The following is a 60,948-nucleotide window of genomic DNA, read 5'->3' on the forward strand; positions in this document are numbered from 1 at the left end:
GATAATCAGAATCTAAATGCAGCGGAATAAAACAGAGAGAGAGAAGAAGAACGACACAAAGCAATTATACTGGTTCCTTCCACAATCCGGAAGTAGTCCAGTCCCCCTTGCACTTCCAAGGAGATTTCACTATGAGTAATATCTGATTACAAATGCTCAAGCACACAAGCAAGAGACTTCCAATGCTCAAGCACACAAGCAAGAGACTTCCTTTGCTCAAGAACACAATCAAGAGACTTCCTGCTCAAGCACAACTGCAAGAGACTTCCTAACTAAACAAAATTACACAGAAAATTGTTTAAGGTTGAACACTTGATATACAATCAGAGGTGCTCACAATACAAATCAGATACAGACTCAATGGACTTAAGAATTTCTAAGATATGACTTTGAGACACAGAAATTCTAAGTGAATGCAGAACAATTTCAGCAGAGGTTTGGTACTTGTGAAAATCTTTGTGAGTCTTTCGTTCAGCGTTCTTGCATTGCCAAATCTCTAGGTCTTCACTCCTTTATATAGAGGTGTGAAAGAGACGTTGTGAAATTGCCAGCACACCAAAGAGTCGTTGTTGAAGCTTGATCTTTCACCAATGATCTTTTGCCTGATTTGGTTGTTGTCCTATGAAGAACAAATTTGAAATCCATTCCTTATCCAAAGGAACATCTATGCAGGCGAGACCGTATTCTGGAGCTGTTTTCTTGTCTTGAAGTGCAGACACAAAACAGAGTAGTGGAGAACGTGGTTGTACAATTCGTACAAAGTACAATGTCAACGCTTTTGTCCAAATTGCAAACACATGCCTTCAAACACCTTTGAAATGACCGTTGCAAACTCCACTAATCCTTTGTTTGTGTTTTCGAATCCAATAGACAGCTTTTGCATTGATAATTCTTCAATTCTTGATTCTTTGCAAATCCAGTTGATATTCAGCTTCTGGTGAAATGGCTTCTGATGAGGCAGCTTCTGATGATGCAGCTTCTGATGAGATGACTTCTGCAGCTTCTGATGATGCAGCTTCTGATGATGTGACTTCTGGACCTCTTGTCTTCAGGAGCACTATTCTTCAAGAGCAGCTTACTTCAGGAGCGCTATTTCTTCAGGAGCAGCTTGACTTCAGGAGCGCTTTTTCTTCAGGAGCAAGTTGCCTTCAGGAGCGTCCAAGCTTCAAATTTTTGTTGTTTCCATAGCTCTTTATTTGCTCATTCAGAACCAATGATGATGTAACTTTATAATTATGGTCCTGTACACTTGAACAAATATTAGCTAATCCAATTTACAATTTTTAATACCTTGTTATCATCAAAACTCTTTAAGGTTTATTGTTAAACACATTTTGTTCCAACAATCTCCCCCTTTTTGATGATGACAAACAAAAGTATTTAAAATTGATCAATTGTTGTTAATCTAATTAACAAGTTGACTTTGGGGTTCTGAGGTTTGTAAGCTCAGAATCTGAGGTTTGTAAGCTCAAACTCCCCCTGAGTCTGATAGTCTTTAAGGTGAGGTTTGTAAGCTCCCCCTAAGTTCTATCCAGGTTAATTAAATTCATTTTGCGCAATAATTATTATCAGAGCTTAAAAGCAAAATTGAATCATTGAAAGAATTAACTTATAGATAAGAAGAATGGTTCAATTAACTTTACTTGAATTTTGATACTCCTTCGTTCATTCATAGCTTATACCAATAAGGTAAAAAGATAGAAGTTTTTCAAAAATTTCAAATGCCATTAATGGGGCTCAGAGCCTTTAAATACTTGTCACATATACTCCCCCTTTTGTCATTATCAAAAAAAATTAAAATAAATCTAAGCACAAAAGACAAAAAGATATGAGAAAAACTCAGACAGGAGAGAGTATAAAAGAAAATGAACTAAATAAGTCAGAGCAAAAATCATGTATATTCAATTGTCAGAAGCAGCTAAACAGTCAGAATCAGTAAGCATTCAGAAGCAAAAGAAATAAGACAAGATGATTTCAGAAGCAAGGACTAAGAAAATAAAACAAACAACAAACAAAGAAAAACACAAGGGTGTGCAACTAAGGGTTGGTTTGTTGTTGTTTCTTCATCTCTTCCATTTCTTCAATCTTCTTCTTCAACAATTCTTCAAGTTGTTGTTGCCTCTGAAGAAGAGCTTGTTCCCTTTCTTTAGCTTCTTGCTGCTGCTGTGCCATCTGTTTCTTCAGAAGCTTACACAGCCTTGCTTCTCTGGTCAAGTAATCCGTTTCAAAGAAGAAAGGCTGGTTTGCCAGGAGCAGTGTAGAACTTCTTACTCTAAGGCTCTGATTCAGATTTTCCATTAGCCTTCTGACTGAAGCTTGCTTGACTCTGATGCATTTAGCCTTGATCTCTTCAATAAGCTCAGCTGCCCTGTTCTGAAGTGATGTCCAGGAGTCTTCATATGCACCTGTGAGATCAATCGTCCTTCTTTGATCCACCAGATTGTGCATCTGACTCAAGATTGTCAGAAACTCAGAATCGATATATCCAGATTCCAGGATGTTTGTGGGTGGATGTTCAAGGATTTCAAGATCAGAATCACTGATTTCTAAATCTTGAATAGGTTTAGGAACTGGAATGGTAAGGTGTGTTTGTGTGTTAGAAGATGAGGGCTGGTCAGAATCAATGTGTGTGGTGGAGGTTGAGGCTTGAACATTGACTAGAGAGATGTCAACATCCATGGGAGTTGGTTCAGGAGAGTGTTCAGGTAAAGGTTGAAATTCAGTTTCAGATGGTGGTTGTTGTGGTGAAGTTGTTGTTTGAGTGTTGAGTTGGGGGTCAGTGATGGCTATTGGTGATTGTGGGGGTGTTGTGGGTTTTTGTGGTTCAGGTGTTTGTTGATGAGGGTTTTCTGAAACAACATTTTCAGAAGCAGCTGCTTCTGGAGTTGTTTCAGAGGCTTTTTCTGAGGTGGACTCAACGTTTTCAGGAGGAATCATGTTGAGAGGTTGAATGTTAAGAGGTTGAGGGTGAAGGCGAAAAATAGTGTCAATGACTCTTTCTCTCTGCTCAGCCAGTTCAGCCAACTTCTCAATAATTATGTGACCAACTGGTTCATAAGTAGTTGACTGAGAGGGCTTATCGTTGGTTTTGGATGATGTTGATTGGCTTTTTACTGGTTTTCGAAACAGTTGAGCTAAGGGTATATCATCATCAGAATCATCAGAATCTGATAATGACGCGGATGCGGAATCTGAAGATATATTAATTACCTTTTCTGGTTCAGGATCAGAATCCTCTTTAGCAGATTCACTGGACACCTGCAACAGTTGCTTGACTTCTGAAACTACAGACTCTCGTAGCTCAGCAGCAATTTCCAGAACCTTTTCAGCGGCTGCTTTCTTCTCTTGTAACTCTTTTAACTTCAAATCAGAAGCAGCTTGAGCTCTTAAGGTGATATGAGGAAAATCCTTGGTTCTCCTCAAGGCTGGCTTTCTCTTCCTCTTTGGTATAGCAGGTTGATCAAGAGAAATGTCAACACCCATGATCATCCTGGAGTCCATGTCTTCAATGGCTTCTTCAATAGAAGGTACTGATGAACTTCCAATTTTGAGCTTGTCAGCAGCAACTTTTGCCTTTTTAGTAGGTTGTTCAACCTCTAGATATTGCTCTGCAGTCATCTTCCTTTTTGACTTTCTGCCTCTGGCTCGTGGCAGAGCACCACCATACATTTCCTCTGGAATATCTTCCAATCTGATTCTCTCATTGGTTGCCTCAAAATGTTCCTTGATATAGTACATCTACACTTCAATGGGATCCTTCTTGCAGATGGGTGGAAAGTCCTTCATAAGATCAGACTTAACAAGTGATTCACTTAAATCAGTTTGAAGTTTGGTGACTTCACTGACTAGCTTCATATTCAAGAGAGTATGAGCATTAATGAATTTTCCAGTTTTTGTGTCAAGTAGCTGATCTGTGAAGCCTTGAGATTGACTGAGACTGTCCAAGATACCTCCTTGATAGAATATCTCTGAGAGGAGTCTTCCATAAGGAACCAAGGGTTTATCCAGTAGCTGACTCTGTTTCAAACACTCTACCAAGTACTTGAACATGTATTTGGGCACATTCACCTTTTCCTTCTTGATGAAGTGCTGGAGAAGGACCTTCTGAGCTAGATTTGGCTTCACACAGTCACCACTTGGAAACAGGGTCTCATTCTGAATCTTCAGAAGCATCTTGGTTTCCATGCTCAATTCAGCATATTTCTTCTCCTTCTCAGAATTGTAAATCACCAAGTTGGCTTGCTTTTTCCAAATGCGTTTTTCAGCAGCATCTGAAAGATCAATTCCAGAGTAGTATCCAGAGGCTGCAGCCTTGAGAACATACTCTATGTGCCATTGTGCAATTCTTATTGGAATACCACAGATGCTGGACCTGATTTCATCTTCAACAAATGGCGCAAGACCCATTTCTTCTCTTGTTTTCCCTTCTAATTCAGGATACATTAGCACCATTTGACTTTCCTCAGATAAGGATGCCGCTTTGTTGTAAAATTTTGCTCTTACCCAGAAGTGTCTAACCAGAGCTTCATATGTTGGTCCATTCAACATTCTGAAATAATCCATGAGTCCTTGCTCTTCATAGTAGCTTCTGATAGAACACCTATGAAAATTCAGAGAATCAAAGTCCACTGGATTCTCTATCTGAACTTGCAAATCCCATTCTTCCAATTTCATGCTTCTCCCTCTGTAGTCATATTCAGGGACCATTCTTGAAGTAGATACTGAATCTTTTCGTTGCGAGCTTGATGATGCCATTTGATGATTGACGAAGATTTGAAGAAGATGAAGATTTTTAGGGTTCTAAGGTTGAGAGAATGCGCTTACTTCGCAAGAGGTTTGAGAGCAAATGTGTTTGTTGTGAGTGAGTAGTGTGTGAATTGACAAAGTGTTAAAAGAAAAACGATTGCAATTCAAAAGAGACAAACAAACATAACATTAATGACAAAATTGGGGGCGCGTGAAAAGTACTTTCAAAGCTTTTTAAATCATCATTGCTCTTTTTAGTTATACGCCAACACATACAGGCCACGTAAGAAGTTCACAGAGTAACTACCAAGTTAGTGGGCCAGAAGTTACTTTAAAAAGTAACTCCCAACGTTTCCACTAATCCAACTATTCAGAAGCAACAAATCCAGCTTCTGGACTTCAGATGCTGATGTCATCATCAGAAGCGAGTTTTCCTCAGAACCTCAATAAAGAGCTTCTGATGGACTACTGCTTCTGAACTAACTTCAGAACCTAAAATCCTATTCAGGAGCAAGCAAACATTTAATCAGACACGAAGTGCATGTTCAAATTTTTCTTTATAAAATCAAATCTTTCAACAGTTAAAGGCTTAGTAAATATATCAGCCCATTGATTTTCAGTATCAATGAATTGTATATCTAAAATTCCTTTTTGAACATAATCTCTGATAAAATGGTGTTTGATTTCAATGTGCTTAGCTCTTGAATGCAAAATTGGATTTTTAGACAAACAAATAGCAGCAGTATTATCACAATATATGGGAATACTGTTAGCAGTTATCTGATAATCTTCCAACTGATGTTTCATCCAAAGTAGTTGTGTACAACAACTTGCAGCTGAAATGTATTCTGCTTCTGCTGTAGACATAGCAATAGTTGTTTGTCTTTTGCTAGCCCAGGATATAAGATTATCACCCAGAAATTGACAATTGCCACTGGTTGATTTTCTTTCAATCCTATCACCAGCATAATCAGCATCACAGAATCCAATTAGCTTATAATCTAAGGATTTCCTATAAAGGAGTCCAAGATTAGTTGTTCCCTTCAAATACCTGAAGATTCTCTTGACAGCAGTCATATGAGATTCTCTAGGATCTGATTGGAATCTTGCACACAAGCATACACTGAATAAAATATCTGGCCTAGATGCAGTGAGGTATAACAAAGAACCAATCATACCTCTATACAGCTTCTGATCTACTTTAGCTCCTTCATCTTCTTTGCTCAGGTTGCACGTAGGATGCATTGGAGTGTTCATCACTTTACAATCTTCAAGTTTGAACTTCTTCAGAAGCTCCTTTGTGTACTTTGATTGATGAACATAGACTCCATCTTTGCATTGATTGATTTGAATGCCAAGGAAGAACTTCAGCTCTCCCATCATGCTCATTTCAAATTCATCCTGCATTAACTCAGAAAATTCCTTGCAAAGAGATGCACTAGTAGAACCAAATATTATATCATCAACATATATTTGCACAACAAGAATATCTTTCCCAAGGGTCCTTCTGAAGAGTGTAGTGTCAACCTGTCCTCTCTTAAAATCATTTTTGATTAAGAAATTACTTAGTCTATCATACCAAGCTCTGGGAGCTTGTTTCAAGCCATATAGTGATTTCTTCAGTTTAAAAACATGGTCAGGATATTTAATATCCTCAAATCCAGGAGGTTGCTTAACATACACTTCTTCTTCTATGACACCATTGAGAAATGCACTCTTGACATCCATCTGATATAATATTATGCCATGATTAACTGCATAGGAAAGAAGTAACCTGATTGCTTCCAATCTTGCAACTGGAGCAAACGTTTCAGTGTAATCAATGCCTTCTTGTTGACTATACCCTTGTGCAACAAGCCTTGCTTTGTTTCTTGTTACTTCACCTTGCTCATTCAGCTTGTTTCTGAATACCCATTTTGTTCCAATAATGTTCTTGTGCTGAGGTTTGGGTACCAGATCCCACACATCATTTCTTTGAAATTGATTCAACTCTTCTTGCATAGCTAGGATCCATCCATCATCTGAAAGTGCTTCATCAACTGTTGTAGGTTCAATCATTGAGATTAGTCCAATCATTGACTCTTCTTGTCTGAAATGTGATCTTGTTCTTCTTGGACTATCTTTGTTTCCAATGATTAGCTCCTCAGGATGTGAAGACTTGTGTTTGAATGTGTTTCTGGGAGGATCTTCTTGATGTGAGCCATCTTGTGCTTCATCAGAAGCAGTTTCATCTTGCGCTTCTGATGTGGGTTCAGCTTCTGGACTATCTTCAGACTCAGCTATCTGATCAGGTTCTGGAGTAGCTTCAGGAACCTGTATCTCTGCAAAACTTTCACCCTGCTTTGAAGTTTTATCTTCAAGCTCCTTGTCATCAAATTTAACGTGCATAGATTCTTCAACACAGAGTGTTTCTGAATTATACACTCTGTATGCCTTTGACCTTTCAGAGTAACCTAAAAAGATTCCTCTTTGGGCCTTGGCATCAAATTTCTTTAGGTAGAGCTTGTTGTTCAGAATGTAACAAGTACATCCAAATTGATGAAAGTAAGAGATATTGGGTTTTCTTCCTTTAAAGAGTTCATATGTTGTTTTCTCCAAAATAGGTCTAATAAAGATCCTGTTTTGAACATAGCATGCTGTATTCACTGCTTCTGCCCAAAAATGTTTTGGTAAATTGTTTTCATGAATCATGGTTCTGGCCATTTCTTGTAAAGTTCTATTCTTTCTCTCTACAACTCCATTTTGTTGTGGTGTTCTAGGAGAAGAGAATTCATGGAAAATTCCATGTTTTTCACAAAAAGCTTCAAATGGCTCATTTTCAAATTCTCCACCATGATCACTTCTGACTTTCAAAATTTTTGATTCTTTTTCAGATTGAATTTGAGTGCAGAAGCTACTGAATACATCACACGCAACATCTTTACTCTTTATGAATTTCACCCAAGTCCATCTGCTGTAATCATCAACAATGACTAATCCATATCTACTTCCATATAAGGATGCAGTACTCACTGGTCCAAATAAATCAATATGGAGTAATTCTAAAGGTCTTGAGGTTGAGACAATGTCTTTGGTTTTAAAAGATGACTTCACAATTTTCCCTCTCTGACATGCACCACAAAGTGCATCTGAATGATAGTCAATGTCTGGTAGCCCTTTCACAAGTTGTAACTTACTAAGCTTAGAGATTAACCTCCAGTTAGCATGTCCCAACCTTCTGTGCCACATCCATTTCTTATCATTCACTGATAGTAGGCAAATCACCTTCTGATCAGCCAGTTCAGAAAAATTGATTTTATAGACATTGTCAACTCTCTTTCCCTTGAACACAATGGATTTGTCTTCCTTGTTGATTACTGTACAGTTGGGTTTTTCAAAAAGCACATCATAACCATTATCACAAAATTGACTAATGCTCAAAAGGTTATGTTCAAGACCATCTACCAACCATACATTATTAATTGAGGTAGAGGAATTACCAATAGTTCCTGTACCTATGATCCTGCCTGACTGGTTCCCTCCAAATTTCACATTTCCTCCCTCTTTCATTGTTAGGCTGAGGAACATGGACTTGTCTCCTGTCATGTGTCTTGAGCAACCGCTGTCTAGGTACCATGATCTTTGCTTTGGCACTGCTCTTAGACATACCTGCATCATTGACATTTTTAGATTTAGGTACCCATTGTTCTATGGGTCCTGGAAGGTTAGTACTTAAGGCTTTACTCTTCACTTCTTGTACCTTGTGCTGTGAGTTGGGTTGCTTCTGATTAGCCATCACCTTAGGTTTTGGTACTTCAGAAGCAGTAATTGTCTTCTTCTGAAACTTAGACTTCAGAACCCCAGATTTTGGTTTCACCAGACTCTGAGGAATAGGTTCTGATCTTTTCAGGATCCTAACCTTTGAAGTTTTGGAATCAGATTTGATCATAGCCTTTGACTTAGAGTTCTTTGGCTTTGAAGTAATCTTAGCCTTAGAACTAGAAGCTTCAGGTTCTGATTGAACAACAGTTTCCAACTCAGCCCCTTCTGGTACAAAGAATGTTTTCAGACCTTCCTTGATGCATTCACAACAAGACTTTAGATTGGTTTTCTCCAGTTTCACTTCTGGAAAACCAATTCCTCTGCCATTGTTCTTGTAAATGCTATAAATCATAGAAGCCACTCTGCTTCTGTCAATGCCAGATATAATGAAGTCTTCAAGAGCAATTTCATGATTACTTAAAGGTTTTTCATTACACTTTTCTTGTAGCTTCTGACATAAGAACCTGAGCTGGTCTTCATATGTTTTACACATGAAGTCAAAGCCCCTAAGTCCCTGTTCAGAAGCTTTCAGATCCAATAGAGTTGATTTTTGCTGTTGTACCAAATCAGCATATTTTTCTTTTAAATCCTTCAACTCATTGGTTCTTACTTCAAAATGTGTAAGAAGTTCTTTAAGTGACTCAACAAGTTCATCTCTGGGAATTTTGGAATATACCTCATTTTCATCTTCTGAGTCTGAATCTGATCCAGCTTCTGAAGTTGCTGTTGCTACCAACCCAACAGCTACCTTTGCATCTTCATCAGCTTCCTCTTTATCAGATCCAGATTCACTACCCAAATCATCCCAGGTTGCCATTAAACTCTGCTTAATCTGCTTCTTGAATTTGCTTGGTTTGAATGTAGACCTCTTTGACTTGTCCTTTGACTTTTCTCTTTGAAGATCAGGGCATTCAGCAATGAAGTGACCTGGCTTCTTACAGTTGAAGCATCCCTTCTGATCTTCTTTCCTTGAGCTTCTGGAGTTACCCCTTCTGGAGAGAAACTTTCTGTTCTTCTTGGCCAGATATTGAAGTCTGTTTGAGAGCATGGCCATTTCAGCAGCATCTGGTTCAGAGTCTGAACTTGACTGTTCTTCCTCTTCAGATTCAACCACTTTGAGAGCTTTTGATGACTTGCCTTTGGATGGAAGAGCTATTGATTTACTCTTCTTAGTAGACTCATGTTCATTAAGACTTAACTCATGAACTTTGAGAGAACTAACAAGATCTTCGACACTTAAAGTGTTTAAATCTTTAGCTTCCTCAATGGCAGTCACTTTTGGTCTCCATCTGGCAGGTAAGCTTCTGAGTATCTTGCTTACATGATCAGAAGCAACATAGCTCTTCTTTAGAATCTGTAGACCAGAAACTAAGGTTTGAAACCTTGAGTACATCTCCTCAATAGTTTCATCATCCTTCATTTTGAATAACTCATACTGATGTACAAGCAGGAGAGCCTTTGCTTCTTTGACCTTCTTGCTCCCTTCATAATTTGAACAGAGAGAAGCAAACATAGCTTTAGCAGTGGATTTGTCACTCATCTTCATGTATTCTGCTTTGGGTATGGCAGTGACAAGAGCTCCTCTGATAATATGATGCTTCTTGTAAAGTTTCCTCAGTTCTGGAGTATGTTTCTTTCTATCCACAGCAGCTCCTTCTTCATCAAGGACTAAACCACCAACGCCGTCTTCCAGAATATCCCACAATTCTTCATCTAGGCTCATGATGTAACTGTAAAAATTGGTCTTCCACCAAGAGAACTCTTCAGCATCTCCATTGAACTTTGGAACTTTTCCAACACTGGTTTTCTTACTATCACTATAATCATGTGAGACATTTTTATAGCTAGTATCACCATCAGGAGGAGGAGTAGTCATGTTTTTCTCAGATCTTTGACTGTTGCACGGTTAAGTGATACACAACAGACCAAGGCTCTAGATACCAATTGAAGGTGAGAAAAACACAAGAAGGGGGGTTGAATTGTGTTTTAGAAAAATTCTTCGTTTCTCCTAAAAACTGAACACACTGATCAGAAGCTAAGTGAGACAGCTTCTGAAGTGATAATCAGAATCTAAATGCAGCGGAATAAAACAGAGAGAGAGAGAAGAAGAACGACACAAAGCAATTATACTGGTTCCTTCCACAATCCGGAAGTAGTCCAGTCCCCCTTGCACTTCCAAGGAGATTTCACTATGAGTAATATCTGATTACAAATGCTCAAGCACACAAGCAAGAGACTTCCAATGCTCAAGCACACAAGCAAGAGACTTCCTTTGCTCAAGAACACAATCAAGAGACTTCCTGCTCAAGCACAACTGCAAGAGACTTCCTAACTAAACAAAATTACACAGAAAATTGTTTAAGGTTGAACACTTGATATACAATCAGAGGTGCTCACAATACAAATCAGATACAGACTCAATGGACTTAAGAATTTCTAAGATATGACTTTGAGACACAGAAATTCTAAGTGAATGCAGAACAATTTCAGCAGAGGTTTGGTACTTGTGAAAATCTTTGTGAGTCTTTCGTTCAGCGTTCTTGCATTGCCAAATCTCTAGGTCTTCACTCCTTTATATAGAGGTGTGAAAGAGACGTTGTGAAATTGCCAGCACACCAAAGAGTCGTTGTTGAAGCTTGATCTTTCACCAATGATCTTTTGCCTGATTTGGTTGTTGTCCTATGAAGAACAAATTTGAAATCCATTCCTTATCCAAAGGAACATCTATGCAGGCGAGACCGTATTCTGGAGCTGTTTTCTTGTCTTGAAGTGCAGACACAAAACAGAGTAGTGGAGAACGTGGTTGTACAATTCGTACAAAGTACAATGTCAACGCTTTTGTCCAAATTGCAAACACATGCCTTCAAACACCTTTGAAATGACCGTTGCAAACTCCACTAATCCTTTGTTTGTGTTTTCGAATCCAATAGACAGCTTTTGCATTGATAATTCTTCAATTCTTGATTCTTTGCAAATCCAGTTGATATTCAGCTTCTGGTGAAATGGCTTCTGATGAGGCAGCTTCTGATGATGCAGCTTCTGATGAGATGACTTCTGCAGCTTCTGATGATGCAGCTTCTGATGATGTGACTTCTGGACCTCTTGTCTTCAGGAGCACTATTCTTCAAGAGCAGCTTACTTCAGGAGCGCTATTTCTTCAGGAGCAGCTTGACTTCAGGAGCGCTTTTTCTTCAGGAGCAAGTTGCCTTCAGGAGCGTCCAAGCTTCAAATTTTTGTTGTTTCCATAGCTCTTTATTTGCTCATTCAGAACCAATGATGATGTAACTTTATAATTATGGTCCTGTACACTTGAACAAATATTAGCTAATCCAATTTACAATTTTTAATACCTTGTTATCATCAAAACTCTTTAAGGTTTATTGTTAAACACATTTTGTTCCAACAAAATAGTGCATTGTGATTGGCTACTCTTTATTCTTGAATATTTACTCTTTTTTACTACTGCAATAACACCACAAAAACAAAAACAATATAAATGTAGTATCTAGTAATGTTTATCTTAAAGGAAAAGTATATAATATTCTTTTTTTGTAGGAATAGTATGTATTATTGTTTTTTTACAAGGAATAATATATAGTATAATTGATCAACCAAAATATGTAACTATAATAATGTATTTTTTTTTAAACTCGATATCCGACCAAATGACGACTGATTCAAAGGATCAATCTCGCTGCTCACTTGCGCGCATCAATTAAAGTCAAACCAAAGTTATCTATGACTAACCTAACACAACAATTGTTGGCACATGAGAGATTAAAATTTGTGACCTAATTTATAATAATAATAATAATAATAATAATAATAATAATAATAATAATAATAATAATAATAATAATAATAATAATAATAATTAATAATAATAATAATAATAATATTCCTAATATTTGTTTTTGTAGATAGATGAAACGAAAATAGTCATTGAAAATTCATACACACAAGTAAAGTTGTTAGGGTTCACATTTCGATCACGGCATCCGGCCTAACATTTTTGAAATTTTTATCCTTAAGACTCAAGAGACCTAAATATTATTAAATAGATCTAAAAACAATTAAAAGATGGTATCTAGAAGTCGAGACAGTTTTTTTTTTTTTAATTAGAGGAAGTCGAGACATATATATTTGGGGTACTACCGTACTAGTACTTTATATTTATGGGCAAAAACATTAAAAGCAAAGTCTTAATAGATTGAAACATGAAATTGCATAATATGCATACACAACATTCTCAACAGAATTCAAAAGATGGTTCGACAAAACCATAGTTGTTTACAAACTCATCAACTAGATATATGAATGAAATAATAATGCTGCTGCCATAGTTGCTTCGTCAAAATCACTAGACAAAAACTTCAACCAAATCTGAGTATAAACTTGATTCTTCTTGCCTTTACGTATCTCACGGAGAGCAACTGGTCCAGGACGATAACGATGAGGCTTCTTCACTTCGCCAGTTGTTGGAGCAAATTTTCTTGCAGCCTTTGTGTCGAGTTGTTTCGTTGGTGCCTTGGGGCCGGTGGAGCTTTGAGCGGTTTGATTTGTACGTGCCATTTAATCGAAATTTGGGAGTGGAATAACGATGATTAGGTTTTCAAAGTGTTTTGAAAGACAGAAGAAATTCCAATGATGGTTGTGAATGAAAGGGAGCGTTTTATATAGGACTGGAATAATGATGATTGGTTCGGTTTAATTGGGATTAGATTGCATGCTTCACCAGTTATGATGATTTTTTAATTAGAAATATTAACAGTGATCCTTGTGATTTTTCACTATTGGCTGTTTTATTGAGTTGGGGATTGCCAACGTGGCTGATTAGTGTATTTTTGTGAGTTACTTTCGTCTTTAACAACCTATTTTTATCTTTTTTCTTAATAAAATAGTTAATATTATTGGGCATATTTTACTAAATATGAAACCACCATAGCTAAAACTTTTTTTTCCTTCATGTTTTTTTCTTCATTATATATATGGGACTGCTAATTTACACCCACCTAAAAATATTAAAGAGTAAATTAGCAATTTACACATACCTAAAATTATTAAGAAATTAGTTAGCAACCTACACACACTTAATTATTTACACCAATTTTTATAAGTTTTATCAAATTATTTACGCACCTATACGCACGGTCATGCCACCTATACGCATGGTCATGCCACCTATACGCACGGTCATGCCACCCATGGTAGAGGGTTCTAGCACAGTCGTGCCACATATAAGCATGGTCGTGCCACCCTAACAGGTGGAAACTTCTGATTTTTCTTCCGAGCTTCAAGCGTAAAATTTCGATTTTCAAACCGTTTTCGATCCCATTTTTGCCAAACTCGTCCCAATCACTTAAACTACTCATGCCCTACTTTAAAACATCATTTCCATCTTAAAACAACTTATGTTCAATCACCAAAACATCACTTATTTCACTTAAGCACTTAAAACGACTTTTGGCTTAAAACCTGTTTTCTTCAATTCAATCCCACCCAAAACCATTTTATAACCATCAACTTAATCTTATTCACAACAACAACTCTATCAATGAAAACACATATTCTAAATGATTAATTCATTAGTATCATGATCAAACCCATTTCTCACATAAACCTCAAAACTTCATAATTTCAACCAAACATCACAACCAACATCAACACATCATAATTCATCAACATTTAAACATACCCAATGATTCAACAAGTGATTAAAACATTTTTTGAACAATAAGCATCAACAACTTCATAGTTTTCACATAATTAAGCTAAATTCTCAAAACAACTTATTCCAAAACATCAAACATAAGTTTAAACATATAAACAACTTAATTTCACAACTTTCAACGTACCCATAATTATCATTTAATTATAAGCACGAAAATTAACTCACATAATCATCAATTCCATAAGTTAAGTGAAACAAACATGACCTAAACACTAGAAAAGTGATTATAGCTTATTATGAGAATCAAACCTCTCCTTAAAGCTTAAGCTAGAGCTTCAATCGCCTCTTTTATCTTGCTTCCTAGCTTGCTCTCTCTCTTTCTTCACTTGGTTCTTCTATCTTCATCTTCTTTCTATCTTTCTCTCTAATCTCACTTCTCTCTCTCTCTCTCTAGCTACTTTCTAGTAAAATTTAGGAAATGAATGTACAACTCTAATTCACAACTAGAGTTATCCTTATATAGTCTCAGTAAATGGGTTAGGTCTCCCTCTTCTTAATAGGCCTAGTAACTTTGTCATCTCATTAAAATGTAACTACAAAGTTATTTCATTAAAACCCTCAATATTACTCATACACCACCTTCCAAGTTACTATCAATTCTCATAAAATAACTCTCCATACCAAAAGTTACCAAAATACCAGTAATGCCTCTAAAATCCAAATAATCAACAATTATAACACACCAAACAATTAAATAATAAATAAAACAATTAAATAAATAAAATCCTAAAATCGGGTCGTTACAATTTTCACATCCATTTCGTTTTTTTTTTTTTTGATTTCGTCGTCTTAGTGCAACGTTGGTTTGTTAGCCGTTATTTGTCTTTCTTGTTTTATTCAGGTATTTGTTCGGTTAAGATTGTCAACCAGCTTTGATCCAACGTAGATCCAACCAATCAATTACTTTAGTGTCATCCATGTTGCAGATTCGAAGACATTGGTATTTCGGAAACTTGAATATAGTCATATGTGTAGGCTTTTGTACTCTGCCGTTTTTTGCTATTAACATGGATGTTGTGAGTTTGTTTGCATATTCATCTTTTTTGTTTTTAACGAATTTGCATTGTATCAATGTACTCTATCAATTTGAATGAATGAATATCATTTATTTTTGTTAAAAAAATCAATATATAAATATAAGAATTAATTACATGTTTAAGTAAAAGAGAGATCAATAAACTTATCTCTTTTGAGTGTGGTTGAATTAGATCACCGACCACAACTCTATCAGCATCTTTGACAACCAAATCAATATTATTGTCACATTCAAGTGATATAAAGGAAATGCAGTTAATAAAATTTGGAGTTAAAAACATGTCGACAAACCAAGTCAAACATTATTATAATATTGATAATAATTTTCAATTAAAATATTTTTTTTATATTTCTCAATTAAAAATATAAGACAAAAAATATTTGAAACTTTTGAAATATACTCAAAATTTACAACATCTTTTGCTAATCATTTGTATCGAAATGCAATGTTGTCAAATAGCAGCGATGCTACAAGGCTATAATACTCCCTACGTTTTAAAATGAGTATCGTTTAAGGTTGTTACACACATGTTAAGTGCAATAATGTTGCCGAGACACAAAATATTTGAAACTTTTGAAATATACTCAAAATTTACAACATGTTTTGCTCATCATGTATCGAAATGCAATATTGTCAAATAGCGGCGAAACTACAAGGCTATAATACACATTGCATTACAAAATAAGTGTCGTTTAAGGTTGTTGCACACATATTAAGTGCAATAATGTTGCCTATAGACATGACACATTTACCAAAATAGCCTTGTTAACTATTGGTGCATTTCCTATCATTATAAATTAAAGTAAAATGTGGTACTTTGGAAGTAGCGTGCAAGTAATAATTACGGGTGCTATTGAAAAAAAGTAATTAATGGTATATTGAAAAGTGAGAATGACAATCATTTTAAAACAACTTTATTTTATTTTTTTGGTACAACAATTTTATTTTTCTAAAATGACATTCATTGTGAAACGGAGGGAGTATAACGTAGCAGATTTTACTGAATTGTCACAAAGCCAACATTCAGACTGACTTATTTATTGAACGAGTGGAACTATACATAGCTCAAGCCCAACTCATTTATTTAACGAGTTTAATTTTTGACTCATTTGGTTCATAAACCAAGTACAAATTAATTACCAAATCGAGTTAGGTTTATTCTCATATATTAATTTTGCAAAGGCATTGTCTGATATTCGTTTTTCATTGATGTCCTCTTTTGTTTTCATTTATGTTAGCTACTTTTTTAAATAAAGGACAAGCTAACATGAAAATATTTAATACAAAGAAAACGAGGAGTTTTATTCTCTCATGAAAAAGGTATGTTTCTATGGGTGAAGCTTCTCCGTCTATAGTGATTGAATTGCAAATCGGATTTAATTCTATTGTCTCTTCTTGATTGTAGTTTTCTCAAACTTTATAATTATTAACTATGTAAAGATTTTTCCTTTTTTAATTTCCTAATGACTTCTTTACTTTGATGCATTGCAGGTTTTCAATGTTAAGAAGGTTTTGTATAAAGGAAGATGATGGATGATGGCTTTGAGGAGAAAGCACAAGAGCCTAAAAACAGAAACTGGAAATGCAAGAAGAGAATAAGAGAAAAATAAGTAAATAATTTGCAGAGAAAGGAAAAACAAAATAAGAAATAGAAGTGGAAAAATTAGCAGATGTAAGAATTCATAACCCTAAACATGTTCACCACGGTTACAGCTGCATAAAAGAAAGATAACTGATAAAAAACCCTAAATCAAAATCCCTAAAACGCATAAGAGAAAGACGGACTGATAAAACAAAACCTAACTCAAAACCATATGAAATCATTTCAATTCTAGAATACTAACTAGTCTGTAACCCTAAGAACGTTCACCACGGATACGGCGAGCAAGTTGAATATCCTTAACCATAACGGTGATCCTCTTAGCATGAATTGCACACAAATTGGTATCCTCAAACAAACCAACCAAATAAGCTTCCACTGCTTCCTGAAGTGCGAGAACCGCATGGCTCTGGAATCGCAAATCCGTCTTGAAATCCTGAGCAATTTCACGAACAAGACGCTGGAATGGAAGTTTACGGATCAAAAGTTCGGTAGTCTTCTGATACTTACGTATCTCACGAAGAGCAACTGTTCCTGGACGATAACGGTGAGGCTTCTTGATTCCGCCAGTTGTTGGCACAGATTTTCGAGCAGCCTTTGTGGCGAGTTGCTTCCTTGGTGCCTTACCAAGGGTGGATCTGCGAGCAGTTTGCTTTGTACGCGCCATTGAATCTAAAAAAGAAGAAGACTATTTTGAAAGAAGAAAGTTGATGAAGATTGTGTATGAAAGGAAGTGTTTATATAGGAGTGGAAAAAAAGGATTAGGTCGGTTTAATTGGTATTAGAGAGATCTTGGACGTTGCTTGCTTCAACGGTTATGATTATTTTTTAATTAGAAATATTAATTGTAATCCATGTGCTTGTTTCTTATTGGTTGTTTTGTGGTATTGAGGATTGCCAACGTGACTGATTTGTGTTTTTTTAGAGGTGATTTGTGTTTCTTTTTGTGAGGAGACTTATCTTTTTATTTTGAGTAAATTACAATTCTCTCCTTTAAAAGGTATCTTAAATTACACTTCTATCTTCTATTATGTTAAAATATACACCCCCTTCTTTGAAAAGTAAAATTTATATTTCCCTCCCCTATGAGATGCTTGAATTAAAACCTCATCCTTTAATAATTAAATATACACTACACTGATCACAGGTCATCGTACGTTATTCTTATCATATTCTTCAGTCAATTTCAGTAGGCTTAACCAGCATAGCAGAGAAGTATTAGAACAATTGTCTATGATTTCGGGACATTTGTAATGTTTTCTATATTTGAATCGGTAATTCTATTCTTCCCGAAACATAGCAATTCTAGGGTGTTTTTTTATGTAATTCACGAAGAAATCATGCAAATCGGCAAAGCAAGAACATCTGAAGATTAGTGAAGACCTTGGGAAGATCAAGAATGAAGGTTCAAGAGGCCTCAGAAGACTTTACACAGGGACAAATCTTTTCCCAAGTCCGAAGACACCTTATATGGAAAGAAACACCCAAAATGAAGGAAAAACAGAGATTTAGGGCTCGGAACACACTCACATGTGCCTAGGGCATGAACCATGCGCCTAAGGCTTCAACGGCCGGTGGTGATATTTTTTTTAATTAGAAATATTAATTGTGATCTGCGTGCTTGTTTCTTATTGGTTGTTTTGTGGTGTTGAGGATTGCCAAAGTGGCTGATTTGTTTTTTTAGAAGTGACTTGTGTTTTTTTTAAGTGTGATTTGTGTTTCTTTTGTGAGCCGTCTTATCTTTTTATTTTTTAAAAATACTTCCCTCTTCTTTTTCCTTTTATTTTTGCATAAATGCTTTCCTCTTCGTTTAAGCAAAAAAAAAATTGTGAAAAATGGATGGATTAGATGAATTTGAACGATATGGATAGATCAAAGCAATTTAGTAATCCATTAATAATCCACTAAAAATTATTTTAAAAAACCCATTATAATCCATCAATTAAATATAAAATTCATTTAATTCATTCATTATTATATTTTCAGTCGATGAATATTTATCCGACCATCTATTTAAATGTAATATTGTTTTTAAACAAGTTTTTTTACAAAGTTAAAATAAAGTGTTTTTTACCAACAATATCTCATTGTTTCATTCATCAAAATAGAAGTGATACAAGATGGAATCAAGTTAAAGACATTGCAACAGGCATAAAATTTTGACACCCTCGCTAAACTACGGGAGACACAATTAGCTTGTCTCATGACAAACTCTTCCAAACTCTATCTCTTAAGTATCCAAAAATTGCCTTCTTGTTGCGTCCTATCATGGATGGCATGCCCAAATATTTTCCATTTCCCATAATCACTGAAACTTGAAAGACATTCTTAACCACCTCTTTGTCCGCCTCTGATGTATTTTTGCTAAATAAAATTTTTGACATTGCTTGGTCGGACACAACTTCATATAATTGAAATATCTCCTTAACCTTTGTAAATTACTAAATTTTTGCCTTAACAAAATAAAAAAAACAATCACTAGCAAATAATATGTTTGTGAGAACTAGTGATGCTCAACTACACACCCCAACTCCATCAATTGGAGACAATGGATCACCCTCACTAAAACCTCTATTTGACATGATTGGTCCCACTTTCTCCCCATTTACAAACACTTATAATTAACACTCTCCATACATGTACTTGTTCAGTTCATGCATCTATCACAAAAACTCATTCTTCTCATAATGTTCTTCACATACACCCACTCAACTCTATCGCAAGCCTTATTAATATCAATGTTCAATGCTACCTCACCCACCTTTCCTTTCCTCTTGCATTTTGATGACACCTCTTCATTTGATGTTTTTGGCTATATTTTGGAGTCTGTTTCTATCTATTTGAAGACAATTTAGAGAATTTTAGAGTGAGATGATCATGGATTTTGGGAACGTTTTGTAATGTTTTGATTTAGGTCATTGTAATTTTATTTTTTCCCTTGACAAACTACTCCATATGTGTTTTGAATGTTTTATAGTTACGTAACTAGGTAAAGCAAAACACCTCATGAAAGTTATGGATGCAAAATAATGAAAACCAACGAAGGTTTTGAAGAACAGACAAGTTGGGGGAAATTATGTCCTAAGTCCCAAGATCATATCGAGGAAGAAAAGCACTTGAAGAATGAAGAAAATTGGAAAAATCCTTTAGGGGCACACACCCCATGTATTGCTACACCATAAAGCCCAATTGGGAACTTCCTTACGCCTTTTGTGTGTGTTGAGCGAGAAAAGGTGTCTTTTTGTGGTTTTTTCTATTGTGGGCATGAGGGAAAATCTGTGTATCCCAATTTTCCCTGTTTTCCTTTCTATTGTGTCCTTCCCCTAAGAAAAGTAATTATGGATTTCTAGTATGATGGTTAGGGTTCTAAGACACCTATGCGAGTGTAAGTCCTGACCCCGGGAGAATTACGACATTATGATGCCTCTTATGTTTGTGCGAGTATAAGTCCCTTAAATAGTTGAGGATCAACTTAAAAATCTTGAGTCATTTACTTGTGGTTTGCACTGTATCGCATATGTCAGCTCTCAGGTGGGAGGAAGGGGAGCGGGGTGAAGGTGGAGGAGACGGTTGTGGGTGTGGGAGAAGGATATGTTAAGGGAGTGTATCACTTTACTTCGCAGTGTTTCTTTTCAGTTTAATGTTAGAGATTCATGGAGGTGGCAGCTGGAGCCTTCTACAAGTTACACGGTTAGTAGCACTTATCAGCTACTAACCGCTCAGGACACCCCTCATGTAGCACATGTGGCGGCACTCATTTGGCATAAACAAGTTCCCCTGAAAATTTCTATTTTTGCTTGGAGGCTGTTGCAGAACCGGTTGCCTACAAGGTCGAACTTGGTGGATCGCGGTATTATTACAGATGCTGATGTGGGTTGCTTGACAAGTTGTGGTGGCATGGAGACCTCTCAGCATTTATTCATTACTTGCGACTTTTATGGCTCTTTATGGCATAAGGTGCAGTCTTGGCTTGGTGTCTCAGGACCAGACCCTCTTGATGTCTCAGATCACTTTTATCAGTTTACTCATTCAACAGGTGGATTGCGTGCAAGGCGCTCCTTTTTGCAGCTAGTTTGGTTACTTTGCGCTTGGATCATATGGAATGACTGTAATCATATATTGTTTAATAATTGGTTACTTTGCGCTTGGATCATATGGAATGACTGTAATCATATATTGTTTAATAATATAGAAAATTTCATAGATCAATTGTTAGATAAAGTTAAGAACTACTCTCTTTGGTGGCTAAAAGCTAGTAATGCCAACTTTGTTTATGGTTTTAGCTCGTGGTGGTCAAGTTCCTTGGTTTGTTTTGGCATTGGCTAACACCTATTTATAACTTTGTCACATTGTAATTATTCGGGTTCTTCTTGGTACACCTTGTACTTTGGAGATCCCCCATCTTTGTTAAAATATACCATTTTTTATTGTTCAAAAAAGAAAAAAAAAATCCTAATTTAAATTGATTACAATCGTAAAAATCAATATGGTGATTTTTTTATGAATTTTTTTTTGTGGTGGCCGGGGTTTGAATTCCGGACCTTGCATATATTATGCATTGTCCATACCAACTGAGCTAAGCTCACGAGGACATTTTTTATGAATTAAATATTGGTCTAAAATATTCTAAAAATATTATATTTATCAATATTGTTTGTATCTAGAAAAGCAATTTTTTATTTTTGATTGAGAATATATATTTTTTAGTTTAAAAATCATAAATTTAATTTAAACGAGATTATATGTTAGCATATTCTATTTCATTGTAAAAAGAAATACTTTAATTTATAACTTGTTATTTTATTTTTCAATTAGGATCATTTTCACACTGTTTTTCCTAAATTAGTTTCTATTCAAAATATTACTGTAGATAAGTAAAACTATTGATACGGGATTTCATTTTAACAATTTTCCTACTTTAAATTGATTACAGTCATAAAAATGAATATGGGGATTTGACTAGTCATAAAAATCAATATGGGGATTTGACTAGAAAACTCAATAAATAGCTTCTTGTAGGTATTGTTTTTTCATATCTTTCAAGAGAACATTTTAACTTCTTCAAAACAAAAAACAAAAAAATGGCAACCGGTATTAACCGCGTGCATTTTCTCATTGCAATTTTATGCATTGCTTTTGTTTTTATTCAAGGTAACAACTTTGCTTATTCTATTCCTAACTTTTTGTATTTTTGTAGAATGATCATTAGTGTCAATTGTATTAATAATGACTTCATCTCCCCCAATTTTATTTCTTAAATTAATCATCTGAATTTAAAATTGATGTTGCTCACGATTTCTAACAATATTATATTTATTGTAGGAGGATCAATTGATGCACCACCAACTACGAAATATTGCATTACAGAAGTGAAATGTCCAAATAACGATCAAGCTTGTAATGCTTATTGTTTAAAGACTAGGTTTCCTGGTGGTGGTAAATGTGAATCATCAAATAATATGTGTTGTTGTGAAGCATAATTGTAGCTTCTCGAAGTGTTGGTACAAGTATTTCTACACATAAAAGTCTTTATGACAAAAGGAGAATAAATACATTTTTTTACTTTCGTATGATCAAGTGTTTTAATAAATTTTGGTATCTGCACTCAACGGTTTGTTCGAAGGAATTGACTCATAATTTACATGTTCTTGGTTTTTAAAATGGATTGATAATAATACCTGCAACGGTGCAACCAATGAAAACAACAAACACATTGAAATGAAAAAATCAATTACCAACTAAACACAGAAAAATTAAACCACTAAAAACAACATCTCCATTTCAAAATGAGTGTCGCTTTAGTCAAAAAAATTTGTTTCAAAATGAGTGTCGCTTTCAGTTTCCAATGCAATAATAACTTTTTCTTTTCAATTGTACCCTCCAATTAATACTCTGTACATTACTTCCAAAGTATTACTTTTAAAACTAACCAATAGTTAATAAGGATAATTTGGTAAAATAATCATTCTCTTTCTCTTAATCATTGCATTTCTTAATATGTATGTAAACACCTAAAACGACACTCATTTTGAAACGGAGAGAGTATTAAAGAAGAAAGCAGGAAAAAATAACACCACAAATCATATGTCTTGATTCTTAAAGACCTACTCCACTGTAGAGAGAGCGTAGAATAAATTTCACTATATTGATGAACAATTACAAGATATAGTCTACGTCATAAAGTTTCACTTCACCCTTCATGGTTCATGCTTCAACGCCGATTCTTCTTTTTTCCACCACGGCGACCCCAACCTTTCACTACCAAGGGGGCCGTCGTTTCCCTCTTTCTCCGCCAATTTCGCCATCGTTTCGTCCCTTCCTTATCAATTTTAATTTTTTTTCTTTATTTCCTTCTACTTCTTCTCTCATCTCCTTGGTGGAAATTGGTGGGGAAAGGGGGCAACAAACCCGTTGGTGGTGAAAGGTTGGGGTCGCCGTGGTGAAAAAGAAGAATCCGTGTTGATGCATGAACCATGAAGGGAGAATGAACGAAACAAGGGAGAAAAAGACAGAGTTAACGTGTTGAAAGATTGAGAATAGACAAATGACTCGTTTATACCATCTTTTAATCTCAACCCTTCATTTTAATTTGATGGCTGATAAGTGCTAGGAAGTGATATTTTCATGTTATATTTTAAGCACTTTTGTTACTTGTTTTGCAAGAAATTTAAGGAAAAGCCGAGATAAAAGTGATAATTGCCTTATTACGCTTTAATTGCCTTACTTTACCCAATTGTGCAGGATTTGACCTCAAGACACTAAGCAAGCATGAAAAAGCCAAGAAAAGTGCAAAAGGCCGCAAGTATTACACTGCTCGCGAGGCGAGCACAGCAGCTCGCAGTGGCGAGCTTCAATTCAAGCCACAAAGCCGTGAGCACCCCCTTGCTCGCGAGGCGAGCAGAGCTACTCGTCGTTGCGAGTAAGGGCGGTTTGACCCTCCCAGGGTGACGTGGCAGAAGCTTAATGGGGAAGGAAACAGTACTCGCCATGGCGAGTAAGGCTGCTCGCGAGGCGAGCTCAAGCATAGTGGGAATTCTATAAATAGCCCACTTGCTATTCTTTGTAAATATCCTAGGAAATATCTAGGGTTTCTATTTTCTTCTTAGTTTTTCACCTTTAGATATTTTTAGAGAGAAAATAGGGTAGTTCTTCATAGAGTGATTTTGGTTTTGGAAGTTGGATCTTTATTTCTTTGTTGAGACATCACAAGTGTAATGAATCCTTCCTTTTCAATCCATCCTTGCAAGGCTTCCATGATGATGTGTAGCTAAACACTCTTTGTTAGGATGAGAGGTACTTGATCTTGCTAAACATGTAATCCTTTTGATCTTGCAATATATGATTCTAGCAATTTATATTCAATATTTTTGTTATTCTTGTGTTAATGCTTTCAATAAGATTCAAGATGATTTGGACACAAACTCTTGAATCTAGAGCTAGAGTAGCAATATATCTTAGGTTAACTTCTTTGACAACTTGGTTAATCTTGTGATAATCACCATAATCAAGAGTTTAATGCTTTCGGATGCTTAATCAGGCTGGACACGGTCGATTAAGTTATCCGATCGACTTTGTTATCGTTTAAGGGATTTGGACACGAATGTTTAAACGATAACTTAGAAATAATTATATCACTTTGGACACGAAGGGTAGTTTGGAATTGATTGTGATAATGTTGTTTACAAAGCTAGAATTCGTATGGATCATTAGGTTACGTGTGACGCTTGGTTAAGGGACGCTACTCCTAACAAGTTTCAATCCTTATTTATCTCAACTTTTACTTATTGCAATTAGTTTAGCTAGATACATTTCAATTCAAACAAACAAGTACTCTTAATACTTGGAATGATAGTCGATGTTAAACTGTCATTGATAACGCACTATTCCATGTGGAGACGATACAAAAATACTTATCTTGTTTGATGCTAAGAACCACTTTCATCAAAATGGCGCCGTTGCCGGGGAATGGTGTTTAGTTATCATAGATAGAACGATTGATTTATCGTTTTAAGTATTTGTATATAATTCGTAAATAGTTTTCTTTATTTGATAGTTGTTTGTACTAACCCCTTGTTGATAAACAAAGAAAAGTTCTTGTTAGTTGTTCCGTTTTAGGATCACCACCTAGCCAAAATCATGGCTGATCATGGTTACTTCAACTTCTATACTCCACCCGAGTATGAATCCTATCCTCAGTATCAGCAACATTCTTATGAAGATGAGAGATACAAGGTGATAGAAAATACTTTGAATATCTTCATGCAACAATCCATGATAAACATGCAAGATACCAACCAAAGATTGAAGACTTTATCACTTCAAATTGGGTTGATTCAAGCACAAATCATGGATAACCAAGCCAACAATCAATCCACTCTTGGAGAACAAGAAAATATTCCAAACATGTTTGAGAGAGTCGGAGAGATTGTTGAAGAAGTTGTTGTTCAAAATGAGGTAGTTACAATTGTTGATATTGAAGAAGCAACGGTGGTTGAGAAAAAGGAACGGTTACTAATCAAGGAAGATTTAATGGTAACAAGAGGGAAGAAGATGAACAAGGTAGAAATCGATCGAGTCATTGATGAAATTAACGCCTTGTTCAAACCAAAGCTAGGGAGGTCATGGACTCCAAATCTTTTGTTTCTAAAGTTCATGGAATTCCTCCCAAAGCGTAGGGTTTCAAAGCATGATGTGCTATCCGTTTCATTTTGGCCACCCTAACGGAAAAGGCGTCGAGCTAACGACGTTAAACAAGCGCTAGTTGGGAGGCAACCCAACTTTGTAAGTCTGTTATTGTTTTTGAGGCATATTAGGTATTAGAGTCATGTGCATGCATCAAAACATCCAAAGCAGGAACCAAAAATTCAAAATTTTCCTTACTCGCGAGGCGAGTCCATCTGCTCGCCACTGCGAGCAAGCTGGTAGTCAACATGGTCAAAGACCAAATCACTCGCCACTGCGAGTAGAGTTGCTCGCGAGGCGAGTAAACTCAGTTGGGCAGTTACGCATTCCTAGGCCACTAACTCACATTAACTCCCCTTTATTTTCTTTAATCACCCATTACCACCTTTTCCTTAATCATTTTCGTTTTTACTTCTCTCTCTAAAAGAAAAAAATCACTAAACCTTCTTCTCTCAAAAACAACAACACAACTCTAACCCTAAAACAAACCCTCAACACAAATCAATTGGCATTCTAGTCAAGCCATAATTCAGAACATCATCTCTGCATTTTGCATCTTATTCTAGCAAACAGGTTTGTACTTTACTTCTTTTAAATCAAAGATGATTGTATGAAACCCTAGGATAGTGGATTTGGTAATTTCTGATTATTTTTCTAAACTAATGCCCAAATGATTGAGATGAGACCAAATCATGTAGAGATTCATTTCTTTTCCATTTGCATCCACAATTTTGGGATTACCCTTTTGTTTAAAAAAATTTCAAAAAAATTAGGGTTTGTGGATCAAATTCGAATTTCAAGCTTAGCACATGATTTAACTCATCTCTTTGTCACTAAAAGGGGCACAATTGCTTTATTTAGGGTTAGGATACCTTTTAAACTGAACCACTGTTGTAAAAATTCAATTTTGGCCAAAATTCTGTGTCACTCGCCGTGGCGAGCTTCATCACTCGCGAGGCGAGTGTTCTTCTTAAACCCAGATTTTTTCTGCTTACTCGCCACTGCGAGTAGAGCTGCTCGCGAGGCGAGTAGCTTCAGAACTTGAAAATTTTTGTTCTGGTTTCCATTTTTAGTGATGCCAGTTATGCTGATTTGTTTCCATACTAATATTTAACTGTTATATTGTATTGTGTATGGATTTCCTGGCTGTTTTGCAGGTATGGCTCCTAAGAATTCTCAAAAGAGAAAGAAGGGTGAAACCTCTGCACCCCAATCCTCTAGAAACCAAAGTTTTGATTCAAACAGATTTAAAACCCGTTACCATCAGGATAGGTACGTCGAGTTACTCGACCAAAACATGTGGGCTGAGAGAGTGTTTAACATAAGCCCTAACGGACCTTATGGGGAAATTGCGAAACTTTTGAAAGATCAAGGGTGGGACAGGCTTTGTAACCCCATCACCAACCTAAATGCTGAGCTTGTGCGTGAGTTTTACGCCAATGCTCTTCCTGAAAACCCCCTCACTGATATCTTTCCATATGAGACTATTGTCCGGGGTCACACCATTAAATTTGATAGGGCAGCCATCAACAAATACCTTGGCAATCCCTTTGAACTACCCCATGACCATGAGTATGATGAATACCACACTAAGAGGAACTTGGGGCATTTTAAGGTTGATGAAACTCATGAAGAAATCAAACGATTTCTTTTGCTTGAGGGTTTCAACTATGACAAGAGTGAGGCCGGGAGAGAGCATCGCTGCCAATACAAATTCATGACTAACCCAGCCAAAATCATCCAGAAATTTATCCTCTATAATGTCATGCCTAGTAGCCACATGTCTGATTATGTTGTGGAAGTCTGCCCCCTCATTTACTATATCCTTAATGGCAAACTAGTGGACATAGCTCGAACCATTGCGTGGGAGTTGAGGAAAGTCGCTTTACAAGGGAAGGGTGAGCCAGCAGCCCGCCTATTCTTCCCCGGTCTCATCATGGGACTCATTAAGGATACCGGTATGAAGCTTCCTTCTGCCGTTCATGAGAAAATTCGCAACCCCATCAATGATATTTTCATCACTCGTTTCATCATGGGTGAATCTAAGAAAGATAAAGGTAAGGGTAAGCAAGCTTCATCTTCTCAGGCACCTCCTCCACAGGAAGAACCCATGCCATTCCAACCCACTGCTGCCTTTGATTTTGCTAGCTACGTTCAGTGGCAACATCAAAGCAATATGCACACTTGGAATATGCTTACAGCTCAAAACCGTGCAAACACCTACTTCCAACAATCTCAGTATGTCATGCAGCAGCAAGTAGGCTACCCACAGGAGGTGATGGATCAGTTCATGACACCGCAGGCTTTTCAGAACTATGTTAATTGGCCTGAGGGCATGCCAGGTCCATATGGAGGGGTTGGAGACTTTGCAGGGCATGAGAATGCAACCATGGGAGAAGATGTAGGTGGTGATGAGGATGATGATAGAGATGATCCAGCAAATGTACCGAGTGCTACATTTTCTCACGATGGCTCGGATGATGATATGCAATCTTAAGGAGGAGGAAAAGTCTTGAAAGCCAGTTCTTCATAGAGTGATTCTATCAAGCTTTCATTAATTTCTTGCTGTCTTCCTTATATTTCATTTGCTTTCTCTTTTGATACTTTTTGAACAATGTTACTTCTTTTGTGTTTTGATTTGGCACTAATGACTCAGTTTATTTTTGTATTAGTACAATCGTATTGTGTTATGTTGTATTGTGTTTCGTTGGCACAATTAATTTAATTAGTATTGTGATGTTCTTATTTATCTTAGTATTGTTTATTTTTGTATTATGATTAGTTAAATTCATGTTTAGCATATATTTTTTGTATGATCAAGTACCCTTTTGGTTTTAATAGCCAAAGCTTAAATTTCAATTCTCAGATGATTGATATTGATTCATAGTTGTGATTAAAGCGCAAAGCCAAGGTACAAGTTTCCAGTTTTTCTAGGTTTTTACTTGAATATGGAATGAGTACTTTGCGCAAATTTCATTTCATTTAGTTCTTTACAATAATTTATTTGTTTGTGAACCACGTAGTACTAGCCTGAAAGTGAGGAAACCTCAAAAGTTTGTATATATGCAAGGAGACCGGCTTTCATTGTTTAATTCGGTTGTTTTATGTTAAATCCAATAATTGTTTTAAATTGTGTGAAGGCATGGAAGTGATCAAGGCACATTTTTGTAATTGAGTGAAATTTACTTGACCACAAATAACCTACCTTGTGAGTAGAGCGAGTATTTGCTAACCCACTTGAGCCAAATGAATCAGAGTCATCAATTATGAACTGTCAATTCATAAGCACAATGCTTGATGAAGTTGCCTTTAAATTTTTCAAAATTCAGTTCATCTTTGACGCACTTTAGGACTCTGATATGTTTTTAATTGTTGAACCCTAAAAATTTCTATGTTATTTGTCCCTTTTGCCTTAGAGTAGAGGAACATTCAATTAGGGTATTTGTTGATTCAAGTTGGGGAGAGAAGGTAGATGTAAATCTTATGTCAAGTACTATGGTGTAATTTTATCTTTGATCAAGACAACAGGTTGTTGTAAATACAAAAAGAAAAGAAAAACAATGTGTACATGAAAAGAAAAAGAAAAAGAGAAAAATAAAGAAAAATCCAAAAAGAAAATAAGTTGTCAAGATCAAAGTGCTTCATGTTTAAGCACCAAGGGTTTGTAATGATTGGTAGGAAAGGTTGTGAAATTTAATGGTTGATACAAGGAATGTTCCTAATTGTTAGGCTTTTTGATTTCAATTGCCCCACATATGACATTTCTTTTGTAGCCAAGCCAAGTTATAACCCTCAAAGACCTTTTGATCCATGTTCTTTATACCTTTTGAAATGATATTTGGATGGACACATAACTTGATTGGAATGTTAACTTGATTTCCGGATGTGTGTTCATAACCCTCATTTGTTTGTTTTCAATTGTTTATCTACTTTCAAAGAAGTATGTTAGGTGTGGTTCGTGAATATATGTATTATTGTTTTGAACTATTTGGCATGAGCTTTGTACATAGGACTCATCTCATATTAGTCGTAGAATTCTAAATTAGTTGGAAACTTAGCCTTGCACGCACATTCATTTTGAATCATTATCTGAGAAAGTTTTCAAAACCTTTTGTACTTGTGTCTTGTTCTATTAACTTGTTTGATTTTCAATCTTTTGTTTGAGGACAAACAAAGAGTTAAGTTGGGGAGAGTTTGATAAGTGCTAGGAAGTGATATTTTCATGTTATATTTTAAGCACTTTTGTTACTTGTTTTGCAAGAAATTTAAGGAAAAGCCGAGATAAAAGTGATAATTGCCTTATTACGCTTTAATTGCCTTACTTTACCCAATTGTGCAGGATTTGACCTCAAGACACTAAGCAAGCATGAAAAAGCCAAGAAAAGTGCAAAAGGCCGCAAGTATTACACTGCTCGCGAGGCGAGCACAGCAGCTCGCAGTGGCGAGCTTCAATTCAAGCCACAAAGCCGTGAGCACCCCCTTGCTCGCGAGGCGAGCAGAGCTACTCGCCGTTGCGAGTAAGGGCGGTTTGACCCTCCCAGGGTGACGTGGCAGAAGCTTAATGGGGAAGGAAACAGTACTCGCCATGGCGAGTAAGGCTGCTCGCGAGGCGAGCTCAAGCATAGTGGGAATTCTATAAATAGCCCACTTGCTATTCTTTGTAAATATCCTAGGAAATATCTAGGGTTTCTATTTTCTTCTTAGTTTTTCACCTTTAGATATTTTTAGAGAGAAAATGGGGTAGTTCTTCATAGAGCGATTTTGGTTTTGGAAGTTGGATCTTTATTTCTTTGTTGAGACATCACAAGTGTAATGAATCCTTCCTTTTCAATCCATCCTTGCAAGGCTTCCATGATGATGTGTAGCTAAACACTCTTTGTTAGGATGAGAGGTACTTGATCTTGCTAAACATGTAATCCTTTTGATCTTGCAATATATGATTCTAGCAATTTATATTCAATATTGTTGTTATTCTTGTGTTAATGCTTTCAATAAGATTCAAGATGATTTGGACACAAACTCTTGAATCTAGAGCTAGAGTAGCAATATATCTTAGGTTAACTTCTTTGACAACTTGGTTAATCTTGTGATAATCACCATAATCAAGAGTTTAATGCTTTCGGATGCTTAATCAGGCTGGACACGGTCGATTAAGTTATCCGATCGACTTTGTTATCGTTTAAGGGATTTGGACACGAATGTTTAAACGATAACTTAGAAATAATTATATCACTTTGGACACGAAGGGTAGTTTAGAATTGATTGTGATAATGTTGTTTACAAAGCTAGAATTCGTATGGATCATTAGGTTACGTGTGACGCTTGGTTAAGGGACGCTACTCCTAACAAGTTTCAATCCTTATTTATCTCAACTTTTACTTATTGCAATTAGTTTAGCTAGATACATTTCAATTCAAACAAACAAGTACTCTTAATACTTGGAATGATAGTCGATGTTAAACTGTCATTGATAACGCACTATTCCCTGTGGAGACGATACAAAAATACTTATCTTGTTTGATGCTAAGAACCACTTTCATCAATGGCTACTATTTATTCCTTACCATTCTTATATAAATGTTATTCTCACTTGACATGCCCCCTTTATATTGGTTAAGACAACACTTACACATTTTTTATGAAATAAATATTCATGTAAAATATTCTAAAAATATTATATTTATCAATATTGTTTGTAACAGAAAAGCATTTTTTTTAATTTTGATTGAAAATGTATTTTTTTATTAGTTTAAAAATCATAAATTTAATTTAAACGAGATTATATCTTAGCATATTCTATTTCATTGTAAAAAGAAATACTTTAATTTATAACTTTTTATTTTTCTTGTAAAAAAAAACATTTTATTTTCTTTTTCAATTATGATATTCATTTTCACACACGTTTTTTCCTAAATTAGTTTCTATGTGTGTTTGTTTCAAGTGTACCAAATTTATTTTTAGGAATAACATTCCTTGGAATAGAAAGATAGGAATTTTATTCTAAGGTATTTAGAAAAAAGATGTTTGGTTAACATTATAATATTCCAAGGAACCTTAAAGATAGGGAATATAATAGGTAATTACACATAATTTTATTCTCATCTCCATGAGAACTTTATTCTCACCATTTTCTTTGGGAAAAATTTTCTATTCCCAGGAACATTTTATACCCGGGAATAAAATTTAGTAAATTTGTAACAAACATAGGCACATGCATTTTTATGATTTTATTCCTAGGAATCTACAAATATAACTTGAAACAAACACACATAAATAAAACTATTAATATGAGATTTCACTTCAACAACTTTCATACTTTAAATTTATTAGAATCATAAAATTCAATATGGTAATTTTTCTAGAAAACTCAATAAATAAACTTCTTGTAGGTATTGTTTTTCATATCTTTAAAGACAACATTTTAGATTCTTCAAAAAAAAAAACATGGCAACTGGCATTAACCGCGTGAATTTTTTTATTGCAATTCTATTGATTGATCAAAGGGCCTCATGTGATATCATGTTCAATAATCATGTGATATCAAAGGTCGCTTCCTTGTATGAAAGTGCGTTTTTTGATTTATCGGTCTTGGTCTGTCACGGGGGAAAAACATAGTGTTCTGGTGACGTGGGAAGAGCGGTAGGAATTTGTCGTTCTTCCATCTGGAAACTTTTAGGAACTCTAAATAAATTTTCTTCATCTTTGATTGTCTTCAAAAACCTTTTAAGAACCATTGGTCTTCAAACTTCATATCCTTGATACTTTACGTGATGTCTTGATTTGTCGATTAACATGATTCCTCACTACAAAACACCTCGAAAAGATTATTGAACATGATATCACATGAGGCCCTTTGATCAATCAATATCCGGCGTACCTCGAAATTCGCCATGACAACTCGGACCATGAGGGGCATGAGAAGATTTGGGCGTCCCGCGAGCAAATCTTTGTCATAGAATGAAATTGGTGGCCTTTCCTTTATTAGGATGTCACATGCCGCATTGCATTTGGTCGGTGCCATCATGTCCTTTAGTTTCCTTTTGACATAGTTTGTTGTTTCACCTCCATTTCTTGGAAAACCTCTGATGTTTTGTAAGATGATTTATAATTTGAGTTAAAAAAAAAAACAGTCAAAGTTATTTATAATTTAGGATAGAAGAAGAATTATCTAACGACTAGTTATTATCTCCTCCTGCTCAAATTATAAGTCAATTTACAAAAAAGAAAAGTTCAAAAGTAACTTTACAATGCCAATGAAACATTAATTTTTCTTTTTTCACGTATCATTTACTAATATTTATCATTTCCAATCTTTCTAATTCTTTTAATTTATTTTTCCGTTTCAATAATGAAGAATAACTTTTTTTGACAAACTTATAATTTTGTAAAGTAATAACTTCTAATTTCTCTTTCACATACACAACTAATAATTATAATTATATTTCTTAATTTTGATGAAATGACCAAAACAAACTTATAATTTGTAAATTGTTGTGAGCCGTCGGCCGAAACTCTAATTTCTTCTCCTTCATCCACCAAAAGGTGTGGTTTAGGGTTAATTTTTGACCCCAAATCACCTCTCTAAATCATTTTTCTCCTTCCATTTTATTTAAATAAGTGATTTTTCACATCGAATTAGGTTTTCCTTTTGTGATTTCGTCATCTTAGTGCGACGCTGTTTTGTTTTGTCGTCTTTGTGCGACGTTGTTTGTCTTTTCTCTCTTGTTCAGGTGTTTGTTCGATTCAGATTGTCAGATCAGCTTCGATCCAGTGCAGATCCAACCAATGACTTTGGCGTCATCAACGTTGCAGATCCGGAGGCATGGCTATTCCGGAGATTTTAATATAGTCATATTTGTATGCTTATGTACTTTGCCGTTTTATGCTATTAACATGGATGTTGTGAGTTTGTTCACAGATTCATCCTTTTTGTTTTTAGCGAATTTGTATTGCATCGATGTATTCTATCAATTTGAATGAATGAATGTCGTTTGTTTTGTGTCAAAAAAAAATTGTAAATTGTTTTGCGGGTCTCTCAATTTACTCAAAAGCCCTTCAAATTTATCAAATTGTGATCCTCAATCACACAAAATCTATCGAATGATAAGACCTGAATGACACTTTTCGTATCAGAGCATAATTTCCAACCGACTTATATAAGAGCTTGAGCAATCCACGGAGAAATTCTTAGGTGAACTCTCACCCAATATGTCATCCTTACACCCTGTTTTATCTTGGTTTTCGGGTGTCAAACATTGATTGAGTTTGAACCTTTTTAACCTTTGATATCTCATTTTTTCTTGGGAAGGGAAAAATAAGAAAAACCCTTGAGAATCGAGGTCCGGGAGTTGTTTTCGCTACGGGAAGGTGTTAGGCACCCATAACGACTATAGTAACCTATAGGAACCGTCTTTACTTTCTACGTGCGCGCTTTATTTTTAAATGCTATTTGAAAAATGTTATTTACACCTAAGAATTTACTAAGTCAAGAATTGGAGGGAGGAGAAAGTGTTTGAATTTTTATTTTATTTGAATTGAAGGAATTTTGATTCCTTGCCTACGTACCCTTTTAAGGGATCAAATCCACCGTAGTTCTCTTCCAAAAAATGTTTTTGTTTTTGTTGGTTATTTTAAGTTTGAAAATTGGAGTTTGAAGAATGAGAGAGAGAGGCCTCAAGGGCATAAGATTGTGAAATTGTGAAGTTGAATTAGTTATTTTGCAAAAGAAAGTCAAAGTATGATTAAAATTCATTGAAATTTGATTAAGAAAATAAAGAGAAAATACAATGGGATTTTGATCCCAAGGTTTATTTAGAAAATGATTTGAGTGATTTTGTTCATATTTATTTGGAAAATGATTTTTTCTAAGTGTAAATCCTAGGCATTCATCTAAACATTCAATCCTAAACATACATCTAAACATGCATAACCTAAGCATATACCTAAAGATATCTATGTGATGTGTGTGCATGTGTCGGTGCTTGTGTCGGTGTACGTCATTAGAGTCCATTGTCCTTTACATCATTGGCCTAGATACATTCTATGGTCTTGCAAGAATTTAAAAGCATAAGAAAAATATTACAAAATCCCTAAGTTTTACATTCTAAGTATTTTTACATTCTAAGTATTAGTATGAGAATTAAAGTGCAAGAAATGGAACTAAAATGGAAGAATGAAGTATGCTTATGGAGTGTATGAGACATGAAACACAAGAAAATGGTTAGTGGCACATGGTAATATCAAGAGAAAATAAGCAAGAACAATGTTATAACAAAAGCATAGAAGACAACCCAAAATAAAGCCTAAATGAATGCAAAACATGACTAAAATTACTCATAAAATACAAGCACCATATGACCTATAATTCTTACATTCCAACACATTTTCCAAAGGTTTAGAATCAAGTTTTAGAATGTGAATTAAAGCAATATGATGAACTTGACATTTTTCAAAGTAAGCTTAGGCATATTTGCATTATTTTTTCACAAACATAACTTGCAAACCAAGCAATTAAGCAAAATTCACACACATGTAGCAAAAGCACATACAAACAGTAGCTAAAATTTCACAAAATCATATGGTATAGGTCACAAACATTTTTCAAGGAATTGGAATTAGAATCAAGCAATTTTCACAAGTTTTTAATCCAAAAACATCACAAAATAGCAAGAAAGTCAACACATTATTTTTTATCAATTTTTAATATGCAAAAATCATCACAAAAACACTACAAAATTATCAAGAAATATATATGAAAATTTTTAGAGTTTTTAAAGGATTTTTGGACTTAAAAACGTACAAAACTTTCACAAATTTAACACAAACACATCACATAAGCAAGAAAATATTACACACATTTTTATCAATTTTTATCATGCAAAACCATCACAAAAACATCACAAATACATCAAGAAATATCTAGGAATTTTTATGGAATTTTTGTAAGAGATTTTAGATTCATCAGAGGTGCAATTATCAAAAGTAATTCACAAAATAGCAAGAAACAAGTAAAAACGAAAAAACTGCAAAGAAAGAATGTCCAGGCCCAAAAAGAGATGGATCATGGATCATCCAAACGCATCAGGAGCGTTGGATTGATCCAGGAAGCCAAAACCCTAGATCTAATGGTTAATAACGTAGGACACATGATAAACTCAAACAGACACACAAGAAGATTGGATCAGGACCACACACATAATCCAGCAGCAAGATCAACGGTTGTAAAGGCGAGGGAATAGGGAAGCATAGCACACGCGCGCGCGTAGGATTCATGGGAGTATATAAAGAAGAAGCATGAAGAAAACCTCATAAACACAAGCCAATCCTCTCTCTAAAACATCCTAGAGAGAGAGAGTCTGCAAATGACTCTCTTCTCCGACCTACAATCCGATCATCTTCTTTCCTTCTCCGACGTGGTGGCCGGTGGTGGCGCCGCCGCGTCGAAGCTTCAAACTATTCTGATTCGAAACCTAATTGCATGCTCTTAAAGCTCTTCCTCTCCTCTTTTCGATTCCAAAGCTAGTTTTCTAAAAGGATTCTCGAATCAACGTAGATCGGGGTAATTCTTTTACGGCTTTGATGTTTCTTTTCTTGTTAATTCTTTTTTAAAATGATTCTTTGAAGAAAAAGCTCTAAAACGCTCCGATCTACGTTGATTTGCAACAACAAGCGCACATACGAAGCAAGCAACTTAGATTTATGAAAAAAAAAGGCGAAAGGAAAGGAAAGAAGGATCTGGTACCTGTATCTGGATCGGTGATGAGTTCCTGATGAGAACCAAGCACTTTCTCTTCGTCTTTTGGTTCTCTGAAAGCTATCCAAACCCTAACCGTTCCAGTTTTTGCAGATTCACGATTCCTTCACTGTTAATCTTCGATTCGATGCTGGATTTGAAACCCTAGGGTTTTGGATTGGCTCTGATCGGACCTTGACTTGATTTCTTTGAATGTTTCGATTCGGCTTTGATGAAATTGGTTCAATCTTTGATGAACCTGTTTCTGTTTTGAGTTCGATTTGATGTTGATGCTGGTTTTCTTAATCCCTTTCTTCTCTTCCTCAATCCTTCTCTTGTGATCGCATTCGTGCTTGAATTGCAAGAGAGAGGTTTGGTGATGATGATTCTCGCAGAGAATCACTGAGAACCTTCGTAGTTTCGATCAAATTTGGTAAGAATTTGTTGAATTGGAACCTGGTTCGATGGAATGGTTGCTGAAACGAGTTTGTTTGTGACTGAATTGATGAGAATTTGTATGAATTTGAGAGGATTTGGATGAATTGTGATTCTGGAAAAACGGTTAGGGTTTGAAGATGATGAAGTTCTTCATTGTGTTCTTGAGTTCTCTGGGTTTTGATCTGTTCTTGGTGGAGAGAGAAAGAATGAAAGTGTTTGTGAGTTGGCCAATTCTGATTGTTGAGCTGTGATGACTTGGCCTTTTATAGGCTGACACATGTGATAGTTGGACCAATACCTTGCTGCCACGTGGATTGGACCGTAACTAACTCCCTTTGGACTTGACTTTGGACCAAACTGCAAATTGCAAAAACTAAAAGGACTAAAATGCAAAAAATGACAAAAGGACTAAAATGTAATTAAAATAAAATTGGTAAAAAAAAAGTAATTTGAAAATAACGTAAAGTGAAACGATTAAAAATAATAAAACGGACTAAAATGAACCAATTACTTAAATGAGGTACTTTAAAGTAACCTCTCTCTGTCGAAATTTCGTGTGAAAAGACCAAAATGCCCATAGGGACTAAAACGACTTAAAATGACTCAGATGCAATTTTAAAATGATTTTTAACAAGGAATTTAAGCAAAAATTTATACAAGCACATTGAAAAGACCCAGAGACAATTTTTTAGAAATTAAACAGAGTTTTAACACATGAAAAGACTAAAATGCCCCTAGGGGCTAAACTGACTCAAAATGACTTCAAATGCAATTTTTGAAATGGATTTTGACATGAGATTAGACAAAAGACTTATTCAAACCAATTGAAAAGACTCAAACAATTTTTAAAGGACTAAAATGAGCTTGGATACAGGAAATGACTAAAATACCCTTTTTCATGAATTTTGCAAGTAACATTGAAATAAGATGCAGAGGAAGGTGCAATTGATCAGAGACATATCAAATGACTTAAAACACAATAAAAGAAGAATAGAGCTAGTATTTTTAGGTCCAAAATTAGGGTATAACACACGCATTCAATTAAAACACAACACCTCATCAAAATAATAATAAAATAAAAAAAATAGAAATTTCCTTGCTTTCACCATTGTTGGAGAGAGAAATTAAACCGAAAGGAAATCATGGGAAGAGTGGGAGAAGATAGAAGGAAATATTTGCTTTTTTTATTTTATTATTATTTTGATGAGGTGTTGTGTTTTAATTGGATGGGTGTAAGAATGACATGTTGGATGAGAGTTCACCTAAGATCCACGTGATGCATAGAACAATCATCTAAATATTTAAGAATTTTGCTCTCCACCCTGCACATTTTGCTCCCGCCCTGCAGCCTTTCCAAATTTACCCCTGCACAAGTTAACTAACGCAAGTGTAATACTATGTGTTAGTTAAGTAACGCTGCGTGAATTAAGTTGCGCAAGTGTAAAACTATGCATTAGTTAACTAACGCATAGTCACGTATAGTATAAAGCACTACGTGAGTTAACTCACGCAATGTATTATGTAACGCCTCAGATTTTGGTCCAAGACATTACGCCTAAATCATTTTCTTTTTCTGAAGAACACCACTATTTATTTATTTCATCAATAATATATATTCTAGCAAAACCTATACGAAATTCTTAACATAATTTAATTAAAATTCTTACACTAATATCCTTCAAGATTACTTCTAAAATTACAATTCAATAAAAACCCAATTTCGTCCCCGTACGCGCTTCAAGCAAAAACACCAAAGCATACACCATGCCTTCTTTGTTACCTAAAATGTTAGTGTAAGGGTCAATTTCCTTATCCAAATTGGTTCATACTCAAAGCACCAGAAACAATGTCATGAAACAGATGATATCAAAACTTATCAATCAAAAAGAAATAAGAAAAATACATTTAAGTCTTTAAGGTAAAGTTCATACACATTTCTTTAATAAATATAACAGTTTAATCACTTATCAACACACATATGTATAATAGACCCAATGCAATACAATGATGTGCAAAATGCATGCTCTTATATACTACATGATCCGGATATAATTCCCGCCACTAAGGCATCCACACAGAATATAATTGCAATTCCCGCCACACAGGCATCCACACAGAATATAATTGCAATTCCCGCCACACAGGCACCACACAGATGCATATGACATGCATGATAATGATAATGAAAACTCAATCCCGCCACTTAGGCACCACTAAGAAATGCAAACTAAATCCCGCCACATAGGCACCACTAAGAAATATGATATTAACCCGCCACTAAGGCAATTACAAGTATTAGTGCATCATCAAGTACACAAACCAAAAGTCAATCATTTCACAAACTCACATTTTCATCTTTTTCTTCTTTAATTCATAAAAAAAATGTATCACTTCTTTCCCAACACCACAAAACATATGCAGCATAATAATATTAAACATATCCATTCACACCACATTATCATACACAACTTTCATATAAAACACAATTAATAATAAGCACTCATAATTAAAAATAATCACATTTAGTAAAGATTAATTTTACCACGAAAATACGTTTTAATTATTTTTCTTTTTTAAAAGACAAGGATTGCTACCACTATCTAATAACACAGCCCTAGCACTTAGTAAGAACGTATGGGGAAAAAGCACTTACCTTATACGCTTTACTTCCTTAGCACTACTTTAAGCCTCAGATTTGGGGTTGTCCTGTAACCATAATTTCTCTCATCCTAGACATCATTTTGACGATCAGACCATTGAAAATGAAGAACTACATGTTGCGAACATGCTGCCCAAAAATTAGCCCGATAAAACGGTGAACCAGGAAGCACTCGCAATTCCAATAGAAAGTGATTGATGGACTTTGAATATTTTTATGCAATTGTGTGAACCCATGAAAAATACGACAATATGAGAGGGAGAGGGTTGTCGAGAACACTTGGTATGCGAATAACAGGAATCAATTGGAGTAGTAACAAACACAAGGTAGTCATGCTAATAAGTTGGAATTCAATATATTTTGATTTGGCTATCCACTTTCATGTGTGCTAGAATAGTTATGAGATCCTTCCTCTCGATAAAAACAATTGGCATTTTATGAATAAGGGACACACACTTAAGAAATTAGAAAGAAAGAATTAGTTTGTTCGGCTTAAAACAAATGAGAAACCACGAGGATTAATAAAATTGAGAGAATGAAACCAAAATGAGTAATTGCAAATAGGTTATAGCTAAAATGTGGAGAGGAGTTATACATGGTTTAGTGGGATTAAATGACATTATATGTAACTGACTAATGTGAATGTATCGTGAGAGAAATTCATGGAGTTATGATAACAGCACAATTGAACTTAATGGCCTAAAAACAGCATGGTTACTCCAAAGTAGTAGCATCACGTGTTGCACTAAAGGATTGGTTTGGTCAAACATGACTTGGTCACTCTCCCTTTCTAGAAGACAATTAATTTCTAAAATTTCTTTTAATTAAATACATAAAATGACAATAGCTCATCTTATAAAATTATCAAATCATTAATATAAAATAAATCTTTATATAACATATATACAAATATGGGATGTTACATTATTACCCCCTTAAAATAGTTTCGTCCCCGAAACAAGGTAGTATAAAAGATTAAGGTAGTGTTCCTTCACTTAAATAAGATCATAGGATACTAGAATCATTTTATCAAAAATAATGGAGATAAAATATTCTTAAACATAAATAGAATAAAATAATTACGAATACATAAAATAAATTTGTGGGGTCTTACATTCTACCCACCTAAAATAGTTTCGCCCTCGAAACTAGATAATAGGAAAAATTATAATAGAATTAACAAAACATATTTTGCAAAACCATTCAACAATTTTTATTTTTATTTTTACAAAAAAAAAAAAATAACTCCATCCAAAATATTTTGAACAAATTTTCAAAAGATGAAAAGCTAATGTAAGGTAGTCGTTGAGATAGAAAAACAACAAGTAAAAAAAAAATTAAGAATAAAATAAAGCATCCAATGTTAGTTAAAATAAAATCTCATGTTTCCGCCGCGCACTCTGATATCAACTAGTTAGTCATCAATCGTAATGGTAGTACATACTATCCTACACCAACAATCATACTATTCTTTACAACTTGCACCCGGTGTTCTCCGAGGACATATAACTCTTGGTTTACTCTCCACCAAAATAACACGACTTATCACCACTATGGAAGATTTGTACTGTATGACTGATACCTAAAACAGACACCTTTCGACAAGGGATGGCATTAAGACAAGTTTCGAGTGGTGGTGGAACAAGCACACACCATCTCTTAAAAATCGGAGATGAGTCGTCTAAGTCCTACAATTTATTTGATTCAGAAACGATATTTGTGGTATAGTCTTAGCTCTAGGAGCTTCCAAAAGTAACATATAATTTGCATCCAACAATCTCTTACAAAAATTTAAACCACCAAGCCACTAACAATAAAAAAAATAAAACAACTTAGCAACAAGTTGTATGCATGCAACACACAAGATACACAATTTTCTTTTAACAAACAAGATACACAATCACCCCATTAAAAAAAAATAATCATCTGCTTCCTTTAAACTGTACTCTAAATATTATCAATCTGAGACACTTACATAAAATCATAGATTATTTATTTTATCGGAACCAGACCATTGCAATTTAATCTAACAAAGAAATGAATTATTTTAACCCTCTTTAACTTGGTAAAATTATCTCAATAACTTCCAAAAATTCATTTTGGAAAAACATCATTAAAAAAACAAAAAGTTTTCGGTATATAATTAACAAACATAAAATACAACATGTATAAGGAAATTTGTACAAAGAAAACACAATAAAAGAAAACAATTTTTTTTTTAAATCTACATAAACATTTTTTTTACAGCCTATAGCAACAGCAGCAGAAAAACAAAAATACACACTCGAATGGTTTTAGTGGCAGACAAAAAAAAAAAAAAAAAACATAAAAACTAGTTTTTTTTTTTTTAGTGACAGTTAGTAAAACTACACATAGAATAATTTTTAGTCACATACAGCATATTATGCAGAATTTAACTTGAAGTGACAGCAATTAGCAAAAACAAACTCTTGGTTGGCTATAAACAAATATACCTGCCGGCAACGTTTAACCATAAGTTTCCCTATTACTAGAGATAACAGAGGCTGTAGGTAATATTTTTATTCATACTCCATATACAAAAACAGCAGAAAAATCCATTTCATTTTTAATAATAATGAGCATATATCAAATTGGTTGAAAACAAGAAATTTAATTGAAGAAGCTATTCACTTTCATTAGCTCAGTATTTTCAAGGAAGTTTCTAGTGTCAAGGCGCCGTGTAGTTCAAAGAGAACACATAGTATAACTAATAAGTGGTGAACCGAGAAGCTAGGTTCCTTCATTTAGTTCATGTGGTTCATCAAAGAATCAATATCTAAAATTCAAACATATAGGTCCTTGCATGGCCAGGATCGAATATAAAAATATATAAAGGAAAGAACATCAACATAAACAATGAGATCAATATACTAATTATACAAAAATCTTTTATGAGGACATATCTCATCTCATCCTCTAAATCATCTCTAATTTATAAATTATAAATATCATTTTTTTTTAAAGCCAAGAAAATATCAAATCAAAAGCGAAAAGCAAACAAAAGAATGGGGACTAAGGTGAAACCCATTGTACAAGCAGAAACTAAAATATTTTTGCTAACGGTTCTAGAAAAAAAACGCCAAACAAAGATGTTGTAATGCTAATATGGAAATAAACAGACCTATACCTCGACTACACCAAAACAGAACCATCAAAATAAGAAATAATCTAACACGCATAAAACCACCTCAAAAACATAATCTCAAGAGTAATCAAGGTTCACAAAAACGCAGAACCAATGCAACAGTTAAACATATAAATACAAGTAACATTATATCACCAATTTAATAAGATTAGAAAAAAGATATCGAGACCAAACACACATGGATCAAAACATCCACACACATCAAACAAAACATGCGGCATACAAGAACGTCCCACCCAAAAATATTTGTCCGAGGATTATTGCTCTGATACCATAATGTAACGCCCCAGATTTTGGTCCAAGACATTACGCCTAAATCATTTTCTTTTTCTGAAGAACACCACTATTTATTTATTTCATCAATAATATATATTCTAGCAAAACCTATACGAAATTCTTAACATAATTTAATTAAAATTCTTACACTAATATCCTTCAAGATTACTTCTAAAATTACAATTCAATAAAAACCCAATTTCGTCCCCGTACGCGCTTCAAGCAAAAACACCAAAGCATACACCATGCCTTCTTTGTTACCTAAAATGTTAGTGTAAGGGTCAATTTCCTTATCCAAATTGGTTCATACTCAAAGCACCAGAAACAATGTCATGAAATAGATGATATCAAAACTTATCAATCAAAAAGAAATAAGAAAAATACATTTAAGTCTTTAAGGTAAAGTTCATACACATTTCTTTAATAAATATAACAGTTTAATCACTTATCAACACACATATGTATAATAGACCCAATGCAATGCAATGATGTGCAAAATGCATGCTCTTATATACTACATGATCCGGATATAATTCCCGCCACTAAGGCATCCACACAGAATATAATTGCAATTCCCGCCACACAGGCATCCACACAGAATATAATTGCAATTCCCGCCACACAGGCACCACACAGATGCATATGACATGCATGATAATGATAATGAAAACTCAATCCCGCCACTTAGGCACCACTAAGAAATGCAAACTAAATCCCGCCACATAGGCACCACTAAGAAATATGATATTAACCCGCCACTAAGGCAATTACAAGTATTAGTGCATCATCAAGTACACAAACCAAAAGTCAATCATTTCACAAACTCACATTTTCATCTTTTTCTTCTTTAATTCATAAAAAAAATGTATCACTTCTTTCCCAACACCACAAAACATATGCAGCATAATAATATTAAACATATCCATTCACACCACATTATCATACACAACTTTCATATAAAACACAATTAATAATAAGCACTCATAATTAAAAATAATCACATTTAGTAAAGATTAATTTTACCACGAAAATACGTTTTAATTATTTTTCTTTTTTAAAAGACAAGGATTGCTACCACTATCTAATAACACAGCCCTAGCACTTAGTAAGAACGTATGGGGAAAAAGCACTTACCTTATACGCTTTACTTCCTTAGCACTACTTTAAGCCTCAGATTTGGGGTTGTCCTGTAACCATAATTTCTCTCATCCTAGACATCATTTTGACGATCAGACCATTGAAAATGAAGAACTACATGTTGCGAACATGCTGCCCAAAAATTAGCCCGATAAAACGGTGAACCAGGAAGCACTCGCAATTCCAATAGAAAGTGATTGATGGACTTTGAATATTTTTATGCAATTGTGTGAACCCATGAAAAATACGACAATATGAGAGGGAGAGGGTTGTCGAGAACACTTGGTATGCGAATAACAGGAATCAATTGGAGTAGTAACAAACACAAGGTAGTCATGCTAATAAGTTGGAATTCAATATATTTTGATTTGGCTATCCACTTTCATGTGTGCTAGAATAGTTATGAGATCCTTCCTCTCGATAAAAACAATTGGCATTTTATGAATAAGGGACACACACTTAAGAAATTAGAAAGAAAGAATTAGTTTGTTCGGCTTAAAACAAATGAGAAACCACGAGGATTAATAAAATTGAGAGAATGAAACCAAAATGAGTAATTGCAAATAGGTTATAGCTAAAATGTGGAGAGGAGTTATACATGGTTTAGTGGGATTAAATGACATTATATGTAACTGACTAATGTGAATGTATCGTGAGAGAAATTCATGGAGTTATGATAAGTTATCATTGATAACAGCACAATTGAACTTAATGGCCTAAAAACAGCATGGTTACTCCAAAGTAGTAGCATCACGTGTTGCACTAAAGGATTGGTTTGGTCAAACATGACTTGGTCACTCTCCCTTTCTAGAAGACAATTAATTTCTAAAATTTCTTTTAATTAAATACATAAAATGACAATAGCTCATCTTATAAAATTATCAAATCATTAATATAAAATAAATCTTTATATAACATATATACAAATATGGGATGTTACATATTACACTTGCGCGAGTTAACTCACGCACTACTGATATATCAGTACAGCATTAAATGTTGTACTGATGTGCATTGAATGCAGTTGGGTCCAAACCTTAATATGCTCATAATTGAACCTACTTACGCCAGTTTAACAATATTATGGGATAATACGACACAATCGATCAAAATTACACTAAAACATCGTTTTTTTTTCACAATCACGTAATCACACATAACGATCCAAACGGTCCTAATTACACAAATTCGCCGGTAATGACCCGTAATCATTTAAACACACTTAATGACACGTAAACGATCCAAATTACACAAATTTGTCCATAAATTTATAAAATTACATAATCTCACATAAACGGTCAAACATTACACTATTAAACTTAAATAATGATTACACTTCAACGGATCGGACAAAAACATACAAAGTATTATTCTCAACCATTACCCTAAACATGAAATCAACGTCGCTATAATCTTTGAGAAGTTGTGGATAATACACGGTCTTCCAGAAGTCCTCTTCCTTATCCTCCCCCAAGTCCAGGCCTGGCACATTTACTATCACATCACGTGTTCTATGATTTGAACCAATATGGATAAAGAAGTCGTCAAGCTTTGCCTTCAACTCGTTCAACTTGTCGATGGGGTTTACAGTGAACCAAGCCCTCTTTTTCACATCTACATAACGGACTTTAAGTTTAACCGGATCTTGTGCATCTTCAGACATGTTTCACCTCACAAACTTCACAAAAATATAATGAAAAACAAATATGAAATAAATGAGATAAAATAAATAGTTGAATAATTAGAGACAAAGTAAGTAATGCAAGCAATAATTGGTGTGACATAACCGGCCACCAAAAAAATAATTCATTTCATTTAATATATATAATATTAGTTACATATTGGCCACAAATATCCAAATTACATAACCGGCCACCAAAACATACGTCGGGGTGTAATACCACCAAAAAATAGGACGAACACCGACCGACCTATAACTGTCCTAACCTATAATAACCTATCTAAGAGGTCTAGTGACATTCCTAAATTGTCGTCCTCTTCCATGTCTTCCGTCCATTCAAATTCCTGTTCTTTTTTTGCGGGGTGGGAGTATCATCACAAACAATTGGATTGTGCTCATTTGTTGGTTTCTTTGGCGGCTTCGGCTCCTTAGAAATGAGTTCATTGAAAGCGTTTTGTCTATCCAAAAATGCAAAATGCCAATTCTCCGCCTCACCAATCTTGTTGTTCATCCACTCCTTACAACTCGGTGGTAACGGACAACCTTCCCTCAAAATCACATGAAGATAGTGGTCGGGAATTAAGCAAAGACACATGATGTTGGAATGTGGATTAAGTGGAGGAGCACTTCGGATTGGGAACTATGTCTCACATACACCACCCGTTTCGGGCAAAGTCAATAGAACAACGGGTATTTTGTAGCAAGAAGCAATAATGTGACCATATCCGGAGTGGTTATCCACTTATCTACCGGTGCAACACCAATTGTACGTTTTGGAGGGTATAAACCATTCAAGATTTTGTTATAACGCTCCTCTGTGTCATATATCGGCATGTAGTCACTCTTGTTCTTCTTCAACTCATTAATAAGTGCATACCGAACCAAAACATGATCTTCCTCATCCTTCCCCAAATGCCTAGCTATCACCCGGAATCCACAATGACCATCCCCTTTAACATTCACAATTTGTTCAACAAAAGGCCTCATGATATTTGGAATTTGTGAAATGTATGGGATATTCCAAAACGGTTTTGAAGTAGAGGATGAAGCTTGTGAGCGGGAGTAAGTGCCAAGGCGTGCATCTTTCCTCTTTGGAAGTGACCTCTTTGGTTGTGAAGGTTGACTATCTGGATTTTGAGAATCAATGGTCTCCCACCTAAAGGGGATTCGACCCGTTGATGACACTTTGAGTGTAGTCCTCTTCCTTTTAGGTGCTCCCTTGATTACCACCTTTTTCAAAGGCGGAGACAAAATTGTGGTTTCCGGAAATGCAATTTGACGCATCATCTCTTTGATGTGGAACTTCATATTGTAAGGGCTTTTATTGAGAAGTTCTTGAATGTCATTCCACTCCTCCATCACGGAAAAATCATCATCAATCTTCTCTCCTTGTACATACAACCTTTTCCAATGAGGGTATATATCATCCAAGACAAGAGTCAATTTTTGCTTGCTCTTCATGGCAATAATACACGCACAAAGTAACCTGTAGGATGTCTTTTGCACACAACCACAATCTTCCTCACCAAATCCAAATGTCTTGGAGCGTTTCAATTCATCATAGATAAATCTCAATGCTTTTCTAGAAACATAACCCTCCAACTCTTTCATCATCTTGATTTTTTTGTATTTGTGCTCAAAGACCGTTTTGTTCCTCCCAAAACTTCCTTGTATCTCACCAAATTGCACGGCCAACATCTTGTGAATTTCATCCCAACATGATGCCAAATCACCCACGCTACTCCTCAAATATTTTTTCAAAACTCCATGAGCGGATTCAACAATGTTGGTGGTTCTACACCCTAGATGCAAGACTTTATCCGTCCATGCCCTCACAATTTTCTCCTTAAGGTTCAAAACCGTTTCTTCGACATATTTATTGAATTCCGGAAATGGCATGCATACCTCTTTGAATTTCAATAAATTACTTGCATATGATTCCTCCGTAGGAGATTCAACTAACTCTCTCTAAGCATTCACCACTTTCTCAACAACATCGTTATTCTTCATCTTGTTCTTCTTCGATTCTTTCATGTCAACTTTTGCACCCTTAGGAGGCTTTGGCACCACTTTACAATCTGTGATGCACTTAGACCTTACATTCTTCTCAATATGAAAATAACAAAGCATGGTGTATGTTTCAGGGAAAAGTGTGCCAACGGCCTTCATCAAAGCACCATCCCTATCGGTGACAATCACCTTAGGCATGTTGTCTTTTGAGTACAAGAGACCTTTCAACATCGTAAGTGCCCAAGCAAAGTTATCCTCTAGTTCAAAGTGAAGAAAGGTGAAACCAACGGAATACGTCATTTTTGTAGAGGTGCAACCAACTATCTCAAACAACGGCATTCGGTAGTTGTTGGTTTTGTATGTAGAGTCCATGACCAAAACGGTCGAAAAGGTGTTGAGCAATTTAATTGACTCCGGATGAGCAAGAAAAATGTCTTCAAGAGTGGTTTCCTCACTATTGCATCTTGTGAAATAGACGTATTTATGCTCCACCAACTTCAAAATCAAGAATTGCAACTTCGTCATGTCACCTCTTTCCCCCTTGCGCCATCTTGTTCGCACATTGTACACTTGCTTGATTGTTGTCACACTTTCGTTGTTATTTTCCTTCAAATTGGTGAGAATATTCTAAGGCACCGTCAAGCTCTTTGTCATTTCGATAACTTTTTTCTTCTCCTCCGCACGAAGTCTACCCGTAATTAGGTGTCCTTGTAACTTTCCCTCCTCCAAGTCATGGTTGTGCATTTCACAAAGCATTGCACGCCACCAATCATTTGTATCTTTATCAAAGAAACCTTTCAACCTAAACGGACAATTACATTTCCTTGAGCCAATGCCTTCAAGGTTCGGTTTATTCCTTGTCTTAGGCGGCTTGTATACCCCACTCCTTTCACATTGCATTGTCAAGTACGGCCTTTTTATAACGGATTTATCTATACAAACACCAAATCCGGCCTTTACCCCTTGTCCGCGAACCCAAGTAAGTAACTCTTCTTGCTCTCTCCATCTTGCATTTGTTGTAAAAAATGAGGCGGTGTCACGAGCTTCACAAATAACACCGGTAGGTACCGGTTTAGGTTCTTCAATTTTACCAATTCGAGCTTGAATTGGAATTTGGACTTCTTTTTTTGCCGGTTTCGGTTCAACGTCATCATCCGCGACTTTGTCAACCATCTCCCTATATATCTATTGAATAAAAAAAATTACAAAGGAAGAATAAATAAATAAATTACTTGCGGAATGGCGCAAAAAATTCAAAAAACATGACTGCACAGTGGCGTGACTTAAGTCACGCAACACTTTAACACTTGCGACAGTTAAGTCGCACAGCCAAGTTAACTTGCGCACCTAGCCCTACTGCCTACGAAAACCAGACAAACCAAGCACAAAAATCAGCAAAATGAGATGAGTTTTAATGGTAGAATACCTGATATTTGGTGCTTGATGAGCGTAGAAACTTGCTTCCTGACGATTTGCAATGATTTGGGATGATGATTTTGACCCAAAAAATCGCACTTTTTGGGTTTTTGAAGGTGGAGGGAAAGAAAATGGAGGTTGGAGTTTGGCGTTAGTACGAAAATCGCACTTTTTGGGTTTTTGGGTTTGTACGAAAACAGGAACACTGCGTGAGTTAACTTGTGCGGCGTTACTTAACATGCGCAAGGGCAATTTTGGCATGGCTGCAGGTGCGAGTAAAATGTGCTAGGTGGAGAGCAAAACTCAATATTTAATGGTCAATTTCGTCCCCTTGGGCCCATGTGTGCCTTTATTGGAATTGGACCCACACGATTCACCTTAGAATTCACCCCGTAAAACCCTAAATTATGCTTCTTTCTTTGTTAGGGCAAATAGAAAACAAACAACATGGTTCTGGTTCAGCATAGCATTGAAGAAACACCACCAAACGATTTCGCCATGGATACTGAATCAACACAAGAACAACAAGAGTCTTCAACTGAGACAAAGAAAAACTCGTTAACCCAACAACTGCCATCAAGGCAAGGTAGAAAAAGAGAGCGATCACCAGAAACAACAAGTCTTGATGTTGATCATGGTGACAAACCTAGCAAGAAGAAGAAGCAGAGGTTGAGTAGATCATTGTCACGTTTTTCCAGATCGGTTCAGCAACCACTTCACGTTGTTGTGCCTGGAGAAGGTTTTAGGGATTCTGCCCAAAAGATGAAGGCAATAAAACTTGCAAAGAAAGCTTCTAAGAAGAGAAACAAAGCTGCTTGTCGCGGAGAAGCTGATAGGGTTATAGTTAATCTCAAACCGAAGCACACTCTTGCTGGAAAGCGCTCCAAGGGAAAAGCTCACCACCGCTGATGAAATAATTGGTAATATATTGTTCTTTGGTATGACGGTGTGTTTGTTAGGATCACGGTGAGCCGGAGTGGTTTTGCAGAAACTATGCGTTATAGGCCGCGAATTGCTTGTGGCAAAAGAATGTTAATTAGTACTGATTTTAAATTAATGTTTGAATTTATAGTTTATTGCTTCTAGTTTCGTTATGCTGAAAATGTTGAGGTTGTTATATACAATCAAGTTGTTTTTTGTTTCATTTATTGGGGTGATCGACAAATCTTGTTGCTACAAATTCAATGTCTGCATATTGATATCATGGTCATGAGATTTATATTGAACTGCAAATTTTTTCTGGCCTATGTAACTGAGGTTTCACTATTCTTATATTGTCTTAAAACATGGTTGTTTATATCCAAATACTTGTTCTGTTGTGGAACATTGTATTCACAACAATATGCATGGTAATTTGGTTATCAATATAGAAAGCATAAGTGTGAGTTCGAGGAATATTGTGAAGGAGAAACAACTCTTTAGTAGTCAAAGTACCTATGTTTTGCATCTGTTGAACAAAAGGACACACTCGAGTTTTAGGTAAGAACATAGGGGGCTTCTAGGCTGTGGCTCCAACTAAATCCCTTACTCTTGGACCAGCCAAATTAACCCATGTTTGAAGGTAATTTTGGTCGATAAATGTAATACGTAAGTCATTTAGGGGGGTTTTGTAAACTGAGCTAAATTGCGAAATTGCACATCTGAGTAACCTCCGCTGCGGTGATTTTTGAGATAAAGTGTACATCAACCGCGAACGATACCGGTGTCTCTACCAGAAGCAGGGGACTCATTGTTCTGCTTGTGGAGATGTGGCATAATAAGAAAACAAGTACAATATGTCGACATCATTCCTAACACGTCAATTTTGTTTCACTCAAGTATTTAACATGCTAATGTGACCTGTTATAGGCTTTTTGTGCAGGGAAATATCATAGGCTATTATATTTGCTTGTCACTTTTGTGATAGTTTTGTGTTTGATTGGCTTTACAAGAATGCAATAAATTTAATGGGGTGATCGTAGGGAAATGTTGTAGGCAAAAGAACGTTAATTAGTCACTGATTTTAAATCCTTATGTTCCCATTTAAGTTTTATTCCTACTAGTTTCGTTATGTTATATACAAGCAAGTTGTTTATTGGTCGACAAATATTGTTGCTACAAGTTCAATTTCTGCATACTGATATTCTGGTGCTGAGATTTCAAATTCCAAATTTGTTTCTGTCCAATGTAACTGAGGTTTCACTCTTCTTTCATCATATTAAAACATGGATGGTTGTGAATATCCCAATCATGGTTTGAAATTGCGGACCTGCCGCTAGCATATAAGGCACAGTTGCAGTGTTATTGGAAATCACAATAAAAACTGCATCATAACGCTGTAAACATAGTGGACGCAACAGCCTCATCAGGCCACAACAAACTATGTAATGCTCACGATACCCACAATCGTCGTGGTTGCAACCACAATTTAAAACCATGATCCAAATACTTATTCTCTCCTGCCATTGTAATGAGCAAGTGTTTCTCCACGGGTGAGTGACGATCTTTTACCCTATCTGACTTCGAGTGACCTTGATACCTTCATCTTCAGGCGCCTCCTGCAGAGAATAACAGCTATCCAATTTGTTTTGAGAGACAAAGTTGGTATTGTCGCCCAACTATTGTTTTCAGTTCACAGTTATTATCCATGGTTTGTTGATAGCAGATAAAAGGTTTTTGCCTTTTACAGGTTCTACTAATTCTGGGTACGTTTTGCTTTTTGATTTATTGTTGTTTGAATGTTTTACTGGTTGGTTAGGTCTTTCACTTGAAGCTAATTTCCAAAGTTGAAAAGGAAAAGCAAGAGATTGATACCATTAACAGAAATGTAATTAAAAAATTGTCCGGCCATGGATAATGTGATTAATTTACCGTTCCACTTAGGGTTCCCTTTTTGGAGATATATATACTATAAGCAACCTATTTGGAGATAAATTTACACTAAATATAATATACTCTAAAGGGAGGTTTGGAGTCAAGCTAGATTCTTTCGAAAGGCAGGTCACACTGTCATGGAACTATGCAGTTGAGGAAGACAACAGGATCTGGTCCAGTATTTAAATTACATAAATTATGCAACAATTTTGTGTTTATATGTTCTGATATGGTGTTGAAGTGTTTTATAAATGGAGTGGATGTTAGTACTAATTGGCAAGGACAAATACTTTCCCCTGTTACTATTGGAGGCTGCAAATTGGAATTATAGGTGGGTTGGTAATGTTTTGAAGTGAAACAGATTGGTTGTGGTTTGCTGCAAGTGCAGCGCAGGATGCTGCAAAAAAGTATTTGAAATTTATCAGTTGTTCCAAATTCTGGTTTAGTTTTATTCTGATGTGCTTGTGTTAGGTAACTCTGAGTTAAGTCTATTTGAGTGTAATTGGTGAATACTTTGATGTTTTTTTATCTGTTGTTTTGATCTATTTTTGCATACAACCTTGTGCTTGAGAGTCCCGAGTATATATTAATAAAGGTAACTTCTTTGCTTTTGTTAAAATAACTAAATATAAACTCACGCTATAGTTAATTGCCAACCATAAGGGACTTTAATAACTTTTTCACTAAAACTAGTACTAGATTACAAAAACTCAAATCAAATAAAATGAGGTAATTATTACATTCAAATTTGATGTTTGGCAAAGTTATACTTTAACAGCCAAAAGAACTCCTATGTAAATCACTTGATTACAAGAAGCATTTACAAGCAGATTGTGTGTTGTCTCCATAATATCAAATTACAGGTAATTGTTGGAGATGGATTTCTTGACCCTTCAAGGATGCCTTTTTGGGTGAACTGCACAATAACAATGCCACTGATACATTTGAGATGGGATTCTTTGAGCCTCCAAGGATGTATTGTTTGAAAGTTTCTTGAATGTGGCCAGCTATGTTAGTTTTGTATAAATCCCAAGGCCACTTTATGATAGCTTAACACTCCAATTCACATATCAGCTCCATTCCTTTGCATCATCACCAATTCTTCTTCTTTATTGATATGGTTGATTCACTGCAACAGGTCTGGTGCTCCCATGGTAAACATCCATCAAATAAATTTTATGATCATGCTCATATTTCCTTTTTACACCATACATACATTGAACTCCATATTACTATGCCATAAGCAAACAAAAAGTCAGCCACATATACAATTTTATATTGCAGACACCTTAGCAATAGATTGCACACCTACCTTGGATATCTTTTGATAACCTTCATAGAATAAAGTTTGTTAGCTTATAGTTGTATCGAACTGTAGTATAAAGTTAGGTAGTAAGAGAAGTTCAATTCATAGTTGAAGTTCCATATATGAATCATTCTTTTCTCTCTATTTTGATGGTATAAGAACTCTTCTAAGAACAGAATTAGAGCTCTTCTAAGAGCTCTGCTGCACATCTCAAATGGTTCGAGCTAATGGCTCCGGTGGCTTCAGTGATGCTTCCACCGCGTTGACAGAAACTCAGATTTCTTAGCTTCAAGCCAATCCTTTCTATATTCATCCAAGTGAGAGTCCCACTTCAGTGATAATTTTGCCACTTCTCACCGATTCCAATTATCATGTTTGGGCCCGTTCCATGAAACGCGTTTTGATCCTCAAAAACAAATACCGATTTGTTGGTGGTAGATCGGGGTTTTACCATCTCGAGACCTCAACTACGAGGCGTGGAAACGCTTCAACAATATCATTCAATCATGGCTTGTTTCTTCGGTTTCTCCACAAATCGCTCAAAACATGGTATTTCTTGATAACGTTGTTGATGTTTGGAATGAACCGTGGGATCAATTACAGGATAGTACTTCCTCTTTACATCAAGGTAATACTTCTGTTATCAATTAATAAGAGTTTTTGGGAAGAAATAGAGCATTACCGTCCCCTATGTCAGTGTGTTTGTCGCATTTGTAAGGCTAAAGATTTTCATTTAAAGGATTATATGATTCATTTCTTATTGGATTAAACGACTAGTCATGTTCGTTCTTAGATTCTTCTTCTCGAACTCCTACCTACTTTGAACAATACTCTTTCCATGATTTTACAACAAGAACGCCAAATAACTCATGTACAAGTACAAGAGATTTCTGTTATGATTAATTCTGCTGCTGGTAGAGGTCGCGGTAATCCCGGTTGTGGCGGCGGTCGCAGTCTTACAAAATCTGCTCATTCTGTCGAATGCCTGGTCATACAGTAGGAACATGTTACAAGAATCATCCAATACCCATGGCTCTAACATGGTTCAAGCTACCAATGGACACGTTGCATCAGGTAACCATTATATTGTTTTTCACCTTCTAATTGTGTGACCTCTATTCCTTCGTTAATTGACACGGGTACCACAGATCATATTTGTTGTAATCTGAACTGGTTCATCACTCACACACGGATTGATCCTATGTTGATCAACTTACCTATGGACGTACTATTATTTCTCATTTTGCTGGCACAATGCAACTCACACTCTCTCAAGAGTAGATGAAGTGTTATTTCTCCCACAATTTCAGACCAATTTGATTTCTATTTCCAAGCTCACAATTAACTTGGACTGTCAATTGAAATGTACTTATGATATGTGTACTATTCACGGGAACCAGTTGAAGACTATTGACTTAGATAAACTTTTTCATGGTTTATATCATCTCAAGACTGATAATTCATTGATGAAGACAGCTAGTTGCAACCGTACCAGTCCCATTGTTGTCAATACTTTACATAGCACCAATAGCTTATCTGATTTTGCACTTTGGCACTTAAAATTACGACATCTCTCAAATGACTGGATGCACACTCTGCACACAGTACAATTGTATTCCTGCACCTACTCATGTTGCTTGTGATATCTAACATTATGTGCAACAGAAGAAACTTTCACTTCATTTAATTCATTCTAGTGCAAATAAACCATTTGCTTAGGTTCGTAGGGACAAATTGGGGCCATTCTTTACCACATCAGAGCATTAATATTGTTATTCCCATACCATTTTAGATGATTGTACAAAGATCTATTTGGGTTATTGTGTTGAAATCAAAATTCGAAGTTGCGATGTATATCTAACGGTTTGCAAGTATGATTGAGAATCAATTTTCGTCGAACATCCAAACCTTTCAAACGGACAATGGTCCCTGAAGTCATCCTTGAAGAGTTGTATGCTACTAAGGGTATTTTGCATCAAAGGAGTTGTGTTGAGAAACCCTAACATAATGGGCATTGGGCATGTAGAGCGTTGTCTCATCAACACGTTCTCAATGTTAGTAGAACACTAATGTTCCAAGCCAAACTACAAAGATGTACTTGTCTTATGCTGTCATATTCCTGATATTTCTAATCTTTATGTATTCGGTTGCTTATGTTACTCTAATCTTATTGATTTTGAAAAATTATCTTTTAAAAATTGATGTTTTTAAACGACCAATGTTAATATTGTTAGTAATTGTCAACATTATACGAAAGTAGAGACGCAACCTTCAATCTTCTTATCACTTTACTCCTTAACTCTCGATTTTTTTACCTTATAATCTTTTTATATTCGAACTCAACCCCCAATATCATTTCTCTAATAAGGCATAATTAAGTGTCCATAAATTGCACACTTGCCGCCCCTATATACTATAAACACATTTTCTCCCAATTAACCCAATGCACCTTTCTAGCCTCTCACTTCCCCCACTGCACCTTTCTAGCCTCTCACTTCCCCCAAATAAATAACTTATAAGGTATTTAAATTTAGAAATGTGTACAAGGGAGCCTTGAAAAAAATAAGGGAATCAAATTGAAAGTACAAACAAAGCAACCAAAAATCACTCACAGATGTAATTTGGGTGAACAAAAACTAAGTATGTTAACATTGCAGGTCAATATTTGTACACCTTCACATACGATAGTCCCACATCGTGTGGACTTGACCACTCGCCAACTAACTAAGTTTTTTGAAAGACGCTAACATAACTACCTTCTAATTGTATCAGCCAATATGAATTAACTTTCGCATTTAATATAAGAGTTTAATGATGGTGGATTCATAGTTCAAAGTTGCACACACAACCAATTAAAATATTTAGAATTGTCATATCAATTAAATTATTGTTCAGTTTTTAATTGATGTGGCAATTCTAAATGTTTTGACCGGTCGTGTGTGCAAATTTATGGTTGGACCATCAATCCACCACCATTAAACTCTTAATATAATAGGCTTTTGTGGAAATCCACCTTGAGCCCCTAACTCGAAAATGATAGGATTAGTTTAATCACCATGATATTAGATCGACACTTAACACCAAGAATTAAGATGTCAACGACAAACTGTAAATAGAACAATTGACAATATTGTGAAAAGATGACGGGTAACAAAACTCAAACAGTATTGTGAGAATTTAGTAGGGATGTATATGATTCAATTTAAGCTTTTTTTTTTAAAAAAAATGATTCACTTTATGATTTAAATAAGTAGAATTGTTTCACAATGAACCATACTTAAAGTTATATTTTCTTTTAATGAATGTAATGAGAGAGAGACTCATTTGGTCAAAATTAGAAAAAAATTTGTTTTTTTTTGAAAGAAGATAAAATTTGTTTTGATAATATCTTAATATATGAATGAAAATATAATATGATTTATAAAAAAAACATATATTTTATATTTTGATCACAGATATTCTTTTTTGTAGAATTTGTTCTTTATAATTACATACAATGAAGAGTATCAATGCATATCCATTTCAAGTATTTTGCATACAAATTAATTTCATTATAAAGATTTTGTTAACGTATTTTAGCTATATCATATCCTAAATTTTAAAGATTTTGTGTATTTTCGTATCTGTGTCACATCCACAATCGTTCTATGTATCCAGTCATCATGGTTTTCCACACTATAACCATAATTCATATTGGAACACGGTGAAGCACACACCATTGAGCTATAACCTTATGCAACTAACAAAAATGGGAATAACGAAAAGGTCCCCCAATACAAGGCACAACCCTTAAAAAACTTGTTCGTTAGGCTACCATTTATGAGGTAGCAGTCGCACTCAAACACTCCAAGTCCCCAACAACCACCTTTTCCTAAATAAATGAACACACCAAATTATAGTTTACATCAAATATAAATTCCAGAAAAACATCTTCGACACTTATGTTTTTGTGTAGATAGATGAAATGACAAAATCATTATAGAGTTACACATGTGACATATAAACGAAAGTGTCATAGTTCAAACTTTGATTATGACGTATGACATAACAATCTTGACATTTTTTTATCAATTGAGTTAAGACTTATGGACTCAACACATTCTTTTGTGAGTGAAAATTCATATAAATTCCACGTGTTTATGAAACTCGCGTGATTCTGTGGAATCAAGACAAATTTTAATTAAATTCTAAACAAAAAATTAATCATTAAAATTTAATGTATTGGAAAAATATTTATTACAAACGTTTCTAAATTATTTTGAAAATTTTGGCAGAGAAAAGGCTCCAAAAACAAAAACTAGGCTCCAAAAATTAACACCCGGTTCAAAAATTTGCTAGTTACGTCACGACCGAGTAACCCGTACACACCACAAACTAATCTCAACCGTCCATATCAAACACAATCAACGGCAACCAGTATCGATCCGCGTGATTCATTCTCATTGGTCCATTCCTCCACATCTCACAGTATAAAACCCCTTCTACCGCCAATCTTTTCATTCACTTGAATCTTTCGTCTTCTTCAATCTCTTTCTCTCTCCAAAACCGTTCCCAAATTTTCTACAAATCGCTTCGATTTCTTCATCAATGGCGGGTAGAGGCAAATCCCTAGGTTCCAGTGCTCCCAAGAAGGCTACCTCAAGGAGTAGCAAGGCGGGTCTTCAATTCCCCGTTGGCCGTATCGCTCGGTTCCTCAAGGCCGGAAAATACGCTGAACGTGTTGGTGCTGGTGCTCCTGTTTACCTCGCCGCCGTACTTGAGTATCTTGCCGCTGAGGTAATTTCCATCACCGCTCTTATTCTTCGAAATCTCTCGATTTTTTCAATTTCATATACATGTCGTAAGATCTAGGGTTTCGTGATTCAAATCGTTTTCCCCAATTTTTAGTTAAATTCATCGTTCTTGAATAATTTTGAATTAATTCAACGAAAAGATTTGTTTTTTTGTTGTTGCTGTGATTCGAATTATGTAATTTCAATTTCATATACATGTTGCACGATCTAGGGTTTCGTGATTTTGTTAGTTTTCCCCAATTTCATTAAATTATTCATCTTTTTTATTAGCTTTGAATAAATTTATGATTTTATTTAGTTTTAATTTCAATTTCAATTTCATATCCATGTCACATAATCCAGGTTGTTTAGATTCAATTCGTTTTCCCCAATTTTATGTAACTTATCCAATTAAGCATCTTTCTTGAGTAATTTTAGATGAATTTATTGATTATATTTGCTGGTTTGTTCCTTTTTGTTGAATTTGAATATATTATGGGTTTGATTCAAATTGTGATTTTTGTGATTAGGTTTTGGAATTGGCTGGAAATGCGGCAAGGGACAACAAGAAGACAAGAATTGTGCCAAGGCACATTCAATTGGCTGTGAGGAACGATGAAGAATTGAGCAAGCTTCTTGGTGATGTTACCATTGCTAATGGTGGTGTTATGCCCAATATTCACAACTTGTTGCTTCCAAAGAAAGCTGGTCCCTCCAAGAATGTTGACGATGAATGAATGAATCTTAGATGAAAAACCTGATTTTGCAGATGCAGTTATTGAATTTAGTTTCATATTTTGTTGTTTCTGGTTTTAGTTTCAGCAGAGTTTATGATTGGGATTATTAGGGCTTGTTAGTGGTTCTGCTAGTGATGTGTATACAATGAATTTCTAATTGTTACTTTTGCATGAGAATGGTGGAAGTTTATAAAATTGATCCCTTTCAGTTTTGATTCAATTCCCCTGTTCCTAGTTAATGATTTTTGTACAATGATCTTCTTCAGTTTTGATAGTTTTGCTGAATTTGTTTTCATGAAAGATTGATATGGAAATTACAACACTAAAAACAATTGTGTTTTGATTAGATTTCACAACCTGAAAATCCAAACATATTAACATCTTTCAAATGGAAGCTTAACAAAAAGCTAGGCATATACTATCGTAGATTTTAAAATCTGCACCTTAGGATAAACCATGTTTTGCTTAACAATCTGCATGGTGGCTTACATTTCTGAAACATGGCTAAAGTAACAAACTTCCATGGCTTTGGGCATTACTTTAATAAGTGTAACCATTGAGTGGGGAAGCATTCCTTGGTTAAGAGATTAACTGCAGTGAGTCATCCGACTCCAAAGTCATAAACTTGAGGCCTTTACCAATAGCTCTATCCAGCCCCGAATACATAGACCATAATTCAGCTCGAATCACAATCTTTTCTGCAAAACCCCACAAGAATTGTCCATTATGATAGCGAGCCAAACCTCCTGTGCGAACAGACCCACTTAATTGCATTGCATCAGCATCAGCATCACAATTAATTATAACCATTCTCATATCCGGAGCGGACCATTTCGGACTCAAACAAATGGCACATTTTTGGAGTATTGGAGCTTCACATGATAACAGTAACAAATTCCTCCTCTTTAGCCCTCTCAATGTCTTCAACAGGGTAGTAAACTTGAAAAATGGTATTACCTTCATTAGGAGTGATGGCTTTGAAAACCAACTCATTTCTATTCTACCAAATTCTTTCTAAAATAACAGCAAACACAATAATCCAATTCCCAGCACCATAGGATTTTCATGCACAAGTTAAATTATACTTAAACCAATCCTCCAAATAAGACCTTGGGAATAAAGGATCATTGTCAGTCTGTCCGAAATATCTCCAAATTTGCATCGCCTGTCCACAGTCTCTGAACACATGAAGGAGCGTCTCAGATTCCAGATTGCAGATCTGGCTCAAGTCATGTTTCGCCTGCTCTCCAGATGATACTTTTATTCGGCCACCCTTTGCAGATTCCCTGCCAAAATTTCGAGCAAGGTCTATTACTTCTGATTGTATGCACAATATCTGAACCACGCCTATATGATATGCATAATATATCTTGACACTGCATGTGCACTTTGGCGCGTCTGTTTGACCCCTTCAAATTTGGACTCAAGGTTCTAGTTTGTCCCAGTGAACCACGCCTACTGATTTTATCCTCTGTTTAAATTTCTATGACAGGATTTGCTTATTTTCATTATTAGCCATAGTCAATAATCGCCTAATTCCTAACTCCTCTAAGCGAAGAATTTGCTTATCTGCAAAATTTCTATATCCTCTTTGATAACTCTTAACAAATCATTAACAGGTGAGTGGATAACAGAGAAAGTAAGCAACAATTCCCACTCTATCTTATCAAATTCAAGCTAAATAGAGAATCCATTATTCTTGTAATTCCACAAGACAATTCCATCTAAATAAGATTGAAGCCTAAGGAAGGAACCCCTCTATCTAATCTCTACTACTTCAAGCTTCTTTGCCTCCTAAACACATTTTTGAACATTCAAACCAACATTGCAAACAATCCAAGGGAAATGCATACATTTTTCTTCTTGCCTTAGCTTGATTTTTCAGATAAGTATAAGAAATATACTCAGATAACATGTTTAGATATGTTTTGTCCCTCAAGGCTCCACATTATGCTGGATGAGATTCTTCCTAGTCGGAAATTCACACATATGCAGATAAGCCGTGTCCCTTGAGACTCCAGATTATGCTGGATGGGATTTCCCTGCAAGGGAAATCTACACGACAACAAGAGGAGTCCGGCGTTAGCCTGATACGGTAGGAATTTTCGCTGGTCAGTAATGGAATGTGGCTGGGGTTACTCCACTGGATGCATTTCGTAAAATGAACTC

The 60,948-nt window shown here is 35.4% G+C and overlaps 6 protein-coding genes and 3 long non-coding RNA genes across 9 annotated transcripts; 3 read left to right on the plus strand and 6 right to left on the minus strand.

The window, feature by feature from the left end:
- Positions 1-16,969: 16,969 nt before the first annotated feature.
- On the minus strand, positions 16,970-17,614 carry LOC146949966 (histone H3.3-like). The gene has a single exon (XM_085745955.1). It carries the CDS (start codon positions 17,579-17,581, stop codon positions 17,171-17,173), a length of 411 nt encoding a protein of 136 aa, XP_085602081.1. The 5' UTR covers positions 17,582-17,614; the 3' UTR covers positions 16,970-17,170.
- Positions 17,615-20,505: 2,891 nt separating this feature from the next.
- LOC146949967 (uncharacterized) lies at positions 20,506-21,253 on the plus strand. The gene is made up of 2 exons (XM_085748598.1): positions 20,506-21,022; positions 21,198-21,253. The coding sequence occupies exons 1-2, from the start codon at positions 20,506-20,508 to the stop codon at positions 21,251-21,253; spliced, it is 573 nt and encodes a 190-aa protein (XP_085604724.1).
- A 704-nt stretch (positions 21,254-21,957) lies between these two features.
- LOC146949968 (uncharacterized) lies at positions 21,958-22,523 on the plus strand. The gene is made up of 2 exons (XR_015025455.1): positions 21,958-22,065; positions 22,237-22,523. It is a non-coding gene; the product is annotated as an uncharacterized LOC146949968 (long non-coding RNA).
- Positions 22,524-38,353: 15,830 nt separating this feature from the next.
- On the minus strand, positions 38,354-40,141 carry LOC146949969 (uncharacterized). The gene is made up of 2 exons (XR_015025457.1): positions 39,420-40,141; positions 38,354-38,546 (listed from the first exon to the last, which is right to left on the minus strand). It is a non-coding gene; the product is annotated as an uncharacterized LOC146949969 (long non-coding RNA).
- A 2,794-nt stretch (positions 40,142-42,935) lies between these two features.
- On the minus strand, positions 42,936-44,646 carry LOC146949970 (uncharacterized). Its single transcript, XR_015025458.1, has 2 exons — positions 44,002-44,646; positions 42,936-43,128 (listed from the first exon to the last, which is right to left on the minus strand). It is a non-coding gene; the product is annotated as an uncharacterized LOC146949970 (long non-coding RNA).
- A 688-nt stretch (positions 44,647-45,334) lies between these two features.
- LOC146949971 (uncharacterized) lies at positions 45,335-45,667 on the minus strand. The gene has a single exon (XM_085748599.1). The coding sequence runs from the start codon at positions 45,665-45,667 to the stop codon at positions 45,335-45,337; it is 333 nt and encodes a 110-aa protein (XP_085604725.1).
- Positions 45,668-46,360: 693 nt separating this feature from the next.
- On the minus strand, positions 46,361-47,584 carry LOC146949972 (uncharacterized). Its single transcript, XM_085748601.1, has one exon. It carries the CDS (start codon positions 47,582-47,584, stop codon positions 46,361-46,363), a length of 1,224 nt encoding a protein of 407 aa, XP_085604727.1.
- A 738-nt stretch (positions 47,585-48,322) lies between these two features.
- On the minus strand, positions 48,323-48,868 carry LOC146949973 (uncharacterized). The gene has a single exon (XM_085748602.1). It carries the CDS (start codon positions 48,866-48,868, stop codon positions 48,323-48,325), a length of 546 nt encoding a protein of 181 aa, XP_085604728.1.
- Positions 48,869-57,768: 8,900 nt separating this feature from the next.
- Positions 57,769-58,999, plus strand: LOC146949974 (histone H2A.6-like). Its single transcript, XM_085745960.1, has 2 exons — positions 57,769-58,046; positions 58,573-58,999. Exons 1-2 carry the CDS (start codon positions 57,858-57,860, stop codon positions 58,777-58,779), a joined length of 396 nt encoding a protein of 131 aa, XP_085602086.1. The 5' UTR covers positions 57,769-57,857; the 3' UTR covers positions 58,780-58,999.
- The last annotated feature ends 1,949 nt before the right edge of the window (positions 59,000-60,948 follow it).

This window comes from Medicago sativa, chromosome 2, assembly GCF_051527215.1.
Source record: "Medicago sativa cultivar Bolivia chromosome 2, Bolivia_mono, whole genome shotgun sequence".
Classification (NCBI taxonomy): domain Eukaryota; kingdom Viridiplantae; phylum Streptophyta; class Magnoliopsida; order Fabales; family Fabaceae; genus Medicago; species Medicago sativa.

Coding starts and splice junctions, on each gene's coding strand:
- LOC146949966 (XM_085745955.1), bottom strand. CDS start 17,581: ATGGCGCGTACAAAGCAAACTGCTCGCAGATCCACCCTTGGTAAGGCA.
- LOC146949967 (XM_085748598.1), top strand. CDS start 20,506: ATGTTAAGGGAGTGTATCACTTTACTTCGCAGTGTTTCTTTTCAGTTT. Junction 21,023..21,197: donor TTGGATCATATGGAATGACT/GTAATCATATAT, acceptor TTATGGTTTTAG/CTCGTGGTGGTCAAGTTCCT.
- LOC146949971 (XM_085748599.1), bottom strand. CDS start 45,667: ATGTCTGAAGATGCACAAGATCCGGTTAAACTTAAAGTCCGTTATGTA.
- LOC146949972 (XM_085748601.1), bottom strand. CDS start 47,584: ATGCCATTTCCGGAATTCAATAAATATGTCGAAGAAACGGTTTTGAAC.
- LOC146949973 (XM_085748602.1), bottom strand. CDS start 48,868: ATGGTTGACAAAGTCGCGGATGATGACGTTGAACCGAAACCGGCAAAA.
- LOC146949974 (XM_085745960.1), top strand. CDS start 57,858: ATGGCGGGTAGAGGCAAATCCCTAGGTTCCAGTGCTCCCAAGAAGGCT. Junction 58,047..58,572: donor TTGAGTATCTTGCCGCTGAG/GTAATTTCCATC, acceptor TTTTGTGATTAG/GTTTTGGAATTGGCTGGAAA.